The 72,089-nt window shown below is 37.2% G+C and overlaps 3 protein-coding genes and 2 long non-coding RNA genes across 7 annotated transcripts; 2 read left to right on the top strand and 3 right to left on the bottom strand.

Moving 5' to 3' along the window:
• Positions 1–764: 764 nt before the first annotated feature.
• LOC309490280 lies at positions 765–10,342 on the bottom strand. 2 transcript variants are annotated; one of them, XR_014202656.1, is made up of 3 exons: positions 10,252–10,342; positions 9,654–9,694; positions 765–2,765 (listed from the first exon to the last, which is right to left on the bottom strand). It is a non-coding gene; the product is annotated as an uncharacterized lncRNA (long non-coding RNA). The 2 variants fall into 2 exon arrangements; XR_014202657.1 differs by having other exon boundaries at positions 10,234–10,325.
• Positions 10,343–12,756: 2,414 nt separating this feature from the next.
• Positions 12,757–15,890, bottom strand: kbtbd13b (kelch repeat and BTB domain containing 13b). Its single transcript, XM_082159171.1, has one exon. The coding sequence runs from the start codon at positions 15,648–15,650 to the stop codon at positions 14,295–14,297; it is 1,356 nt and encodes a 451-aa protein (XP_082015297.1). The 5' UTR covers positions 15,651–15,890; the 3' UTR covers positions 12,757–14,294.
• Positions 15,891–25,526: 9,636 nt separating this feature from the next.
• Positions 25,527–29,388, bottom strand: LOC309490278. Its single transcript, XR_014202654.1, has 3 exons — positions 29,293–29,388; positions 28,721–28,898; positions 25,527–25,976 (listed from the first exon to the last, which is right to left on the bottom strand). It is a non-coding gene; the product is annotated as an uncharacterized lncRNA (long non-coding RNA).
• Positions 29,389–31,030: 1,642 nt separating this feature from the next.
• pim3 (Pim-3 proto-oncogene, serine/threonine kinase) lies at positions 31,031–34,988 on the top strand. The gene is made up of 6 exons (XM_082159337.1): positions 31,031–31,434; positions 31,677–31,786; positions 31,879–31,929; positions 32,013–32,376; positions 33,485–33,661; positions 33,749–34,988. Exons 1-6 carry the CDS (start codon positions 31,347–31,349, stop codon positions 33,916–33,918), a joined length of 960 nt encoding a protein of 319 aa, XP_082015463.1. The 5' UTR covers positions 31,031–31,346; the 3' UTR covers positions 33,919–34,988.
• Positions 34,989–36,538: 1,550 nt separating this feature from the next.
• Positions 36,539–52,369, top strand: brd1b (bromodomain containing 1b). Of its 2 annotated transcripts, XM_082159267.1 has the most exons (13): positions 36,539–36,883; positions 39,817–41,181; positions 41,850–42,006; positions 42,091–42,222; positions 42,379–42,507; positions 42,977–43,289; positions 43,397–43,657; positions 44,905–45,381; positions 45,462–45,591; positions 46,227–46,357; positions 48,161–48,270; positions 48,630–48,784; positions 50,923–52,369. In XM_082159267.1, exons 2-13 carry the CDS (start codon positions 39,836–39,838, stop codon positions 51,089–51,091), a joined length of 3,510 nt encoding a protein of 1,169 aa, XP_082015393.1. In that variant the 5' UTR covers positions 36,539–36,883; positions 39,817–39,835; the 3' UTR covers positions 51,092–52,369. The 2 variants fall into 2 exon arrangements, with proteins under 2 accessions (XP_082015393.1, XP_082015394.1); XM_082159268.1 differs by lacking the exon at positions 48,161–48,270 and having other exon boundaries at positions 50,923–51,088.
• The last annotated feature ends 19,720 nt before the right edge of the window (positions 52,370–72,089 follow it).

Here is a 72,089-nt window from a genome sequence, read left to right on the forward strand (position 1 = left end):
GCTGATCCCTCACCTTCCTCATGATCATTGATGCCCCACGAGGTGAGATCTTGCATGGTGCCCCAGACCGAGGGAGATTGACCGTCATCTTGAACTTCTTCCATTTTTTTATAATTGCGCCAACAGTTGTTGCCTTCTCACCAAGCTACTTGCCTATTGTCCTGTAGCCCATCCCAGCCTTGTTTAGGTCTACAATTTTATCCCTGATGTCCTTACACAGCTCTCTGGTCTTGGCCACTGTGGAGAGGTTGGAGTCTGTTTGAGTGTGTGGATAGGTGTCTTTTATACAGGTAACAAGTTAAAACTGGTGCAGTTAATACAGGTAATGAGTGGAGAACAGGAGGGTTTCTTAAAGAAAAACGAACAGGTCTATGAGAGCCGGAATTCTTACTGGTTGGTAGGTGATCAAATACTTATGTCATGCAATAAAATGCAAATTCATTATTTAAAAATCATACAATGTGATGATTTGTTTTAGATTCCGTCTCTCACAGTTCGCCAGTGTATCAAATACTTGTTCTCCCCACTGTACATGCACTTCCAAAGTCTTGGGTTGGTAAGATTTTTAAAAGTTGTGTTAATGTAAGGTTGCATTTACTTGATATTTCTATATTAATATATTTTAAAGTGTATTTTATGGCTGAATTTATTTAATCAAAAAATGCAGTAAAAACAGTAATATTGTGAAATATAATTACAAATTAAAAGAACTATTTTCTATTTGAATATATTTTAAAATGTAATTGATTCCTTTGATACAAAGCTGCATTTTCAGCATCATTACTCCAGTCTTCAGTGACACATTATCCTTCATAAATCATTTTAATATGCTGATTTGCTGCTCAAGAAACATTTATTATTATTATCAATGTTGAAAACAGTTGTGCTGCATATTTTTGTGGAAATTGTGATACATTTATTTTTCAGGATTCTTTGATGAATAGAAAGTACAAAAGAACATGCATTTATGTGAAATAGAAATCTTTCGTAAAATTATAAATTTCTTTACTGTAACTTTTGATCAATTTAATGCATCCTTGCTGAATAAAAGCATTAATTTCTTTTGAAAAACTAAATCTTACTAACCTCAAACTTTTGAACGGCCGGAATTTATGCTAATGTAAATACTTTTATATTTCAGATTCTGTCAATACGTACAGTATATTGTACCTTTTAGGATATATCCAAAAATGTTTGCTGAATTTTTTTTTTTCTAAAATATACATACGAATAAACATTAGGCCTACATACGAATAAATATGAGATCAGCCTGTTCTTGTAGACAGTAATGAGATAAAGTTGAGAGCAAATTGAGACACTTGCTCATGTCTCCTACTTCCTTTGCTTTTCTTCTGATCAAACGACCCCAGTAATCTTACATTTCTCTCTAGAGTTTCAGAAGAGACTCTGTGCTCAGATTTGAAGAGATACGAAAGTCAGTCATCAAAAGTATTTTTTATATAAACTCAAATGCTCGTCAAAAGTTCCAACACCAAATTATCTGAGCTATGGATATTAACTAGAACATGAACTATATGCTTACTATGACAACAGATGTCACAAAAAAAACGTCTAACTAACTATTAGGTCTCTAAACTAACATAACTAATAGAGCTATTAAGTCTCCTGAGCTTTGAGTAATGAGCAACAAAATGTTCCCCTCGAAAGTGCGAATTATAAGTGACATTATCATTAATAAGTCAAAAGTAATTAGCTAGCAGCTGATAGAGCTTGACTTTAAGCAAAGATGGAGTAATTCAATAGAGCCTCGCTTGAAGCCATAAAGATCGACTTTCAAAAGCCATCAGTAAGACGTCTCCCTTTGAACATTCTGACAGTCTTCTCTTCTTCATTGCCAACTTTGTAGCACATCAAACACGCCAACCGCAGTATCTTAATGCAACATTTGTTTGAGCATACACATTTTCAGTTGCCTCAGATAGAGCCTATAAATAAAGCCTTTCTATGAGGGAAAGGCAAACAGAACTGAACACTCCGCACATTGTTGTGAAGGGTGATTGCGAACAACACCGGTCTTGTCTGACGATACTCAAGACCGTGGAGAACTTGATGGATGAGGGTTTTATTTCTAAACTCGACAGGACCTGTCAGTGTAAAACTGCTGCTTGTTCCTCTGCAAGGCTCGCCAGACATTTTGGCTCCAGGGAGGTGGCTTTGCGCCTGGCTCCCTTGGAGAGCCCAAAGATTTAAGAAAACACATCATGTGAAAAGGGCATTTTAAAATGGACCCCGACACCCACCATGTAAGTGAGTGAGGTCATCGTAGTTACCTCAGAGAAACCTTTGTTAGCGGCTGGATGGTGAGGAGAATTTCTGGAGCTCTGCCTGAGCTCTGGTCCCACTCGTCTTATGGGAAACAAACCTCATTAAAACACCCTCCGATGTCAATTGTTTATTGTTCTGCAGCAGTTTGGACTTGAGTTTTGCTGACTTATCATAATTTATAATGGTTGTCAATATGATTAAAGTTGTTTACTTGGGAATCAATGTGTCAGATTGTCAATTAGCAGAATGTCTGTGAGCGAATGCCAACGGTAAATTATTGCTGGTGATGTGCGAGGTTGCTTATTGGTACAATAACTCTTCACCATCTCTCCAGCTTCCCCTCCCGCCCTTTCATCGGTTGCCTGTCTGGGTGAGAAAAATTCCTGGGTGATTGTTGAGGGGCCCACTGTGTTCATGAACAAAAGGCCTCCTCACTCTCTCAGGGTGGCAGAGTGCTTGGTTTCCGGCATGAGGTCATTCTGTTGGAGGAGAGAGAGAGGAAGAGATGTCATTCAGGACTTGAATCGGAGATTATGCTGGTTGCTTGGGATGGAGGCAGGATGAGTTAGGTTGGAGGGAGTTTGTGTATGTACACAAGTCCCAGCTTGGCCTGGTTAGCACAATGTTTGGGAAGCTAATTTGAACTGTAGCTTGCCAAGCTTCAAGCTTATCGCAATTTAAAGTTTAGCTACAGATGAGTTAGATACACTACAAGCTACTTAAAATGAGTAGCTAACTACAATGATGTCATTTTGTTGATGCAATTATGCTAGATGTATTTAAATTCAGAAATGTTATTTTAGTATTATGTATATACCATTATAGTAACATTTTTAACTAGATTTATTTACATTTTTGTTGAAGTTTTATTCATATTTTATAGTAATATATAATTACACAATACACTTGGTTGAACAAATCACATGACGCAGGAGAATTAATACGTTTTTAATCACAATATTCAAGGAATGCAGGGGAAAACAGGAAGCTATAAACAACCACCAAGTAAAACTAAGACGACGCTGAACAATTAACTCTAATGGTATAAATACACAGAGATAACAAGGTAAGGTAACAGGTGAATGTAATCCAATTAGAAACCATTGAAACTTACTAGCAAGCAGAACTTAGGAAAAGCAGGACAGGGAACAGAATAAAAACTAAACCAAAACAGACTGAGACCGTTACAATAGTAATATTTTAATATTTCTATGTAGCTTTAATGTATTTTTATTTCAGTTTTAGTCATTTTAATACTTTAGCTTAAACTTTAAGTCAGTTAGTTGCCAAAACAACATTAAGTTCACCTGCTTTGGTTCAGACCAAATACAATGTTGATTTTTTTTTGTGGTTCGCTTTCACACTGCCCTTTTTGCAAGTGAACCAAAATTCGTAAACAAAACCACACGTGTGCTAAGGTCATCCATTCATTGGACAGAAATTCGAACCGTACTTGGAAGTTCGTTTGGAACCGGACCGAGATCACCTCTTCAGCTGGGTCTCAGTACGGTTGTTTTGTTTCACAAAAAATAAATAATAATAATAATAAAATAAAGGCGATAAAGCACAGGGAAGATATTTTGAGAAATGTCAAAAGTCTTCTTTTTTTTTTTTGTCCATACAAAATAGAAGTCAATGGTCACCAAAGCCGTTTGGTTTACCAACATTCTCCAAAGTAGTTTATTTTGTGTTCCGCAGATACATCAGGTCTGGAGGGTGATTAAATGACAGTTTTACATTTTTGGGTGAACTATCCCTTTAAGGCTGCATGCACAATACAATGTGACATAAAAAAAAGGTGGTGTATCATGACAAAACGTGTTGGGGAAAAAAAATAGCTTGTTATTGAAAAAACTCTACTTTTGAAATAGCTGAGCTACTGTCATGCAATTGAAAAATAGTCAAGTTAGCAACTTCGCTACCTTTAGTTAGCCACAGTTTCCCCTGAACAAAAAAAGGAACAATATGGTACGTTTTGAAACCCAGACTGGATTATACTTCAGAGAGCTGCTGAAGACCTCCTGGCAAACTACATATCAGTTGTCAGCACAAAAATAAAACTCCTGAGACTTCTCACAAAAGCTTCCCATCCGACTCAACATCATCAATGTGACTGTAGTAGGTTGATATGTACCTATTAAACCTGACTGTGACTCAGGGGATATGCCAACGGATTGTATGTCACTTCCTTCCTGTCTGTCCCAAAGCTCCTAACCCGTTTGATATGACAGGTTATTTAACCTTAATCCTCCTGTCTTGATCTATCGCCACAGCATATGTGGACCAGGCGGCAAAGCACAAATCCGCATACGGTCTGGTATCAGCGAATTGATGGCCTTGTCTAAGGGATACAGATCATTGTGCTTCGCTATAGATGGGTGAGTGAGTTCAGGGCACTCTGTCAGTGTCGCTCACAGCCCGGCGGTGCCAGGCTGAGTCAGAATGGCCTTTTCTCTTTCTCTGCACACTCAGAGCCAGCTGTGAAAGGCTGCCATACAGACCAGTGCTTCTTCACTGTCTCTTTACTATGTCAAGGGATGGTAAACAAAGGGACAAGTGAGTTAAAGTCATATTAGCCTAATGAACCAGACTGGCAAGGCTGAGTTTGGATGTGGTCTAGTCTTGCGGTGAAACATCCAGGCTTATGACCAAGTTCAGCCGGTTCACCCAGCAAGGGGAGCTCCATGAACCATCACCATTGTGTCCTGAGCGAGACTCTTAACCCCAGGGTGCTCCAAGAGAATTTGACCCTGCAATAAATCAAAGTCCTTCTAAAAGCAAGTCAGTCCTCTCAGCGACCATCTTGGAAAACGCCCCTGTGCAGCTATTTCCGATCATGCCTATCTATCTATCTATCTATCTATCTATCTATCTATCTATCTATCTATCTATCTATCTATCTATCTATCTATCTATCTATCTATCTATCTATCTATCTATCTATCTATCTATCTATCTATCTCTAATCAATCAATCAATCAATCAATCAATCAATCAGTCAATAAAATCAATCAATCAATCAACCAACCATCCACCAACACACCCACTCACTTTGAATAAAAGCATCACTTAAATGTCAAACTACTCGTTATTTGTTTGGATAAAGTGAGGAAAATCTTTCCAAAAATAAGTAAGATAACTAATACAACATAACTGGAGTTGCCTGTAGATTCATAGCTCTAACTTGATAACTGAGTCGTTTGTATGTGAGAAGTAGGTGAATAAAGAGCCTCTTTTCTGGATAAGATCCAAACCGCAGTTTGGTAATGAACACCTTATGTATGTCAAAAGAGGCACTTGAATGAAGCCGCATTTTGACCCTCCCCCCTCCTTTTTCCGTATGCACCACATTCGGTTGCGTTTAGAGTCATTCATTACAAATGGAGCCCCCAGTCCCAGCCATGTGTCCCATGACAGCTGAACGAGCAACTTTCTGGCAAAGGTAGAGAGAAGGAAAGCTTAAAATCCATTTGACACAGGATGTTGAAAATGGAGTCATCAGTTCAAGAGCCAGACCTTTTCAAAATATGAAAATCCAATATGAATTAGTACATTTAAGAAGAGTGGGCAATTGACACTGCTGGTTCAAATACGATCAGGTTGCTTTTGACTTCTGGTCAGTTACCATGTGACTGAATCCGAGGAGTTAGAATAGGGTCAACCTTGGGTGAATTTTGCAATAAGTGTAACAGAAGCCGTAATGACCGTGCTACTGTGTAACCTGTTCTGTCCATGTCAGTAGCAACGGCTTTATTTAGTTTGACCCAATTCCCTACTTTGATCCCCTCTGCGGCAGTAGCCTTACTACATGCAATCTAACGTCATTTAAATACTTAGCAATGGTCTCTAGTTCTGATGTGAATAAGCACTGAGAAAACACATTGCATTCAATCTGTACTGTACAACCAGACAAAACTATTTGTTTTAATTCTATAACTTAAACAAGCGGCCTATTGGGGGTGGCCAAGTCAACAATAGCATTAACAATTGTGGAATCAGATTCATTGTTTGCCTTACAAATCTACATATTCAGCAGCTAAAATGGCCATTGTCCTGACAAATACAAGCTAGCCTGAACCAAGTGACCTCATCAAAACAGGGAGTCTGACAAAACTGTCTGCTTCCCTCTGAACTTCCTGTTGTGAGGCATGGACCCTAAATCCCCTGTTTGCTGTCCAGCACCTCTTCCTGTTTTCCACATGCCTGCTGGGAGTTTGTTATTGTCATCTACCACAGCTGGGCTCTGGTCGGACATGTTCCCTGAGCAAACACATCCAAACACATGACACTCTCCATGCAAAATAGAGCCTGAATCTCCTAAAAATGAGGGCATTCTTTCCTTTTCAGGGATTTTCCGTTTTGCAACCCTGTTATAAAAATTTGGGCCATTTTGTAATTTTCTGGTGTTGAACAAAATATTTTTTTTTAAATGTAAAAAAATAATAATAATAATGATGAAACCAAAAATAAACAAAACTCAAAATTAAGCATATAACATACATAATTTGGCAACAGGGTTGCAAGTGTTGCAAATTTAGCCCAAAATCTAGCTGTTGACAAATTTGAGTCCTAATTAAAATTTTTGTTAAAGGTATAGCGGAGGATGTTTTACTTCCTGGTGGGTAGTCTAAACTATTGGTCCTCCTAATTGTCAATCATTCTGGTGAATCAATCAAACTTTTCAAAAAGTGGAGAGGGCGGGTCTTATCTAAAATTTGGAAAGATCCTCCGCTATACCTTTAAATAAAAAAATTATTAAAAAAACTATTATTTTCTTGTATTCCTGTCAAGGTTTAAAATGTATTTTAAAAAATTAGTTAATTAAAAATAGTTACTACAATGAATATAATCTAAATAAATTCAACAGATTTTGTCAACATAAATTACATTACTGTATCATTTTAGTTGTGGGATATTGGATGTGTGCCTTTTAAAAAAGTGCTATACACTTTCATTCATCTCTCTTAATGGCAGATGTTCACATCCGGGAAAAGACAGAAATACAATGGTGATATTTCTAAATGCTTCCTTCCCCATTAAGTGGCGAGCCTGACAGATCTTCAAATAAATATTTGAAATAGTCGCATCTGGTTTTCGATCCAAAGGAAGGAGGTCAATGAGAACGCAGCCCACTTGTTTTGACACGTCGCTTGTATGCGATGATGTCAGTAACATTTGACCCTGACCAATAGCCTGCATTTCCTGCAAGCCTCAAGGCATGTGTGTCCGCTCAGATCTGTCAATGCACACATCCTGTGCCCACATCACCCAATGAAGTGGTAGTCATTCAGCACTAATTCTACCATTGTTAATGTAAAAGCCTGGATATCGTTTCTCCAAAACAAAACTGGTAAGCTCTTCTGTATGTTCAAAGCATGTATTTTGAAGAATAGCAAGAAAGTCTGGCCATTTCATTAAATCTTAAGTGGGACTTGAGCAGAAAAACAATAAACAAGCTATATATGATAAGTTTAGCAATCAAATCAAGAACATTAAAAGGACTTTGTTTACTCAATTGGTTCATGTAAGGCCAATTTTTCTGACCCTTAACAGGCCTAATCCCTATATTTTTGTTTTCTACAGGCAGCAATGCTCACTGATGCAAACAATAAAGGAAATCAAGTACAGTAGTAGGCCTATATTGCTGGAGGGGCTTATATTGAAATGCGACAATCATAAGAAGCAAAAGAGATGCTAAGACAATCTGCCATTATAATCCATTCACTTTGCTGTTAGAAAAACAAACGCAGAAATTATGTTTGTGGACATCTGAATATAACAGATTATGATGCATATAGGACAAATATGGTCTTATAGAGAAGTTATAATAAATATATATTTAAAAAAAATAATTGCCTCTTATTAATTTAATGAATTTACATTATTCATCATTAACGAACACACTAGCATTACAGTGACCCCTATGACGATGCGCAATTGATCTCCACTGGAAATGGAGTGTAAACCAGTGTATCTATTCTGGTATTTCTATTACAGGCAATGTCTGTATTTGGTATCTGAGAGGTGACTGCGGGTCTGACCCATGTCAGGAATGCAGTAACAGTCTTTACTCATTTCGCCCGGCTTCCAGAGAATGAATATGTACTTGTTTTGTAATTAATAAATTTCTCATGCAATGAAATTAATCAAGCGTTGATTATTTTGTAGAAAGAGAACTTCATTCTTATTCATTTTTTCTGCTCTTCTCATGATAGCTGTATGAGATGTAAAGACAACTGTGTCTAAGGTCATGAAGGTCAATAACGCACTAGATGTCCACTAACGCATACATTTTTAGGATTTATAGCACCATTGGTCACTATATGTTAAACAATGACAGTGAATCATGTGTAGAAGTTTGCATCCTTGCTCTGTGTCCTGTGTGGATGTAGCTTTCATTTTCTGTTCCAGTGACTTCCTGAAGTCAATTATCCATTTGACTACAAGTATAAGTGTTTCTGTATCTTAAGTTAGTTCGAGATTGGATCCTCTTTTTCATTTCTACGGCCTGTGGAAGTGTGGAGAACTTTGAGAATTTCTTTTCTCTGTTGACGTGTTTACTGGCGTGAGGGCGGGACAACCTGTCACTCACATGAGATCGACCAATAGCAAACCACAACCATCCAATCAATTCCCAAAGGACAAAATCAAGTCCCGCCCTAAATTTTTTCTTGTTCGAGAAGCTCAGATATACTATCGCAACTTCCATTTCATGCCGACATAAACAATTTACTAAACACAATACACTTTAAAGGGATAGTTCACTTTGAAATTAATTTTTGGTATGTTTTAGCTTACCTCAAGGGCATCCAAGATGTAGGTGTCTTTTTTTCCGCAGTAGTTTCAATTTGGATATTTTTAGGTCAAACCGTTCTTGTCTGTCAGTCATATAATGCAGGTCGATGGTCATTATCTCAAAGAGCATGCACAGAGTCCAAATTAAAACAATTCCCCATCGTCCAAATTAAACAATTCCCCATCGTAAGTACACATTGATGGCCTAAGACACGAAATGAGCGGTTTGTGTGAGAAAACGAACAGTATTTATATCGTTTTTACCACTTATACACAGCCATGTCAAAGTGATCTGATCTGACGTGTGTGCAGACTGGTGCATAGATATATACACACTAGATGTCGCCTTGTCTACGGCAGTTAATTGGAACGAATGTCTTTAAGGCAACATCTAGTGTATATATCTATGCACCAGTCTGCGTACACGTCAGATCAGATCACTTGGACATGGCTGTGTATAGACACAAAAAAGACACCTACATCTTGGATGCCCTTGAGGTAAGCTAAAACATACCAAAAATTAATTTCAAAGTGAACTATCCCTTTAAGAAAAAAATTTGGAAGAAAATTACCTGTACTTTTTCCGGTAAGGTTGCGGACATTTTCTTCAACCCTAAATCACAATAAAATATAATTAAAAAACGTGCGTAAATCAAAATGAAAAGTCAATACAGAAAATTCCCTTATATTAACACGGTACATTGAGCCATACATTTTTACATACAACTTTTCTTAGAGTGTAATAACCCTACAAAAACACCACACATACCTATTATGTATTACCATTGAATATGCAACACTGATTGTAAGCTCCTACATGTGGGTGCTCATTGAAGTGAGCGGTCAGGCCAAAACACATGCTTGGCACATGCCTCTCATTAAACGACCAGTTAAGCTGTTGTGGTATGCTCTTTATTTGCTCATCCCCAAATGTTATTAGGGTGAAAGCAGAAATATTTCTATAAAAATCTGAACTATCATTATCGTCCTGACATGTCATTCTGAAATGACATGCTGTCTCACCCCGGGGCTCTTCTGGCCTGGCACAAATGGTGCTATATTGAGAGACCTCATGTGCCCTATAAGGCAGAGATATCAAGCTGCCACCTTTGGCACATAGTGGACAGATGCAGAGATTGACACATAGCACACCCTTGAGAAAAGCCTGACCTCAGATGACTGCTTTCTGAGTTAAACTCCATGGACCATTGGAATGACTCCATGCATTGTTCAGAGAGCCACTGTGGTCTGTTGGTTCTCTAAAACAAAAGGATGAACACACAGTAAATAAGTCTCATTTGTAAGTCTGCTTTGAATCAGCAATGATCAATATGCAAGTTCTGAATCACCCAGGGCAAAGTGAAACCAAAACAAGACTGAAGTGACTTTAAACTTTGGAGACAAATAGTTTACATTAGCCAAGGTCCTCACAATTGAGAGCCGTTCATCATTTTCTGAACAAGGCATAGGCTTCAAGGGAATGTTTTAGGTGTTTAAGTCAGCATGAAATGAAATTTCCAAATGCATGTTGTTGATTTGATTATGAACAGTTTATTTTATTTTTTAATGTTTTGACCTTGTAGTTCTTAAAGGGATAGTTCAACCAAAATTTGTAATTGTGTCATCAATTACTCACTTTCGTGTCTTACTAATCCTGTATGACTTTTGTTCATCTTTGAAACACAATATTTCTGTCCCTCCATTGAAAGTCTATTCACCCAAAATTCTGACACTTCAAAATGTTCATAAAAAGATTGTAAAATAAATCCATATGAATCGAGCGGTTTAATTCAAGTCTTCTGAAGAGACATTATGGCTTTATATGATGAACAGATTTAATTTAGGCTTGTATTCACACATAAACAATGATCAGCGAACATGTATGATAAACGGAAGCTCAACCTGCTTGACGCACAGGAACAAACCTCATTAGTTCTTGCGATGGCTTGAATGTTCTAGCGTGACACGCATCAAAGGGATTGTTCACCCAAAAAGGAAAATTGTCATAATTTACTCACCCTCAAGTTGTTCCAAACCTGTATGAATTTCTTTCTTCTGCTGAAACACAAAAGAAGATATTTTGAAGAATATGGGTAACCAAACAGTTGCTGGGCCCCATTGACTTCCATAGTATGGAAAAGAAAATATCATGGTCGTCAATGGCTACCGTCAACTGTCTGGTTACCAACCTTCTTCAAAATATCTTCTTTTGTGTTTATCAGAAGAAAGAAATTCATGTTTGGAACATCATAAGGGTGAGTAAATTACATAATTTTCATTTTTGGGTGAACAATCCCTTCAAGCAAGTTTGAGCTTCCGTTTTTCCTCCACATGGAGTTCTCAATATGCGGTACGAAAAGAAACAAAAGGCTCCTTTTAAGTACTATTTTTACTGTAGTAAAAGTTGCTGAACTTCAAATCTCTAACATAGTTATTTATCACTGCAAGTTTTTACTTTTGGCAGTTGTTGAATGCTTATTTTAGTTCCAGCCATCAAGACATTTATATTGTACATACAGTAATAGTAAGATGTCAGTACGGTATAAATCACCAACCTAATAACAAGTAAAAAGAGTAATAATAAGGTTCACGTTGTGAGAGATTGTGCCAGTTGTTTGTGTGGCATTACACCAGATGTACAGATACATTTCATTTCAACAGATTACATTTCATGGAGTTCCGAGCATGGTTTGGAAGAGGCACTACATAGGCTAGCGAAAACATTTCTGTCCTGAGGTGACCCACATGATGTTATTTTCAGTCTAAACGTATTTAGCACTTACCCATGGAGCTCATTCTACTTGGCAGTAAAATGTCTTGCTCATTGGCAGCATCTGCTATCTGTCCCAATAACTGAGGACCTTGTGTACATCTGTGTCACTGCAGTAGATAAAAAGACTGCCAAGTTTGCCCAAATTGTTATGCCCATAGTTGATGGTTACCATCAAATTAGTACAAATTATTGCACTAGCCAGTCATAGGAAAATACTTTTGCAAACTAAGCTAATGCTCATGATGCAATGAGTCTTGAATATATCCACAGTAAATCCCTCTTTAGAAATAAACAAAAATGAATCTTTTTCATTAGAACACCACATTGCATTAGGAAATGGTCTCTAAAGCAGATAATAAGATTTGTGTCTATGAGGTGTCAATCATTTCAAACAATGTTGGATACTTTAATCTGTGTTAAGTAAAGAACATCGCTCTTAAAGAGTTCAAAGTTTCACATGACTATTGAATGAAACTTTGAGTAGTTTAGAGACCATGACACAAGCAACATGTCGCATAAATCTGACACGCATCTGAATTCTGCCCTTTCTTTTGTTGTTTAATTAACATTCATAACACAGACGATAGCAGGTTTATGAGGCTGCTGTCACTTTAAGACCAAATGTTGTTTCGGAAAATTTTGTATTTCTAAATGAAAGTGAAATGCATTCACTTGATAAAAACTTAATACAACTCATCTGACAACTCATCTGACAAAAAGATTTTGAGGGATAGTACACCAAAAATATAAAATTTTCTTATTTATTTTCCCTCATGTTGTTTCAAACACTTATGACTAGGGTTGGGTATCCTTTGAATTTTATCGATTCCTAGTTTTGATTCCAATAAGGTAAAAAAAAAATATATTGATATCATTCACATTTATTTTTGCAATACATTTTGTTACAGCTGAATACCATGAACAAAGATCAACAGGCTAAAGAAGACTTACACAAGGAACTTTTGCCTATGGTTTTAACAAAAACAAAAACACAGCAAAAACTAGCCTAACTAATATAAATATCAAGCATTATTAAAGACAAGTAAACACTCACTAATTAAATAAGAACAAATAAATACATTAGCAATTGCACACAACTGAACAAAGATACAAATGAAATAAACAGTGTTTCAAGATTTTCAAGTAGGTCTAGTATTCAGCTACAGAAACTGTAATCAAATGAAAATTAACACTGCACTTAGATAAAATATAGATTACAAATATAGTTAAAAACGTTATTCAGTAAAGATCAGAAGTGAATTTTCTCTGTTTTTTGTTGTGTGCTTAACATTAATTACACAGACGGCAGTAGGTTTATTAGGCTGCTGTCACTTTAAGACTGAATGCACAGATCCAATACACTGTTACACAGGCGTTTTCTTTCTGAAGGCGCGAGCCTCACAGGCATTTTCAGACTGTGTTTATGATGATATTTTGTGTGCATTTGTCCGTTCAAGTGCAAGAAGAAGCAAAAAATAACACAATTCAGTATTCATGCATGCATTTTTTGTGCATGCACGTTGGATATGTGCGCAGCACAGAAAACAGCACGCGAGTCTTCTAGCGCTTGAATGGTTTAAAATCACATTCAAATGCACACAAAAGAATCGATAAGAGGAATCAAAAAATGTACTTTATAACAGGTTTCTGATTCCTGACCTTCAGAATTGATTTTCGATTCCCAACCCTACTTATGACTGTCTTTCTTCTGTAAAAAATGACATGAAATAATTTACTGAATATCATGTTGGGTGAATTCAATAGAATGGAAGTACATTATGACTCATTTTAACACTTTACAATGCTGCCAAGAGTGTCAGCAGAAGTTTCCACATGGATAGCAGCTTCATTTTCAAGAGTAATTTAACATGAGTCACGATTTTCCAAGAGAACCTTACCATAAGCCATTGTATTAAATTAATTTAACCAGATATTTATTCAGTTACCTTATGTTGTGTTCTGCCGAAGAAGAAAACTCAAACGAGTTGACATGAAGGTAAGTAAATGATGGTAAGTAAATGCGAACTATCACTTTAATTTGCTTCAATGACAGTACAAATTTACCTGCCTCAATGCATAAAAAACAGCTAAATGTATTGGACAAGTTGACACTTTCCTGGAATGGAACATGGAAAGGATATTGAAATTTAAATCTATTTACAATTGCATTTCCTGGATAAAAACCCAAAAGCTTATAGCTAAAAGCCAAATGCGTGTCACATTTTCCGTTGTGTGACCATTGAAAAAAAAAACATTGTTCCAAAGCAATGTGACTTTTTGCACTCATTGTGAAGGCCATAGAGATAAATTTTGTTTTTAAAAATCTTGTATCTATATCTTGAAATTCAAATATGATTTTGAAAATTCATGTTTGATGTGAATAGGCTCAAAACTATATATTTATATTTTATTAGGTACCAATTTCTAAGGTTCAGTCCATTTAAGACACTGTCAATTCTTTCCTCTCCTTTGGAATCCTGAGTAGAAAAGTCCACACAGAGCCATTCCTAGGAAAACCCTTCATCTCTTTACAAGGTTTCCACATGTTCCCTGCAACAGTGTACTCCAGAGTCATGGTGCGGTTCAGTGTGAACACAGAGTCTCCTCTCACTACAGCTGTAAACAGCGACCCTTTGCTGTTGCCATAGTGCCCAGGCAACGATGTCCACTGGCCTGTGGTGATGTTGTAGCAGTCTATCAAACAGCGCAGGAAGTCGTCTTGGGGGCCGTTGCGTATGACGTAGAGGTTGTCCCTGTGGGCCACCATGCAGTGTCCATAGCTCTGGTGCTTCAGAAGTGTACTCACCAGAACCCACACATTCTTGTTTGGGATGTATTCGAAGATTTCATTAGTCTCCATCGGCTTCCACAGACATACAAAAATTCTGCTCATGGCTTTGGTGCATGCGACACCTGCTACCGGTCGAGGTAAAGCTGCTGCGAATGTCCAATCCTTTGTGGTGATGTTATATATCTCAACTGAGGACATGATGGTTCTCCGAGACTCTCCTCCGATGGCATAGAGGCAGCCTTCTATCCCAATTAAGGTGAAGTTGTACCGTGGCTGTCTGGGACCTGGCAGCCAACTCCAGGTGTTGTTGACAACATCATAGCAAAAGCTAGCATCAACGGCCCTCTTGTCAACGCCATGCACACCTCCAACAATGTAGAGTCGGTTGTCCAAAACAGTCAAACCAGCCAGAGAGGTGCTGGCCTCCATGGGCAAGGCAGTGAGGACCTTCCAGTCCTCATCATCCTCATTGAGGTAACATACTGTCCTTGTGGCAGCAAGAGGAAGCTCATCCGCAGTGCAAGTTGAATGAGAACCTACAGCCACGAACACACTAGGAACCAGAGACTCTACATATTCAGTCAGCTCCTGAGGAAGGTTCTTCAAATTCTCTTGCAGGTCACGGTACATATTGCGGATGAACTGTGCCGACATCTCATGAAGTCCCCATAAGCCATAGGTGGCCGAAGCTTGATACATGAGTAGGCAGTTGTCGGAGTTGAGCAGATCTTGAAGATGCCTGGAAAGAGGTTCAGCTTGAAAGAAAGCAGCACATTCAATGGCTTCCAAAATCTCGTCACCATTTAGAATTGGTCTCTCACCTCTGGCCACGGCCAACATGATTACGAACCCTTTAGCTTTGAGATTCCTCACGTGAATCTCTTCTTGATGGCACTCTACCATCCCCGATCTGTAAAGTGCCCTGAAGTATTCGCATTCTCTTAACAGTAGAGACTTGTTTGTTTCAAAGACACAATCCCCAACTCTTACCTTGACAATATCCATGTCTAGCAGGCTACTTGATTAAACTGGTCTTGTGCTATTAGGCTACAAATACTCACTGTTGTTTAAACCCAATTGTAAGACATTTAGCCTTTGCTTGCACTTTGAGCAATTCTATCTTCCAAAACTCTACCTTAGCCTTGTGTGTCAGTTAACAAAACTGCCCCCCCTCCAGCTGGCACATGGTGTGTTGGGATTTAGTTTTGTTACAAAGATAGCACTTCCTATAGATAGCAGCAGTGCCTCATGACATGACATTAAACAGAAATGGGCAATGACTTGAGAGAGGAACAACTTTTTAAGGTCAATGATATAAATTACACTGCATCTGTGATTTATTGTGATGATTGGTTGTTTGTTCATGCTGTCATGCTGTTTGTTAAGTGTCATTGTATCCAACAATTGAATTAATTGACTTGCTAGACTTTTATATTTAGGGATATTTAGTGCTTGCTAAGGCACAGTTAGTGCTAGAGACGTCTAAAATTGTGTGGCTTGCAAATGGATTTCTACACTGTAAAACAAACATATATTTCAACTTAAAAACTTAAATTCAGTTGCTACCTTGAATTAGGAACAATCAAATTGGCTGTCAAAGTCACTTCAACTTAAATTGTATTAAACTGACTTAAAAATCGAGTTAAAAGTAAAAGTTTTCATAAAAGTTGAAAGTAATTTAAAAACATGTTGCATTGACTTATCTATCCTTTTTACAGTGTCAAGACATCAGTCAGATGATAAAACACAAGTAAATCACAATGTAAATCCCATCGATTTACGTTGAAGAAGGGACCTGTGCCGTATCAAGTGAATATCATAACCCATATGTCCATCCATTTTAATCCAGATTTTGGGATGGTACATACATACATACATACTTGATGTAATTAATCGCAATTTGACCAGCCACTAGTTTAAACATGTTTAGTTTACATCGTATTTTGTCTTTTTACTAAATAAAATCTTTTATTTTTATGTTTCTCTTTTTAATAAAAAAAATAAAAAAATGTGTGCATGCATTTTGGAGTTTTATGTGCATCTTGAATTAGTTTAATTTCTTTGACCCACATCAAATGAGTCATGTGACTTTGCCTCAAGTCATGTGACTAAAGGATTTGCTCAGATGATTGGCTACTACTGAACACCCTTGCAACTGTTGTGGTTTCTCTCTTTCGTGAAATCACTTCTCAGAGATCTTAGAAATATAAAACTTTATTTTACAACAAAGCCGAGCATCCAGAAGATAACTCCAGATTTTTGCTCAGCTCACACATATATACCATAATCCTTTTCCAAAAATGGTAACACACCCTATAGATATTTTGGGGTAAGAGGTCTTTGTACCATGTGACATACTAGAATAGATTTTTGTTCTGATGCAAGCAATATTCCAGGCCTTTCTTCAGGCTTCAGAAAGTCAAACCAAAGTCACAGACAGCGGAATTAATAGTGTACAAATATATAGCTACATATTTTCTAAATAATAAAATCTGCTACATTCCCTCCTCTGGAGCTTATTTAAGCCCCACTTTCACTATCCTTTTCCAGAGTGTATTTTCAAAATACAGCCCCCTCAGTTATGCTCTCCTTTCCAATGACTAAATTATGCCACCACACTCCGGACGAGCATTTGAGCCAAACATCTCTCTCCATACATTTGCTTTCTATCAGTTGTATTTTCTTTTTCTTTCTTTAAAGAGAGTAAAAGACTCGAATCCTCCCTAATAAAACAAAAAAGAATAAAACATTGTTATAAGTACGAGGATAAAATTGGTTCAGCATTGCCTGTTATTGTCATAGTTATGTAGAGTATGTCAAACATAAAAATCCATTATATTATTTAAAAAAATAAATAAAATCTTACAGTGTAGAGATATTCTTCGACCCAGACACTTTGCGCATCGTAGAGGATCACCCTCGAGGAGTGGTTAGGCTAGCACATACACACAGGGTTTGGCTCATCAATCATCTTCTTCGTCCTTATTAGAGCTACTTGAATCAACATCCAATGTTTGTAGATATCAATTTGGTTTATAAGCCCAATCTTAATAATAAATGATTTGGTTGCCCTCTAAAATTTGTTTTCATTATCTTGATATTTCAGCATTTCCATTTGTTTAACCATGGTTTTACAACTAGTGGTCTTAATATGGGAAGTACACAACAGAATAATAACCCCCTTTCAATATTGCAAAAAACATTCCTAATTTAGAAAACCATGCTTATACTTCCAACTTTAAATCAAGTTTTCCTTAACTTCTGCTCTTAAGCTTTTTTATTCGTAATAATTTATTGGCTACATTTTCCTCCCTGCGCAGTATTATTTGGTAAACGTGCAACACTGATCTCCGAACATAAGTCATTCTACTTGTTTCAATTGTTGCCCTCCTAATGCAGATAAGGCATCACAATTCATCTCTGCTGATTAAATATAATTGATTCATTCTGCTTTTTTTGTTTTGCATGATCCATATGAATATTGATTCAAAATAGGGCTGGGTAAAAAGAACAATTTCTCATTTTTAATCGCTTCTTATTTTTATGAAGGAATATCAATTCTTAAATTCGAAGAATCAATCTTTTAGTCAGTCATTTTTAGTTGATGAACGAGCAGAACATTGTAGTGCACCTTCTATCCAATAAATCGCAATATGTGCTTTGTCATAAAGTTTTATATTTCAAATTCTGTCTATTATATTACCAAATTTAAACAATAAATATCATTTTGACTTTTTTTTTTATTTCGCGTGACCGATCATTGTAGCCCCTCAGTTCAAGCGGTTCTTAACTAAATGCCATTTCTTCCTTCTTACTAATTTCTAAATAAACTATCCTGAATAAACTAATCATGTCTCATGTAATCACTCAAACTAAGAAAGCTTGAGAGCAATATTACATTTACTCTCATAAAAGTCATTCAATAAACTCATTAGACAGTTAGAAAAAATAACTCTAGAAAATAACTTTTTGCACTATATTACATATTCATTATATGTAAATTTCTTTTTCTGTATATCTAACAATCTAAACGTTTTTATATCAACCATTTCAAAGCATGAAGTTAAAAGTTAAAAAGCTTAATTATTATTAAAACTTCCTTGTGTGTAATTTAAGTGTTTGTAGACAATTATTTTTAATCTTCAGTATTTCTGGAATGAATGCTGACCCATTATCTGAATTTATTTCTGATAGAATTTCAAATTTAAGTTAGAAAATTCTCTCTGTTAGAAATGTAATTTCTGCTCCTGCCCCTTCTCTGATGATTTTATTTCCTTTACCCATCTATATCATGTCCACATAATCCATTACGAAGTGTTTTAATAGTCCTTCTGGTACTGATTTATTGCCAGTTTGTGTCGCTGTTCCTTTACTAACTTTGTTTTTGGCACAAATTTCACATGTGGACAAAAATAATTTTGCCTTTTAACAATGCCCTAGCAACTAAACAGAATACCAGGCATACCAATGCCTTGGTAACTACCCAGAACACCCAAACAACCACATAGAAACACCCTAGCAACAATCAAAAACACTCTAGCGACCTCATAGCAGCTACCTCGAACACCCTAGTAACAACCATCCAGAACACATTGGCAAGAACCTACCAATGAACCACAACAGCTAGAACCAGAACATCCTAGAAACTACATAGCAACCTCTGAGCAACCACCCTGTACACCCTAGTGACCATCTAAGAACCATCCAAAACACCATGGCATCACCTACCAATGCCCTAGCAACCACACAGAGCACCCTAGCAACCACTTTTTAAAAATTCAAGTTTACTTTACTTTGCTAGCGTGACTCCATCTTGAACTCTTCATCAGAACAGTTCAACATTAATGCTTTGTGGAGGTTTACCTCTCTATTAGAGTAGATCAGACACAGCAGAATACATCCCAACATGGGTCCACTCTCTGCTCTAATAAAAGGTAATTAACCCTCCTGCAGTGCAAGTTATGAGGTAATTGCAGGTCAGTGGACATGCTGAGGGCTTTCATATCTCTGTAAGAGATCAACCTGGGTTACCCAGAGTGCTCAGATTCATTATCTCCACACACCTAGACACAGCGGGCGCCCTCACGGCGTTACTATGGAAACCGTACCGGTGGAGTCCGCCTTGTCTGTCTTGGGTGTCAAGAATCCAACCCCAGTCTGCCTAAATGCTTATAGCATTAATAGAGTCAGCATGACTGTTGAACTTTGACAAACATGTGACACCGAGTATAACCGCAATCACGTGTCTTAGCCCTTCACAGCTGCTTATAATGTGAATTTGCTTTAAATGGCCACACGTGATGAGGACAGTGGAGACTTTTGACCTACGTGACCTTGGTTACTGATTCAACTATTGGTGATAGAAGTGATTTATATAATGGACCAGCTTGGCTGCAAGTATCAGAGTCTAAAATGAACCACACATGCATGAACTAATGTGCCTCTGTGAGCTAAAAGCATGATACCAAATTTGTAAACAAAGGGAACAGCTTGATTTCGAACCATAACAAGTGAAAAGGTCAGCATGTGTTTATGTTCCCCATGCTGAGTCATGGTGAGCCATGTGCTGGACCATGTGATCTCTTTGTTTTGATCATGTGATGGCAAATCCTGCGGGAGCAGGGCTAGGTAACAGGTTTCGGGCAGGATTGTGTTCAGTGGTGTAACTCATTGTGTAAGTTGGCTATTATAAAAGCTGGCAGTGAATTTACTGGACAGATCCAGAAAATTCCAATTCTGCTGTTTATTCCCCTTTTCTCTCAGTGTTTTTTTTTTAAGTTAAAATGAACACTTAAAGGGATATTTTACCCAAAAATGAAAATGTTGTCATCATTTACTCACCCTCATGTTGTTCAATTAAAACCTGCATGAGTTTCTTTCTTCTGTTGAATGCTGATAACCAGACAATTGACGATAGCCATTGACTTCCATAGTATTTGTTTTCCTACTATGGAAGTCAATGGGGTCCATCAACTGTCTGGTTAATAAACATTCTTCAAAATATCTTATTTTGTGTTCAACAGAAGAAAGAACACAGGGTTTGGAACACCATGAGGGTGAGTAATTTTTGGATGAACTATCCCTTTAAGATATTTGGAAGAATGTACTGGCTGCACTTATCCATGCATTTACAAAGAACAAGGAACTTTCAAGCTTTAAAAAGAATACAAAAGCTTCATAAAAGTTTTTGGAAGCCATATAATATATTCTTGCACTTTTCATAAGGAAAAGTTTCATAGAGACCGGAACTAAACAGAGCATCACTGACAGACCGGGAAGAGAGGTGCCGCAACAATGTAAAATATGTAAAAAATCATGTGTTTTTTCAACATTCAAGCATGAAAACTGAACCCAAAAACAAAATCAAGACTTTGTAAAAGGACATAATATGGCCTCTTTTAAGTGTGCAGCAGGGAACTATATTTAGAGCAGTGTTACTATGAAATCTCTCACTCAACACTGTGTTTTATCTAATGAATAAGAAAGCGAGGAAGGCAACCTAAAGAAAGGGAGCTTGAAATATCTTTTTTGTGTGGGTTACAATAGCTGAGTCAGGCATCTCATCAAATCCTATAATTTTATCTGAGAGCGGAGGAAGTGAATGGAAGAGTAGGAGTGAATTGAGAGAAGTGCGTCTGACTTCTTCAGAGAAAGAGAAAGGGTGAAAAGGTCCAATCGAGTGTGTTGTGCAACCGGCTTGATATTATCAAAGCACATTGACTGAAGTACAAAAAAAATAAGATCAAAGAGCGACCAAAAACTCCCCTCAATCAAAAACAAATCGATCACAATTAGAAACCACATCTACTACGGCGTAAAAGAAAGAAACATACACATCCAAAGAAAGCACAAGCTTAGAGCACTTTAAAGGAAGTGTGTGGGAGGATATAAAGATAGAAGGTGAAACCGTCTATCAATAGGAGAGATCGTGTGTTGTTGTTCCCTATACCAAAACACATGCTGGGACCTCTGCAGGACCAAACCACATCAAGCCCTTTGCTTCCCAGCTGCATAAAGGAGTTCGTGACTTCCACAGCCCACTACAAAGAGGGTAGAATGAATGCTCTGCCAACGGTGAAGGAGATGTTTACATTCAGCTAGACCTACAAAGCACACTTGGCAGGGCGATCGACACATGACGGCATGTGTTTCTGGCATTCCGTATGAGTAACTTTGCCACCTGCTTCTCTCTGAGTTCAGCAGGTGACCTCTGAATGAATTTTAAGCTGCCCAAATACTCAGATCTAGTGTTTCTGAGCCCCTAGTCAATACAGCATTTGTCACCCTCTTTACATAAGGTTGCTATGGATAAATATTGTTTATGCAAGGTTCCGTTCTTCAGAGGGTTGACTATCTGTTCCATATTCTAATTTTGCTCATTTGTGAAATTACACCCCTTATTTGCTCAAGAGTTAATCATTCAAGCCTTTTAATTAATGAACAAAGCCACAATCATGGATCCTTGATGACTGTGCTAATTTGTCCATTGATTAGCTGAGGAACTAAACAGTGGGGTTGCTTTTTAATTGCCATCTGCTTAACTAGCGGTTTGGGGTGACAAGCAGATGACAGTGGGAGACGCCATCGGGGTCTTCACAACAGTGGCCAAAAATCCATGCCCACCTCCCTCCCACCACCAAAGAACAGTTTCTATAAATACATCATAAACAAAATGAGGAAAATTATTTTAAAAAATCATCTTTAAATCCACATTAAATTGCCAGAACTTAACATGCTTAAATTATATATATTTTTTCTTCATTTAAAGACATAAATAAATACAATTTCAAGTATATCGCCACATGCTTAAATTATAAAATTTGTTTTCTTTATTAAATGTTAAATAAATAAATACAATTTTAATTATATTGCCAGAACTTCCATGCTTAAAATATAAAATTTGATTTTTTTTTTCAATTTGAATGAATAAAAAAGAAGCATATTGCCAGAACGTACATGCTTAAAATATCAAATTATTTTATTTTTTTAAATGTTAAATAAATAAATAAAATTAATTATAATGCCAGAACTTCCATGCTTAAAATATACAATAAGTTTTCTTTTCAAATGTAAAAATAATAATAATAATAATATTATTTTGCAAATAAAATTTCAATAATATTGCCAGAACAAATAGTAACTATTAGTGGGTAAAAATGAGAAATTATATATTTAAAACAAACAAATAAATCAATCAATTCATTTTCATTCATTCATCCATTCTTTAATAAATGCATGATTTCAATTATATTGCCAGAGCATCTAAGTGTCCAGCATATGAAACCTCTTTCATACATTTTTTAAAGGCATCCCAAGATGCACCTGGATGCTTATAATTCCTATTTCCATTTATGTTAAGACTTATTTTTTTGACGACTATTATTCAAAAATGTGTAAAAGACTAATAATTAATGTGGAGGTTTGTTGAAACCTGACTGGTAGTGTAAATATCTTGGGAAAGTAATAAAACGTTGTAATAAACGTTGTTTATACATTCACACCATTAGTGTCGATAGAATTGATTTCCTCCAAGTCAGGCTGACAACAACTGTTAATTGTACCACTCTGGGGGATGCAAACACACAATCCATGATCCATGCATCTTTAAAGAGATTCATCCCCGATGGCATGCATTAAAAACAACAACAATGCATCCCAAAACACACATTCTCATATATCGTTTACTACCTCTTTTGTTTACTCTCTGTGGCCATATGCTCTGTGCATTATAAATATTGAGCTGTCTCCCTGGCTTTGTGTTTGAAAGGTGGGGGGTAGAAACACTCTAGATGCGACTGTCAAATTGATTGACAGTTAAATTAAGGGCTAAAACAAAAGAATCTGTGACTCTCGGAGCATTTCATTTGAGATGTCAGATGCTTCAGACCGTTGCGCATCAGTGTGCGAACAAGCATTTTCATTGGCTCGTGTAAAGTCAAGTCAATTGAGGAGGGGTTCAATTTTTCTTTTTCTTTTACTTGATTAAATTATTTTTAAAAAAGATTCTGTATGATCATGTCAGGCAAAAAGAAAAGTACTTTCAGAGGCAGAACAAGTTATTTTATTAAGAGATGAAGAGAAAAACACACTGAAAATAAGACATGTACACAAGTTCGGTAAGGGGTCGGTAAGACTTTTAAAATGTTTTTGAAAAAAGTCTCAGGCTCACCAAGGCTGCATTTATTTGATCAAAATACAGTAAAAGCAGCAATATTGTGAACTATTATTACAATTTAAAATAAATCAAAATTCTATTTTGATGTATTTTAAAATGTAATTTATTCCTGTGATGCAAAGCTGAATTTTCAGCAGCATTACTCCAGTCTTCAGTGTCACATAATCCTTCAGAAATCATTCTAATATGCTGGAGTCTGTAGAAATTAGTGATATAATACAATTCTGACCGATGCCAATCGGTGATAATTATTGTATACTACAAGTAAATGTAAGCATCACAACATTATAATGTACAGCATGAAAAATGGATATGCATTTTGAGATTTGCATAAGATAAAAAAATCGTCTGATAACCGATATAGTACCGATATATTGTGCATCCACAATGTCATAATAAAAAAAACTCCAATTTTAGGCAGGATGGTCCCTTACTTTTTTCTACTAGTTAACAACACTAGCTTTTTCTCTCTTTAATTAAGAATAATTAGTCGGCATGAAATAGACGTTGCGATAGTCTTCCCTATTGTCACGTATATCCGAGTGAAACAGCTTCTCCGGGGAAAAAAATTTTGGGCGGGACTTGATTTTGTCCATTGGGAATTTATTGGGTGGTTGTGGTTTTCTATTGGTCGATCTCATGTGATTGACAGGTTGCCCCGCCCTCACGCCAGTAAACGCGCCATCAAAGAAGAGATGACGCTGCAAGAGTAATCAAGATTACGAGGACATGAATTTAAAATTAATATTATAATGTGCGTGGATAGATAATTGATCATAAATACTGCAATATTCTATAAAAAAATCCCCTCCCAGAAATGGCATGCAATGCATTTTTCCCCTTTTCTGTGCTCATTTCATGTGATGTACAAGCAGATACATCCATCCTTCTGATGAAGGAGATAAAAGAAAGTGGGCTCAGAGTGGGACAGTGTTATAAGAGCAGACTGAGCTTTCTTTTGGGAGAGCTCGGTGTGACCTACATTCCACAGCCCCCAGTCATAACACTGCAGGGTCATGTGACTACCGCCCTCAGTCAAAACAATAACATGAGGAGCAGCGGCTGAGGCTGGGGGCGGGGCTCCGGGATGCTTGCATGCATGCGGAGGCTTTGATGTCCTAACTCTTTGCAGGTGCCGAGAGAAGATGGCTGGGTGATAAACTCTCTCTTTACATGGCAACCACAAAAACAAAACTGGGCAAAAACCTGCACACACTGGACAGGAAACAGTCTTCGGTGTCATGACTCGACAGATTTCCCCATTACAGTGGGTTGATGTAACCTACACGACATTGTTAAAACAGCAGGGACTTTAAAAAGAAGATCTTAAAGGAACGGTTCACCCAAAAATGAAAATGCTTTCATCATTTCTCACCATCATGTCGATGTTGTGTGGGACACAAAAGAAGACTTTTTGGACAATGTTCATGCTGCTCTTTTCCATACAGCAAAGGCATATGAATCATCAAGACCCTTTTTAATTAGGTGACACCAGGCTACAATGTCAGACAAACCCAACGCTCTGCATCCCAAATCGCATACTCTCTTACTTATTTAGAATAAGTAATTACTTCACGACCTCTAAAAAAGTATGTTCTATATAGTATGAATGTGTGTAGGATGAATGTATTCTGGACTAACTACATTCGCCATGTTGTCATTATCATGTGACCTACCAGCGTCAGTTACATCGATTCACTGATAGTAAAGTGTCCATCGTATGCACACTTCAGAATCTCACCGGAAGTAGGTCATCCGGGTACTTTTTTCTACTCTTTTATGAGTACTGTGAATTCGGACATACTTCTTTTGTCACATACTGTTTTTCACTTACTATATAGTAGGGAAGTATGCGATTTCGGATGCAGCCTCACTCTCACCCCGAATACTGATCATCACCTGCACCTGTTCCCCATCAGCACTACATAAAAGCACACTCATAAAAGCAGGCTCAGTCAGTGTCTGTTCGCATATGGACAACAGACTACTTACCCGCTCAACTTACCCTATGATTCTCCTTGTGAATCCTCTACACTCCTTGTGATCTCCCCACGTGTTCCTGTAAGTTTGCCAGTCATCCACCTGAATACTCATGCTCTGCCAGCAACGAGTGCTCAGTTCTTCCTCTGATCCATCTTCAAGATCTCCTCTTCACTCTGGTAGGGCACAACAAGGACTCTGTTAAAATACTATCAACCATCTAGAACCTGCAAATATTGCCATCCTCACCTGATTGTCTTTTCTGCACCTCTGTTAATAAAAACACTGCTGTGATTGGAAACTAACACCTGTCTCTGAGTCTGATGTTCCCTGACAGTTACTGGCATAACAAATATTGGTTTAATATGGCACAAGCTAAGCTGACGTCTTGATAATTCGCCATCTCAAACGTTTCTAAAACAGATATTTGGAAGTGAAAAGTCACAGCTCAACATGTTTCGAGGTCCAAGTGACACCATTTGCATTTTGCTTGTCTTGTGTTTGCCAACTGGCAGTGATCTTTTATGGATGATGCACTCTCACTAAAAACACAATGCCCGAATTTGATAGAAACCAGAATGTATTCACAGAAAGCTATCTGAACTTGTGCTGACCTCTGATGTGAGGAAGTATAGGCACAGGCCGACCCTCTAGGTTTAATTAATTTATGCTTTAGGTGTAATACGCCGTAATGCTGCACTCTAGCATATTGTCTATTTGTTATCCTATGCTTCCCACCCATATGTCATCTGATTAGACCGTTTTTACTAGAACTCTCTAATCCACAGAGATTAAAAACCCTAATTTAATGCTGCCAGCTCACCTGAACCTGATTTCTCCTTTTCAAATTTGGAAAAAAAGAAATAAAATCAGTTCCTTGAGTTGTTGTTCTGGTCGCAATGTCAGCAAAATCTACAAATTATCAACAAACAAAAAAAAATTCTTATATATATATATATATATTATCAATAATGATCATCCATTAGGGGGCTTTGTTTAACAAAAAAATAATGTTACATGCCATTATCTGATTAATTTGATTCATAATTGTTATATGTTAATGCACTGACACACTTTAATTTAATTGCACTTTTTCATTAATAGACAGCATTTTGTCCCACAATAGACATTTTAAAATGATATATTCGGGAAAGTAATACATTTTTAAGATGCTACATGTCATAATTTTAATTAATATCAATAATTAAAGTTAATTGACATCATTAATTTAATTACATTTTAAACAACTGACAGCTCTAGTTTCTGTAAATAACATTTATAGAATAATGTATGTATTTATTATATATAATACATAATTCAAAATAAATTGAACATTTTAGAGAGGATACATGTCAAAGCCCTAAGGGCTTTTCACACTGCATTTAACCCCGGGTTATCGTCGTTCTAAACACCGCTTTTAACCCTGGGTAAAGGAAAGTAAAACGACGTGGTGTTAGAATGCTATGTTACAACCAATAGCGTGCCTCATATTCATGTGCTTTGGACAGTCACAGAAACTCTGCGTGTTGTATGAACGAGATATATAATTGCTGAACCTCAGAACCACACGTCACAGCAGACTGAGGACAGCAACTGTGACTTACTTTCTAGCAATTGCGAGTCTATCTTTGCGAAAAAAGACTGACTTTTCCTCAGAATTGTGAATTCATATCCCCCTCACTATCTTCTTTTATCTCCAACATGGTAGATGATGATGATCATGTTTTTCTTAATTTTATTAACATTAATGAGACAGACAACAGCAGGAATATTAGGCTGCTGTCACTTTAAGACCGCATACATATACTGACACACATCCTGTTTCTTTCTCAACTGTTCACTTATGACATAACCGAGAGAATACTTGCCGAGACGGGTATTTTGACATCATTTTGTGTTTATGTGTCTGTTCAAATGCAAGTAAACGCGAAAGAGGAATCAATTCGGTGTTTGAGCGTTGTCTGAAACGCGCCTCTCTCTCTCTCTCTCTCTCTCTCTCTCTCTTTCTCTTTCTCTCTATCTCTCGCCTCTTCTTACACATTTAAAATCATTTGAATGTGTAAACTGGCAAGACAAAACATGTCCAAATGATAAACTTTCACTCTATGATGGTTAAACTGAGCAGTTAATCCGCGAATCACATGCGTGCCGAACCGTGGAGCCTGGTTTCCTCAGAACTGTGATATAAACTCGCAATTGTGAAAAAGTTGCAATTACCTTACTTATTTTTATCATTTTATTTATTATTTATTTTGTGGTGGAAACAAGCTTCCATAAACGTCATTAATTTAGTTTAATTTCAATAATTAATTTAATCAATTAATTGACCATTTAATTGCATGTTTGAAAATACATATTCAACATACTATACAACATATTCTATAATAAATTATAATAAAAAAGTACCTGAAAATATAATAAAAAGACTATAAATAAATTGTCATAAAATACAAATTTAAAATGTGTAAATAGTGTATTTTCAGGTTTTGAACAAGTCAAGGATAGCATGTGGTTTGTGGAATGAGTATATTTCATCTAATACATGTGATAAGTGATTATATTTTTCTTATCTTTGAATATACTTTGGATTGGACCATATGTTTCAGCCCAGTGAAAAGGTAAGTGATTGTCTAACCCTGACCTCCACTTCACCTCTGAAGAGGATTCGGAACTGTGGACTAAAGCCCCTCTTGTCAGCGTTAACAGTGGGGGTCTTTGTGATCAGTCCGATTAGACGTGTAAAGCTGCATAAAGCCACTTTTGCTACAGGTTATCACATTTTCTTCGGGAATACGTCAGACAGAGGTCGTTATGACAGAACAGCGGCTAACAATAGTCCAGTGTGGTTGGGAGATTTGCCATGTCCACTTTACATAGAATTTACTATAAAAGGAATAATCAAGTGTGAATGTGTACTCACCAACTAAATCACACATTGGGGGTCTGTAGACGCTTTTTGTTCACTTGGACACATGTGCTTTGGCCTTACATAAGGTAACTGTTGAAAACCTTGAGGGATTTCCCTCCTGATTGCTCCAGTGTGTCTCATAAAAGCTCCCCAAAGCCTTGATGTCCTTCTGAGGTATGACCTAATAAATCTGGCATGAGATGAAAGAGAGAATATGCTCTTTTTTTCTGGGAAGGTATAGGAAAAGAATGGCATGTAATAAGAGAATGAATGTCGCAAATTCACTGTCAGATGCAAGATGTGAATTATGGCTCATTATGTTTTATTCTCAGAAACCATTTCTAGCACTTTACATAAAGTGCAGTCAGAAGTTATGTGTAATTGCACATTTTATTCATCTTGGTCTGAGATATAGTTATTATTTATCAGACCTTTATGTAAAGGCTGAGCATCAATTTGACTGCAGTTTTTGACTGCAGTCTAATGGGTCTGGGGGGTGCACAGCTTTTTTGCAGAGCATGTCTTATCATATGAATTTTCATAACGACGTTCATCCTCAATCACAGCAGGGGATCACTGTTTACCTTGTCTCCCTGTCTTTGAGACATCCTGTCTGCGTAGTTCCATCAGCCTCTTTCTAAATTACCTCCTTAGATGAGCGAGATGATGAGGATTGATCTGGACAAAGAGATAATCCCAGAAAATAAATCTGAAAAGCTTCAGTCATAAGCTTGATATAAGGATCTAACCGATTATTTTATATAGACCCTCAATATATATTACCCTCTGTATCCATTGAATGCTACTTTATGATCTTACACCATGCAGTTAGCCTACATGATCACTTATTATGAATAATAGAACTAAAAATATCTGATAAATATGACAAGTTTGTGGTTTTCAATGACCCCAGATGCTTATAGCTATAATGTACAGCTGAATATGACTTCTTGCATTGCATTGAGACAACAACAATAAAAATAAAATAAAAATTATATATATATATATATATATATATGCAGATAAAACAGACAAATGTACAAGTGTGATAGATGGATGGATGGATGGATGGATGGATGGATGGATGGATGGATGGATGGATGGATGGATGGATGGATGATAGATGGAAGATAGATGGAAGATAGATAGATGGATGGATGATAGATGGAAGATAGATAGATAGATAGATAGATAGATAGATAGATAGATAGATAGATAGATAGATAGATAGATAGATAGATAGATAGATAGATAGATAGATAGATGGAAGATAGATGGATGATAGATGGATGGATGGATGGATGATAGATGGAAGATAGATGGAAGATAGATAGATAGATGGATGGATGGATGATAGATGGAAGATAGATGATAGATACATGATAGATAGATAGATAGATAGATAGATAGATAGATAGATAGATAGATAGATAGATAGATAGATAGATAGATAGATAGATAGATAGATAGATAGATAGATAGATAGATAGATAGATAGATGGATGATAGATGGAAGATAGATGGAAGATGGATGATAGATGGATGGATGGAAGATAGATGGAAGATAGATAGATAGATAGATAGATAGATAGATAGATAGATAGATAGATAGATAGATATCACTGTAAAAAAGTTTCTGCCTTCAATTTAAATACAATCAACTTGGATATTTAAGTCATTTCAACAACTCACATTAAACTGACTAAAATTAGTTGAATCTTGTATAACTTGTAAAAAAAAGTTGAAAATTGTTTATTTTGATGAACTTGAATAACTTATTTTGATGAGTTAAAGCAATGTAAAAACGTCATAACGTATTGATCAAAAAAATGTTTTTACAGTGCATGCTTTAAGATTCATTATTGTTCTAATTATTATTTATAAAAGGTTATTTGTTGCTAACACACATCATTATCAGACTATTAAACATTATTATTATTATTATTATTATTATTATTATTTCATAGGCACAACCCAGCAATATTACTCCAATTAGTCACTGTGCAATTATATAAACTGTGCAACGTGGTTGGTCTTTTTTATATAGCCCAAGCGCAAAGCTCTCAGACGAGGTATCCATGCGCGTTGCGCTCTATTTACCAGCACACTATTCATTTACTGCTGATGAATTGTCATACATTTATATGATCTTTTTCGATTTTGCCACTTAGTATTATTTTCCCTTTTGGAAACCCTAAAGAATTTTGACGAATGTGCTTGTTTTTAATTTGAGCGTATTGAGTCTATCCGTGGCGGAAGGATCTGTGCAGCACGTCCAGCGCCCAAACACGAGAATGAAGAGTTAATACGGTCTCCCCGCTCGCTCTCACACACAGACACACATCAACTGAGCGCGCGCCGACCAGACTCAAAAGCGCAAACGTGTGCAGTTCTCTCTCACTATGGGTGCGCGGGGACATTTGTGAATAATTACCGGAGTTTGACACCTTTGCAGAAAAGGAGTCGGAATCGTTTTGCGAGCATTTGTGGGATTTTTCGAGCGGAGTCCCACTACTAAATACATTTTTTTGTAGGGAATTCGGTGTTTACTGTGAAGGACGGAGAGCCGGTGTTTCCCGGTCCCAAGCACGGTTACGCATCCTAAGGACTAAGAATCGTTTTAAGAAGACAACGAAAAATGTTACTTTCCAAGTTTGGATCTTTTTCCCATATTTGCAACACAACCAACATCGACCACTTACCGGTGAAAATTCAACTTCAAGCAGGTAGGTGAAGGTCTCATGTCATAACAATATATCTTTTTTATTTTATTATTTTGACTGTAATAGTGGGTCTTTAATCAGTTATTTGCTCTTAATTTTCCACGCGCGCCGTTTCTAGCTGCTTAATCGGCACGCGCCTGTCCGTGACCCGAGTGTGGAGCCATTTTGTTGCCAACCGTGCGTTATACACACGCAGTTTAAATCACATTGTTACATTAACGCTGTTTTCTCACTTTGATTTACAGCCAAGACCGAAAGAGAGCCGTTTGATAAGGTGTATCATGTGGGTTCGGTGCTGGGAAGTGGCGGGTTTGGGACGGTGTACGCCGGTACTCGGATCTCAGACTCATTGCCGGTACGCGTTGGCTTTGTTTTGGTGGCAGCACATGGCCGCGTTTGGCGCCACAGTCACGCATTCATATGTGCGTTTTCTCTTTTTGTCTCTAGGTTGCGATAAAACACGTTTCTAAGGAGAGAGTGACCGAATGGGCTACGATTGTAAGTAAACTAGCATTTTATTTATTTTGGTTTTTACTATTATTAACAAGGTTGTTTCTAATACACGCGTATTTATATTCCAGAATGGGTCACTGGTTCCACTCGAGATCGTTTTGTTGAAGAAAGTGGGAAGTACGTTTCAGGGGGTTATTAAACTCATAGATTGGTATGAGAGACCCGACGGCTGGTTGATTATTATGGAGAGGCCGGAGATGGTGAAGGATTTATTCGACTACATCACGGAGAAGGGCGCGCTGGATGAGGACACCGCCCGGGGCTTCTTCAGGCAGGTTTTGGAGGCGGTTCGGCACTGCTACAGCTGCGGGGTGGTTCATCGCGATATCAAAGACGAGAACCTCCTGGTGGATTTACGCTCGGGAGATCTGAAGCTCATTGACTTCGGCTCCGGGGCCATCCTCAAGGACACCGTCTACACAGACTTTGATGGTGCGTCCTTGACTCTCACCCATCCTTCTTTGCACCTGTCACGCTTAACAAAATGCAGTGTCAAATCCTGAATAATAATAATAATGATGATGATGATGATGATGATGATGATTTCACTTAATAGTCAGCATTAGATTTAAAGATAAGTACTTTGAGTGTTTCGCCCCCTGTTGGAAAAAAAAATATTGTTTTATCTGATCTCCCAGCCTTATGTTTTAGGCACCTAAAAATGTTCTTTGCTAGGTTTGAAGAACATCTTAAACCTGTTCAGATTATCTTAGACCTACTAAGACCAGTAAACTATCTTTTTTCCCCTATTTTTATTTTATTTTATTGAAATGTGAAAGACTTCAAACAGAATCATGACCTTCCACTTTTAATCTTATTACAACTAGAAAAATAACATGTATAGATGTTTGTGTATCAAGAGAGGGATGAATAGATAGATGTGTATGTTTGTGTAGAAAAGAACATGTTTTGTTGATTTATAACCTTAATATCTGCACATTTGATTTAATGTTGCTTTGAAGGAATAATTTATTTAAACTATTTTGTTTGCACTTTAAAGTAATTTAATCTAGGTTAAAATGATGAATCTGAGATAAGTTAGTGGGATCAGCTGTTATTGCGTAGCATCTGTTTGTTGTGAAACCTGAGTTGCGGGACCACGTGATCCCTTCACGGATCCCTGTTTTTGTTTGGTATCCAGGAGACTCCTGGTCTTTGGGGGCCTGTCACACCAACCCTTAGTGAAGGTGCTTTTGTTGGGGGAAGTGACTCACGGTGAAAGCACGGGGAGTTGCCATAGCTTGTGATTGTTTGTACCTGAAAGCGTCCTTTTTAGATCCCCCTCCTGTTTCAGCTTGCTTGTATTTTTGGAACGAGCTGTTCTCCGGGCTCACAGCGAGACTGGAGGAGGGAGGAGCGTTTGTGCAAACGCCAGACCGCTGGCGCCCCCTTTGCTAGAGTCAGCTGACTAGAGCGGCTCATTATATAGTGCTGCAGTGTAATCAAAATCGGCGCTTTTTACGCCAAAAAGGGTGATTATGAAATGAGCCAGAAATCTCCCTCCACACAGGATTGAAAACCAAATGTTTTGTTTTTGTAGGCACGCGAGTGTACAGCCCCCCCGAGTGGATTCGTTACCACAGGTACCACGGACGCTCGGCAACCGTGTGGTCCCTTGGCGTCCTACTGTACGACATGGTGTGCGGCGACATCCCGTTTGAGCACGACGAGGAGATCCTGAGAGGACGGCTCTTTTTCAGGAGAAGAATCTCTCCAGGTACGTTTTGAACAGTCTGATCTTTCAGTTTTAAACCCTTTTTTAGATGAGATGATTAACCTTGCTGTTTTTTTTTCTGTCCATCAGTGTGCCAGCAGCTCATCAAATGGTGCCTCTGCTTGAGACCTTCAGATCGGCCCACTTTGGAGCAGATCTTTGAGCATCAGTGGATGCGGACGGAGGAAAGCCCAAAAGCAGAAAGCGTCGACATCACACTTCACTCTATCAGCACAGAATCGGGCAAAGAAAGCCTTTGACGGATGCGGGGACACCGAGTGAACGGACTCTGAGACCTTTTTGCCCTTGTTCCCAGTCTGTTGGTTATCAGGACTTCGATTTATGTTACATAAATGTCTTTTTTTCCTTTTGTTTTTTTTTTCTTGCTAAGGGTGAGTTGTTACCCGTAGTAGGGATTGCGTGAGCAGAGATGCTTGTGATCCTTTGATCTTACTGGTTGCTCTTATAGAGCTTGGACATTATTTTCCTTTTAGACTATCTTTTTAGTTTTCGGTGCCTTTTTTGGAAAGCTGCTTTTATGGGATTCAAGTCACGACAGACGCCAGGTGGATTTTCATGGATTTTAGGGGAACTCCCCTGGATTCATGGGAACCTTCAAAGACTGTATCTAGTTATGTGGTGGGTCTCCCTTGCCCTCTAGTGGTCGAATACTTGAAGTACACACTTACTACTCTCTTAACACTATCTCTCTGCTGCTCTGCCATTCATATACACTATTTAGATGGTTTTCCCTTCTGTTGTTGTTTTCTGAATGTCTTCCACTACATCTTTTGACATCACTTTTTAGACTTTGCTTGGCAGAGACTTGAGTGATGTGCACAATCAATGCAATATTCATGGACTCGCTTATCTTTTCCTTATTTCAATTTTTTGAACTTTTTTTTTTATTTTTAAATACAAGAATTTGTATTGTATTTATGTACATTAACTTCCATGTATCTTATTTATTCATGCAATACAAACATTCCACATTCAGTGGCTATTTATTTATTTATTCATTTTATACCATCTGCAAAAAGTAAAATTTAAAATGTAAGGGTTCCCTGGGCTTATCTTTAGTTTAACCTAAAGGATCATAGACACGCTAAAGCTATCTAATACTGATACAAATATAAGATTGAGATGTTTAGTGATGCCATTTTCTGATGTAGTGTAAAATTTAGAATCAGTTTTTTCTCCATGTGAAGTGGAAGTAAAATTGTGTTTTAGTCCTGCCACTGTGACAGTGTGGATTTTTTTTTTTTTTTTTTTTTAACTGGTGAAACATTTATTTTTTATATTGGACACAATAAATTCCTTTCATATGTAACATGTTTGGTGTGTCTGCTTTTAAAATAGATAATAACGCCTCGGCACTTAGGATTTCTCAGTCAGTCAATAAATGGGAAAACAAAGTAACTTACATTACACAGCTTTTGTTGTAATTTGAAAAGTATTGAGTTACCTGTTTCTCGAAAAAAGTAACCTGATTTATAATTATATATGTATATATTCTGGCTGGCGTAAGTGTTCTTCTATTTCCCACCACAGAGGATTGAGTTAAACAGTGTGTGAAAATTCTGCCCCCTAGAGGTTTTAAGATGTTAAATTTAACCTTGGAGTGAAATTAATTTTTAAAAATTGACAGCTTACAACATCATTCAGTAAAATAATAATAATATAGCCTATAGTTAAATAATATATAGTCAAATCGTTTTACAATTCAGTCCATTCCCATATTTCGAACCTGAGAGATGAAGCTACAGATTGTGTATCTGACTCACCCCTTCCAGAAATCCTGATGAATAGTTAATATTACCCACGTTAGGCAACAGAGCATGCAAATACAATGATGACACATTGGCGTTAAAGCATTACCGTCAAAAAGCTGAATAAGATTTTAATGATTAATTGTTATGTAACGATTCAGATGTAGAATCACCTCAAGTTTAGTTGTAGCTTAAGGTATCAAATATAGGCTACTAGTTAGGCTACTAAATGAATTTGACACGTAATGCCCATTACAGTATTATAGGCCATATAAACCTTAAATCGCCATATAATCTGTAACGATATAAGACCTGCCTTTTGTTATGGTGCCTGTATTGTGACTGGAGTAGTTTACTCAAGATAACTAATCAACTTTAGCCTAAGATTTACATTAAAACATAAGGCCATAATCATAATGATAAACCTGATAATAAGTTGACACCTGATAGATAGGCCTATTTCAATAAATCAAGCAATTTACACTAGTAGCGAAACCAATTTCAGGTTAGAATTTTCCCACACCTTTTGTGGGAAAGTGACTTTCCCATGATTTGTGATTAGCGTAGATCTATTTTATTTCCCATATAAATCCTCAGAACTCGGACAAAACCACTAATAAATAATTTATTCAGATATTATTCAATGACCGATTCATTAACTGAAAAGATTTCGACTAGAATGTCCACATACTTTTGGCCATAGTAACCTATATTTTAGAGCTGAGCATAGTACACACACACACACACACACACACACACACACACACACACACACACACACACACACAGGCATGCATTTATTCATAAGCAACAATAATGGCTGCGCTCTTTTGGTACAGACACATAAAAGGCAGCTATAGTAGGCGAGTATATTCTGTAAACGGGCATTTCATTTTGGTATTTCTTTTGCAATGTACAGTCAGTCTAAAGTGATTTAAAATGAATAAACGAACAATTTGAATCACACAGAAGAACACACTATTTATTGTGCATTTAATCTAAAAGAAGACAAGCGGCGGGGCGCTGCCTAGTGTCCACTTCCTTGTTTTGACAATGAACGTAATGACGCTATGCGTACGGAGCCGTGCGCGATGACGCAGTGCGTAAGGCGATGGAGAGCTGCAGCCGCATTGTTGTGGGGGGAAGAGAGGCGAGCTAGCCTGCTAGCATAGTGTCCATACGGCCAGCCCAATAACGACCGAAAACAGGCGCGTTAGCATGGTCGAGCTGCTGTTATCTTAAGCATGTAACTCCGGCTTTTAAATGCTAATATTTGGATCCGGCAGACCGTTACGGATACCTCATATTACCATCGGAATACAACGGAGAAGCGGCTGGTGGACGGTAGCGCGGCTCGTGCACGGATTACACCTACTGCTGCTCAGTAGGCCACACCGCTGCTGCTTTTAGCTCGGCCGTACTGCCTTTAAAGCTTCCTTTAACGTCGACGGCGAAGGTAAGAACAAACCGCAAGGTCCCTTTGGGTTTATTTATATATTTGCAGCCTGAAACATGCGTGTGTATTCATATTTTACAGCGCCTGTTTTGTTTTGTTTGACGCCATGTTTGCAGTAATGTCGGTGGCTCTCTCCAAACAGCATTAGCTCACTAGCACAACCGCCAGAAGGCCGCCGGATACCGTGTGTGTCCTTGCTGCTCAGTTCGAGTGTGTTTCCTTTCCAGTCCAGTGTGTTTGGCCTTGTTCTGCCCTGCCCCCTTCAAACTAACAAAAGCCTGGATGCAAATCGAGGCTGTTATCTGTTGTTACACGCCAATGTCTTAATTAAACGGGTTAATGTAGCAGCTATCAGATTGCAGACCTTAAAGTCAGGTATGGATTTGAATAAAATAGTAAATTAAGTCTCAAATTGGCAGTTACGTTAAATACTGCTGTATCATTAATATCGTTTTTACATATATTATTTACAATGTCAGATGGCGAAATGCACACATTGACAACACAAACGCAAGCGTTTTCTGTTTCTATGCCAACGGTTTCAAACTTGGGTTTAAGTTGCTATGGATACCGGATAGGATATATACCTAAAGTAATGCTGCCTTCACTTGCTATCGGAAATTTCCTACTTCTGAAGTCCTGATTTCGGGCTCTTCGCTCAATGCTGCGTTCATAAGTCTCGAGATGACGACACGTGACATTCTATTCGTAAATGTTCACGTCCTCGGGCTGTTTATACGGCAATACTATCAACACATAAATCATTTGTAACGTTCAGGTTGTAACGTTACATAAGTCACGTGGTACAGGTCACATTCAGGCGCTCTTAGAAAATTCCCATCTTACAAACTGTAATTACGAGGACGTGGACGCTTTTTAAAAGTTGAAATCTCGTCATTACAACATGGCGTGAACGCACCTCAAGTGCATTGTTGTCGGAAATAATGCATATCCCTGATGACACCAGGTTTACTCTTGCTTATTTTGTATAAAATGTAGCATCGCATTCGTTGACAACAATATAAACATTCGCTTCGCTATCTAGATAGTCAGCTTGCTGACTATTCTGGACTTTTAGTCGAATACATACAATTTTTGCTGTGCATAAAACAGACAATATGGTTCAAATGGTAATTTGTATATGTAAATATGCACTAGGCTACTTCAACTTGTAACGTTAGCTGTTGCAGCAATCATTCTCCCCTCTGCCATGTTTAAAGTTTATGGCAGCCCAACTCGGGAACTCGGTTTCCCAGTAGTAATATGACTTGAGAGGGTTTTCATGTCCAATTTCCCACTAGGAAACTCGTATTTATGATAATACCGATAGCACATGAAGGCAACATTAAAGGGATACTCCGCCGAAAAATGAAAATTCTGTCATCATATACTCACCCTCATGTTGTTTCAAACCTGTATGAATTTCTTTCTTCTGCTGAACAGAAAGGAAGATATCTAGAAGAATGTGAGTAACCAGACAGTTTTAGATACCATTGACTTCCATAGTATATTTTTTTTCCTACTATGGAAGTCAATGTTATCTAAAACTGTCTGGTTACTCACATTCTTCTAGATATCTTCCTTTCTGTTCAGCAGAAGAAAGAAATTCATAAAGGTTTGAAACAACATGAGGGTGAGTATATGATGACAGAATTTTCATTTTTCGGTGGAGTATCCCTTTAAGGCCTGTTCACGCCAAGCATGTGACTAACTGTAAAGTTTTAATATTCATTATGAGAATAGAGAAATCGACAACATGTCTATAACATAGACTGTACAAAAAGATGAACAACGCACCTTTACTCTCTTCCGTTGTAGAAAAGCGAAGCCACCAGTGTCCCAATGGCGCTGACATCTTGTACTGATTCGTAACCCGAGTCTGCTCAGTAGTGAGCGTGAAGTGGAGCCGCAATATCAAGGCCCACCCACACTCCCGCAGAATCGGTTAGTACAGTTTGCTGCAGAACAACTCATTATGTCGTTGTGAAATAAACAGTTATGGAAATGTAGAAATGAAAGTTACAGCTCCAATCTCCTCCCGAAAATCCCCCAAAAAGTCTGTTGGTGCCTCAGTGACTACTTCGCTCAGAGAAGCTGTCAATCTCAGCTGTCAATCATGAACGTCACACCTCTGTTATTATAGCATCAAATAACTAACAAAAAATAAACTTATTTAAAAAAAAGTAACATTTGAACTTGCATCAGCCAGACAAAAACTATCTAAAATGATAGAAACCATCTTTGGAAAAATTAGATTTAGTTTCTCTCTAACCACCTGGGGGCGATCGAAACATTTTGGCTTCACTTTTCAGGACTTGTGTGGCACATTTGTGCTGTATCTCAATTCACCTACTTATACTACACCCTAAAAGTATGTACTCTTTTTGTAAAAAACCTACTCAAGATAATGTTTTATTATACGCGGTCTGCTGCTTTTAATTGCTCAAGCTCCTTGAAGTCGGTGTATTCTGATTGGCTGTAAATACTGTTATTTTTCATCATCAGCTGAAATTATTTTTTCTGAAAGTGATGCCAATGAGATATTCCTTCTGTTATTATCATAATAGTTGTAGTGTGGACTTTAAAGTTAATTTAGCGCCCTTAGTGTGAACAGGCCTTAGCAATAACTACTCAGAGGAGCGATATTGTTGCAGTTACTTTCAGAACAATATTTTTCCAGCTGATTGTACATTTTTCTGGATGCTAAAATACTTATTATCTTTGTAGTTATTGTTCTTGGTGTGAACTGGCCTTTACTGTAGTGTGTAGTTGCAGTGTTGGATTGGTTTTATAGCATGCATGTTTGTAATTCAATCTAGAATTGGAGATTGATGGGCACATTTTTTTTTTATTCAAAATGAAATATAAACTGGAGGGTACAAATTGTGGCTTGAAACAGTTAAAAGTTGATGTGTGCTTTTCTTGTACTTCAGTTCCTCTGAGGCATTCAAAATGAGGAAGAAGGTTCGACATAATCGTGTCGCCACCCCGCAGAGGCCTCCCTCGCCCATCAAACCCTCACGCAACCGCGAGACCTTGACATACGCAGAGGCTCAGCGCATGGTCGAGCTCGAGATCGACGGCCGCGTTCATCGGCTCAGCATTTACGACAAACTGGATGTCATCGACAGCGATGACCCTTTAGCTCAGGAGATCAGCGAATGCACCAGCAACAAGGAGAACACAGAGAAGCCACAACAGGTCCTTGTGCGCTCTGTGCGGCTCAAAAACAACCAGCAGAAGAAGGGCGTCGCTTTGACGACTGTGCAGAGTCCGCCAGCTCAGGGCAGGCTCCCGGAGCCAAAGATCCGAATGGTTGAGTACAACCTCCCAGCGGTGCCGCGAAGGCCGTCTGCATACTTCACCTACGTGGAAAAGACGCTAGACGAGCTCGACGAAGAGGTGGAATACGACATGGACGAGGAAGACTACGCCTGGCTTGAGCTGATCAACGAGAAGAGGAAGAGCGACGGCTACAGCCAGGTCTCTCAGAACCTCTTTGAGTTCCTCATGGACCGTTTCGAGAAGGAGTCTTTCTTCGAGAGCCAGGGCCAAGGAGATCCGCAGCCACTTATCGACGAGGACGCTGTTTGCTGCATTTGCATGGATGGTGAGTGCCAGAACAGTAACGCAATTCTATTCTGCGACATGTGCAATCTCGCCGTGCATCAGGAGTGTTACGGTGTCCCCCATATCCCAGAGGGCCGCTGGCTTTGCCGCCACTGCTTAAATTCTCCTTCCCAACTCGCAGAGTGCATATTCTGTCCGAATAAAGGTGGCGCGCTTAAGAGAACAGACGACGATCGATGGGGGCACGTGGTCTGTGCCATCTGGGTCCCGGAAGTCGGTTTCACCAATACGGTTTTCATCGAACCAATTGATGGCGTGGCAAACATTCCTCCAGCTCGCTGGAAACTCACCTGTTACCTGTGTAAGAAGAAAGGAGTGGGTGCCTGCGTTCAGTGCAGCAAAGCCAACTGTTACACTGCTTTCCACGTGAGCTGCGCTCAGAAAGCCGGTCTCTACATGAAGATGGAGCCCATCAAAGAGGTCACTGAAACAGGAGCCACTACGTTCTCTGTAAAGAAAACGGTGTACTGCTGCTCTCATACCCCAAACGGTTGCGTGAGGAGACCTCTTACTATATACGAGGACTCCAAACCCAAGAACGGTTTATGTCAGAAGGCCGCTCACAGGGAGAGAGCGAAAGGATGCCAGAAGAAGAAGAACAAAAAGCCGGAATCTGAGGCAGTTGCAGTGGTTCCGACGGTTTCTGGGCCTAGCATTACGCCTAAAAGGTAGGTGTACATTTGACGAAATGTTTGTATGGAAAGATTCGCTGAATCTTTGTTTTGAATGGTTATGAATAGGGCTGCACGATATTGTAATAACTGATATTGTGATGTGACTTTTTCTGCAAAATATATTACGATATGAAGAAATACAGTAACGTTCACCAGATGGATTCTAGAATGATTGGGGTGATTTTGTTAGGGAGTGCAAATATAAAAATAATTTAAAAAGCTGGAAAAGACAATTTGGTATAAAATAAAAATGTGATTTGTGATTATTAAATAACATCTTAAACAAAATAAGAAATATGTTAGCTGTAAAATAAAAAATAAATTAATTTTAAAGTAAAACTGCAAAAATATGATACTAATATTTATATCTTAATTTCATAATTTTCAAATGCTAAACCATTCGTTGAGCTTTTAAATGGATGAATGCGCTGCCCCTTTCAGAGTGAAACCAGAGACAATTTGGTGAAACTCAGCACTTTGCGTGTGTGTGGATGAGCAGTGCCACTCTGGAGCCGGTAGCGTATACATTAATCGCAGTCTGCATGATTTCTCAATTGCACTGAGCCATATTGCGAAATTGATTTTGTCAATATATCGTGCAGCCCTAGTTTTGATTCTGTGTGATTCCCTTGCATTTGACTTGTGGATCTCCTTCCTTATAGTTTCAACACAATCCTCAATCAAGTTTCTGTCCAGAAGAAGAAAGTGTTTGTGGAACGGGTTCTCAGTTACTGGATGCTCAAGAGGCAGTCGAGGAATGGCGTCCCGCTAATAAGGCGCCTGCAGACTGCCATACAGCCGCAAAAAGAACCAGAACAGGTAAGACTCTCTCGGACAGGAGTGATTGACAGCCTAGGTCATATGCATATGAATTATGAAAGAGGATTTGTTTTTGAATGACAGGCATCAAAAGACGAGGACCGTCAAGCTCTGACGGAGCAGTTAAAGGACTGGCACCGTTTACGGCATGACCTGGAGCGCGCTCGCTTACTGCTGGAGCTCATCCGTAAGAGAGAGAAGCTAAAGAGAGAGGAGGTACAATTATCATTCTCAGTTCTTGTGATGCCAGGTGGAAGAGAAAGAAGTATTTATTTATAATGTATAATATCAAAGTACTGGTACTTTTGAGATTCCTGATGGTCTTGACAAAGTTAATGTAATTTCCGCCGTGTTTTGGTCTGTTTTCTACAGATGAAGTTGCAGCAATCGGTTTTGGAGATGCAACTCACTCCGTTTCCTGTCCTGCTGCGAGCAGTGCTGGATCAGCTGCAGGAGAGAGACCAGGCTAAAATCTTTTCCCAGCCTGTCAATGTCAAAGAGGTAAGGCTGTCTCATTCCTGTGGGCTATGAGTCATGTTGACCTTCTCAAACTCTAAATTGTTCTTATATGAAGATTCCTGGTGTGAGAAAATTGCATAAAACAGACAAGTTTAATTTTGCTTTATAGTTTTTGGAAATGAAATATGTAGTGCATATTGTTTTATGAAAAACAAAATGTTATGTAGGGTTTGACTTTTCTTCCTTGCACCATAAAAACACAGAACAATATTTCAGGCTTTGAAGCAGTATTTTGTTGTCATAATATTTCGGGCTCTTTTGCATCAAAGTATAAAAACCCTTATGATAGTTCTGATTGAATTTTTCTTAATTTGTGCTATATTAGTTTTGATGGTTTTTTCTGTCATTCTAAAATTTGGTAACATTTTGAATGAGCAGGTGTCTCCAGTTTCTTTGAGTGTGCATAAAGCTAGTAGGTTTGTTCTATGTTTGATTTCCCTCTTGTGTTCAGGTTCCTGATTATCTAGACCACATCAAACACCCCATGGACTTCTCTACAATGAGACAACGCATTGAGGACCATGGATATAAGAGCCTGGATGAGTTTGAGGATGACTTCAACCTCATTATCAACAACTGCATGAAGTACAACGCCAAGGACACCTTTTTCTACCGCGCTGCTGTGCGTTTGCGAGATCACGGTGGAGCGATCCTCAGGAAGACACGGCGGGACACAGATCGGATAGGTTTTGACTTCGCCAGTGGAATGCACCTCGCTGAGCCTCCTAAGATAGAGACACCTCCATCATTTACCTGGGATGATGGTAATTCCCTACCTGTTACATTTCTATATTAGACTACTTAAAATTGCAAGTTACAGAGTTTGTGTAATTGGTGAACGATTATAGATTTTATTCTGTTTTTGTACCAGTTGACCGACTGTTAAATCCAGGCAATCGCGCACACATGTCTAAGGAGGAACAGTTGAAAAAGCTGTTGGAAATGCTGGATTTAACCAGTGCCATGAAGTCATGTCCTTCCAGGAGCAAACGGCTCAAGTTGCTCAAAAAGACCATCAGTGATGTGCGAATGGAAATGGGTCCCAAAAAGGAGCCCCCTTCATTGGAGCAGAATAATCCCAAGGAAGAGGAAAAAGCGCCTCTTTTTGTACCACAAGCTACTGAGGAAGAAGGTGCACTCCTATTGAATCACATCATTTTTTTTTTTAAATGTAGTAAAACCACTTCACATAATTTGACCAATATATACTGTGCGGTCCAAATGTTTTTTTTTATAACATTACCTTTTTTTTTTTTACACTATATATATGTGTGTATGTGTGGTATGTATGTATGTTTAATTTATGCATTTAAAATCCAGCCTAGTCAGCATTCAATAATATATGAAAGAAAACCAAGTTACATCCTTCAATTTGGTCTACGCATTAAAATCCATCTGGAGAATCTGAAAGTGGATTTAAATATTTTGGAAAAGGCACATTTTTGTAGCATTCTGCCATGGGATCTCAAAAAGTCCCAAATCTTATCTGGATTTAGCAAGAAATCAAAAACTCATCCGATTGATTATCACCAGCAATTTTTGGACATGAGCAATGTTCACACAACATACCCCAATATACACAGATGGATCTAGATCTGGAAATCAAGTGGCAGCAGCTTTTGCAACAAATGAACGGCTTCAGGGTATACGCATCCCTGACCAAAGTTCAGTTTTCACTGCAGAGGAAAATGCTCTATTAGTGCCATTGAAGTTCATTGAGATTTCTTCACAACAGGATGTTTTGAATAACTGATTCAAAATCATGTCAGTGCTTAAACAAGAAGTTACATTTATGTCAATCTTGTTGTTGGGACAAAACATATATTCTCTTTTAATAAAAGCTGGGATCAAGTCATTTACACACGATGTCGGATAGGACCCTCGAGACTTGCACAAATTTTTACTATTAGAAGATAATTTAACAAAGTGTAATCTTGTCAGATTCCACTGTCCATTCAACATATTTTGCTGAACTGTAATACTACTTCTACCCCTTTGAGAAATGTTTATTTTGATGATACTTTTGAAAAGGTTTTAACCAAGTAAACCCAAGTTTAGTCTTAAGATTTTTAGAATTTTTTTTATCTTAAACACCTTTAGTTTTATTTTTGAATAACTAAACCTGGCTCTCGCCTTGAATATAGTCGTAGAAGCTGGCATGGCGTTAAAAAAGGAAAGAAAAATTGTATGCTTTTAATTTACATGTTATATAATAATTAGAACTTTTTTTAATAAGAATGTTTTGGTAAAAAGTTACTTTGAAGGCATATGATTTTAATTATCTTCCTTAATAGCTGGTTAAAGCCATTTTAGCCTCCTTTAAGAACTGTGTTACTCTTCAGAATGGGTTTGTACTAAATATTTGATCTATCATTACAGGTGACAAGTCATTACCTCCAAAACTTGAGCCTTCAGACTCTGTGCCACTCCTGAAAAACTCAGACAGTCCCTGTGAACCTCCGACACTGAAACCCATGGAGCCCAGCCCTGAAAAGTGCCCGAAAAAGGTCAAATTTGACAGGGAGACGTTCTCTACCTCACTTCTTAACGGTCTCTCCCCTGACATTCTGCCCTCTGAAAATAATGTTATGGTCGCTACCTCCACTCTTACTGAACCAGCGAATATGGTCAACCGGCGAACGGCTGTGCTGTTCCGAAAGTCGAAGAGTCCACAGAAGCCGTCGAACACAAGTGAATCCTCAATTGACTGCCCTCAGCTGGGCACTAAGACGTTCCTGTCGGTGGTCATCCCTCGGCTCGAAACCCTTCTCCAGCGCAGAAAACGGACGCGCAGTGCGAGTGGAGACAGTCAGGATGACAACGAGGAAGAGTGTCCGATCAAACGCTTGGATACTGGTAAACAGCTTACACTTTTAATCTCGAGAAACATGGTACCATTGCCTGGGTGTATTTTAGACAATGCTTTGTATCTGCAGGCTTGTCTAATGGGTTTTCGGAGCCAAAGAAAGGGCTTCCTGTGAATCGAACGCCAGAGCCTCGCCGCCGCTGTGCTTCAGAGTCCAGCATCTCTTCCAGCGGAAGCGGGAGCATACAGGAAAACACAAGGTGGGAACGAGTACATGAAATACAATTTCTAAATGCTTACTATACAATGTCATAATAAATAAGAAAGGCCATATTATGCCCTTTTACAAAGTCTTGATTTAGTTTTTGTTTTCGGTTTTCATTCTTTTTCACATTTTACATTACTGCAGCACCTCTCTTCTCAGTCTTTCAGTAACGTTCTGGTCTCTAGGAAGCCCCCCTTTTTCGAAAAGTGCTATGGGTTCCCATTGGTCGGCAGGAGCAGTGTGTTGTGTTTGGTAAACCTCTTTAAGTGTGTATGGGAAATGTCACAACGCTTACCATAACCACGAGTTTCTATGCAGTACTTATGCAACTCAACCAGGCCTCTGCTCTTTTTATTTTATATTTTTTTATAATCCTTGGGTTGGAATTATTTAAATAAGAATTTTTGTGACGTGTTCATTCCCAGAAGAAAATTCAAGACTGTAATCAAGGCGTTTCAGGAAGTTCAGAAGCAGTGCACACTGCTATAGAGTACAACTCCCTTTGGAGTGACTATGTGATTTGTAACTTTGCAGACCTTTTTCGTGCTCAAACAGCAACATTACACATTAAAAATTTTAAAAGCATAATAGATCCTCTTTGAACGCCTTTTTTTCCCCCATCTCTGTTAGCGATGTCAGTCACACAAAGAGCGGGAAAGGGAAGCTGGCGATGACGAGACGAAATACGACGGATGATAAAAAAGAGCTGGTCAATTGCGTGGAACCAGGGAACATTTCCAAAGCCAACAAGCTGGCAGCAGGTGAGCGTCCAGCTTTTTGCAGGCATGAATGGGTATGTGGGATTGTACACCAGCCCCATCCTTCAGTTCTGAGAAATGGGTCAGACCCAGTTCTGGCAGCTGCATTGGTGTCCCTTCAGCTCTGGGGAAGCTCGCTGTTCTTCCTCTTGCTTGCTTTTGCCACTGACCTGCTCTTCATGGCTTTGTCTAACACAATAAAGACCTCTGCCTACTGCCGTAGTGTCTGCATGTTGAAACCCTCATGTTTTAATAATCATCTCGGCTTATCCTGTCCCTCTGGGTAGTTGCTGCTTACTTTTGCTCTTTAACATGGCGCTTGATGGGACGGCTCATCTGAAAACAAAAATCCTGTCATCATTTACTCACCCTCATGTCTTTCCAAATCATTCTTTTCTCTCTAAAACACGTGAAATGTTGATTATTTGCTTCTTTCTTTTCCATACAGTGAAACTGTATAGTGATCACAAGCTCACGATATTATGATGATTATATTAGCATTCACACCAACACACAATAACATTTTAAGCGCACTCTGCAGTTTTGTCGTTTGCCGCTTTAAATTTAAGCTCTTTAAAGTCGGGTGGTTTCTAAATTCACTATTCTCTTAGAATTAGAACTAGGGCTTTCATGATTTCCGATTTTCTCTACACGATTGCAGTGGTGAAGAATCATGAATTGATAATATCACTATCACAATATGTGTATCCTATATATTTCTATTTTTGAAAAGTAAGGTCAGATTCATCTTTAACTTGTTTATTTTGTGTTACCAGAGAGTTACTCGCACGAGATCATCGTATGTGTAGCATTAACACGATATCAGTATTTAATTTAATATATATATATATATATATATATATATATATATATATATATATATATATCTCACAGTTAACGTAAATACCGGTATATTGTGACATCCCTGATTAAAATGTTTATTAAAACCGTGTAGTAGTTCTTGGTGTGAACCAGCCTTAACACTGACATTTATTCATGTAGCTATTCGTTTAAAATAGTAGCTCTGAAACACTGTTTGCATTTCTGCATATTCAGATTTGACCAGTTACCTTGTTTTGTGTCACATAATTTTATATATACAAAGCAAATGAGACTTGACTGCTATGACAGAGGGGAAGATTTTAAGTAAATGGAGACTTAAAAGTCGGCATGTTCTTTATGCAAATCTATTATATATGATTTTAAGAGGTCATTTTATCCCGTTTTTGTAGCTTGAAAGTCCCTGTTTTTGCATAGAAAAAAGCAGAAAGAAAAAAAAACTTGTCTTTTTGTGTTCAAGCAAAGGATGTGGGGGCTTTTTTAACTACTTAGGGTGTGTAAAGGATGACGGAATTTGTATTTTTTGATGAACCAGCCCTTTAAAGATAATTTCACCCCAAACAGTATTTCTCGACTGCTTGCCATCGATATGCTGAGTGAAATCTTTTGGCCTGCCACGTGCTTTCTCAGAAATAGAAGGCTTACTTCTGCATTCTGACCCGCAAGCATGTCAGAGTCTGAGTGGGCTCATTAGTCACGTGACATGTTTGACCTTTCCAGACCACACCAAAACCATTTTCAGCACATTTTTTTCTAATTCTGTTTTGAATTAAAAATATACAAATCAATTTGTTTTTGGAAGTGGCATTAGAAGCATAATGGTGTCTGGTTATTGGCTCGGCATGCTTCCGTTAAAGAAGTGATCCGCTGCTGATTGGCTAAATACTGCCGTGGCTCTTGAGGTGTTCTGCGCCATTTTTTTTAAGGTGAACCCCTCATAACTTTCCATTATTCCTACTTTCATAGAGATTGACAGCAGCAATATTTGGATGCCTGCTAACACTACACCACTAAATCTGGAGCCCCTTAAACTAGTTTGGGCCAAACTTAGTGGATATCCTTCCTATCCTGCCTTGGTGAGTGTGCATGTGTGCATGCCGTCAGAGACTGGTTCTCCTTCTCTTCCTCTTCATTATTTCATGCATCTGCCTCCTCAGTGGCCAACAGTCAACCATAACATTATTACCAGGTGATACAACCAGGATATGCATGTGCGTCCTTATTTTTTTATTTTTTTTTATTTTTTTTATTTTTGGTGTATGTGAGTGAGCGTGTACATGTGTGTGTGCGTTCCTGTGTTTGGTGGCAACCATTTCCATTTCCAGCAGTTTATACATTAGCGGTCACAGGCACACTCCAGTTACCAGGTTACCAGGACTTTCGAGATGCACGTTCAAAGATTACTGTTTTTGATGGCCTCTCTGCCCACCTGTAGATCATAGATCCTCAGATGCCTCGGGCGGGTTGCCATCTCAACGACGAGTACATTCCCATCCCTCCACGGGACGTGCTCAGGGTCGGAGAGCTGATGCAGTACAGGTCCAAGGAGAAACTCTTCCTCGTCCGCTTCTTCGACAGCAGACGCAACTGGTGAGAAGTCTTTCTTTGAGAGAAGCGTTCAAATACAGCGAAATGTGTTAACATATATATATACCCCCCCCCCCCCATGTTAGTCTAGTCCAGTGGTTCTCAATTCCAGTCCTCGGGACCCGCTGCTCTGCACATTTTGTATGTCTCTTATCTTTTACCGGTTACAGACCATTCAAAATACTGGTAATCTTCATTCCACGTTCACACAGCGCATATACCGGTAATTTACTGGTAATGTTACAACTTCCCTTACTGGTAAATTGCCGGAACCAATTTTACCAGTATATTTAAATAGGTCCTGTTCACACATGATGTGTTACCAGTAATTTACCAGTAAGACTGCATGTGTGAAAGGGGCTAATAATGATATTTTTAAATAATTATACATTTAAAAATGTTTTTTTTTTACAAAAATAAAAAAATAATTATTTTATTTCATTTTAAAGGTACAATCTGTAATTTTTTCGCCGCCAGAGGTCGCATTTTCAAAATGATAACAAAGACGAAGCTTGATGACGTTATGAAGGAGAGTGGAACGATGGGAGATGTCGTTTTCACCATCCAGAGATGTATGGAATTCACGAATCATATAAATTATATATCAGCTAACAAATTCGTTTTTATATTACCTGTACGTTTGATCACACTATTTTATGCCATCGTAATGAATTGGCTGCAAGGAACGTGAAATGTAATGCTATATTAGCCTGTTACTAATATGTGACTATTTGTCAAATGATTTGGTGGGTTAATGCTGCGCAGTTTTACACGTTTAAGGGCCCGTCCACACGGAGACGCGTTTCGCTGTATACGTATACATTTTTTATCGTATTGGCGTTTCGTCCACACGGATCCGGCGTTTTCGGAGACTGAAACCGCTATTTTTTGAAACCGGGTCCCAAGGTGGATAAATCTGAAAACACCGCTCTTGCGTTTTCGTGTGTACGGCCAATCCGTACATTTTGTGAAACGATGATGTCATCACACCAAGTGTCAACTAGTCAGACACCGTTAAGTCACAGCCACTACATTTATGGTTTTTCATATTGTTCAACAAAGTTCTTGATTAAAAAAGAAAAGAAAAAAAGAAGCTACTGTGCCTAATATTATTGTTGTATACAGCCATAGTATACAGCGCGCAAGGTTTATGCGCATGCTTTAAGTCTTCTTCTCCGTTTTTAGTGTATGTCTGTGGCAGAATTACAGCGTCACATACTGGTCTGGCATGTATACTACATCGTTTTGAGTCGGTTTCAGTGGTTTCGTGTGTACGCAGATATTTCTTGAGACGACGCCGTGTTTACGGAATTTTTTTTTTGAACGGGAAAAAAAAATATCGGATAGGGAAAGCTCTGGCTTCGTGTGGATGTGGCCTAAAACAATCGTATTAAAAGTACATTTGAACGAACCCACAGTATTTGCAAGTAATGGCTAAATATTTTTATGCAACATATAGCCTGCTGTATTTAATTTCACTGCCATAGACTTGGTCACCAGACTTCATAAAAAGCATTACTGAAGTTCAAACAAAGTGCAATGTAACTGTGTGTGTACAATAAATAATATTGGCTTGCCTGTCTACTAAAACACATGCGAGAGCAGAGTCTCTGTCGACAGATCAAGTCCCAAGTTTGTCGCGAAGCTCTCTCCATCTCGAAAACGCCACATATACACATATATATATATGTCTACAAACTGAAACCTAGGACAGCGCGGATATTACGTCATTAATATGTGACAATGACAAGGGACGAGCCATTATTTCAAAACTGGAATTTCTCTGGATTTACAAATCCTTAAGAACTTTTGGGATAATGTAATGTAAGTGGTTTTTGATTATTTTATTACAAAAATCGTACATATTGTACCTTTAAAAGGGTCTTAATATATGAAAATATACAATTACCTTTGTGTTAGTATGGGGATTTCATCAGCAAGGAATCATCATATTTAGGAGTATACGTCATTGAAACGTTTTAAAACGCCTTTCTTATCCAACCGTCTGTTACTTTAGTATTGTGTTGGGTATCAGTTCCAGTGTGGACAGAGAATGGACTGGTTTGGACACAGTGTTGCGTTTAAAAGTTTTGCTTCTGCTGTCTTTTTAAAATAACTCTGTACTCTTTAATCTCCATCAGGCAATGGCTTCCTAAATCCAAGATGGTACCATTCGGAATCGACGAGACCTTAGACAAAAGCAAAATGTTGGAGGGCAGAACGTCAGGCATCCGTAAAGCTGTGCAAAGCGCCTTCAACCGTGCCATGAACCACTTGAGCCTTGTCCAGGACTTAGGCGCTGGAGATTAACCCCAGTCCGGGGGGGGGGGGGGGGTATTGGAGGGTCTCATCAAGCCCCACGTTTACCCGACGCTACGCTCCCGTATCCGACTGGCCGTGTTTACCGAGCCCCTCCCTCCCAATTCTATTAGGAGCCGGCGAGTTTCTCAACCTATGAATGTGAGAGCGCCTTCACTCTCCTGTAATGTGCTGCAAGACTGCTGTGAACTCTCACACTGCCATCAACTTTCCTTTACACTTCCATCACCATCCACGATACACCTTGTGTTTAACTCTGGCTGTAAATAACGTCATCCTAAATTATCCAACACTAATTTATTGTTGTTTTTTTTTTTGGTTTGTACCGCACACGACCTCCTGGAAGATTTCTACTCCTAGGTAATTTCTCAACCGCGCTGAGGTGCGAACCCATCTGGTGCTACATCACGTGCAAAGCCTTGATTTTTCCATACTAGAGACTTTTGGAAGTGGCTGACGCACTTACTGTATCAAACTTTTGTTGTTTTTCTTTTTTTTTAACGGTTAAGTTATTGTAATGTCAATGCAAGCTTCTCCTCCTTGGCATTAACATGTTATCTACTTTTTTATATAAAAATATTCTTATGGGACACAATTAAGTGATGTTTGTAAATATTTATATAAAGCTAAGAAATTATATACATGTAATACTTTAGAGTGGTTAAAAAAAAAAAAAGATTCGGAGAAGAGGAAACAACAGTAGCGATGAAAGCCAGAAGTGCATCACTCATGCAAAACCAAAAATTTTGCTGCCCAGTTTTTTTTTTTCTTCTTTTTTTTGGAATGTTTATTCCCTTTTTCATATTAGTTTGTGTGAATGTTTCAGGCAGGTAGTATGAAAAAAAAAAAAATTCCCCCAATTTGTTGCTTTTTATTTGACTGTGCTCTCGGGAACTGTATTGTAGGTCTGAATAAAGATGTGCCTGTACAAAGGTGTTGTATTAGGACAAAGAAAAGTATGCAAAACTTTATATTTGGAGTAGGCATATTTTGGTGGAAGCTGTGTTTGCCTATTTTTGCTTTGTGTGTGGGTGTTTTAATCATAACCATCTGTTGTGACTGTTTAACTGTGTCTCCCTCCAGTATGGATTCTGGGTAGCATTCTGGGTTAAAACACTTTTTTTTATTTTCTTTTTTTTAATGAATGTCTTGTATTGACCGGTACTCTTGTTTCTTTTCTCTGGGAGGATCACATTATAGCCAATGATAGTGAGTGCTGGCGAGATCCAGTATTTTTTAAGTACACTGAAAATAAACAAAAAAAAAATTTACAAATTGTGCTGCGTTTGTCTTTTTTATGGTTGATTTCGTAACATTACTAAAGGTAATATCAACTGTAAAGTTCTGTTTGATTATGTTTTGGGGCCCAAATGTATAAATAATAGTACATTTTGAAATGAATATTGATCGGCGAGTACAGAAAATCCAAAAAATTCAATTCCTTTAATAATTTAAGAACTTTATAAAAAGTATTGTATTTTTTTTTTTACTACAAAGTGGTATTAAGTATAAAATATTTTATTAATAAGTTGAGTTTCTTTTATATTGTTCAGTTTCATTAGAGAATTTTTGTACTTTTTTTTTGGCCCTTTATACACACACACACTATATATATATATATATATATATATATATATATATATATATATATATATATATATATATATATATATATATTAGTGACCATATGTGTGTGTTATTTTAGTACATTAAAAATTAAGCCAAATGAGAAATGTTGAAATATGAAAAAAAAATTATACATTTTATTTCACTTATTGTTTATTTAAAGTAAAATTATGTTTATGGCTTTAGTTCACCTGCAACAAAGTAAAATGTATTTTCAGAAATATGTCTGTTATCCATTTTAGTATTTTTTTTCCCCTTCAATATTCCTGTTCCAGGCCAATTTGATGTAAGTAAAACATATAGGGAAAAAAATCCAATAAAGTAAATAAGCATTTGGCAGGAGTGAGCTGCTACAATGTGAATATTAATCAGAGTATTTTAATGAAAAAATTCATTGCATTTATTCTGGTTTTATATCTGGTATTTCTGAGGCCCCCAAACATAAGCTGTAACATATTTTTCACGTATGGAAGTGTGTAATCAAGTAGGCTATCAATTTTGTTTAAAATTCTCATTTGTAATACGGTGAGGAAAAAGTGTCAAGCACACTTCTAAGTTAAGTATATTTTTCATGCTATTAAAATGGACTTGGGGTCTCCCATGCATCATTGAATTTTCCATCAATTTAAGCACTAAATCACTAGATGGAGCTCTTGAACCGAACACAGCGTTGATGGTGGTCGTACTCCGGATGGCCCGGCAAGACCCCCACCTAACAAAAGCGGTTAAGCTCTGACAGAATGTGATTGTAAAAGATCTCTTCCAAACTTTAATAATCTTCTTGCAAGGTCAGCATTGTCGGTTGTAAAGCAGATTAAAGAGCTCTTTTATTCCGGATCAGCACTACCTGTTCCAGAGATGTCTGGCTTGTCAACCAACAAGCATGCTGTGCAATCTCTCTTTCTGTCTCTCTTCTTCATTTTTTCCCACGCGTTCTTTGCCTCTGTTTATCCCTGTTTGCGTTTTCTACTAGTGTGCTTTGGCATATCATCTGCAAACATACCAGTTCGCAAAATAAGTGCCTCTATATCAGGGAAACAGCCTGGATTGGATCCATCATAAACCAGTCCATTTTAATGAGTCTAACATCAATGTACAGCTTATTATTTTCTAAATATTATACAATGGTAAATTCTACAAACATAAGGTAGGTTGGAGTAAGATGGAGTAATTATTGTAATTAATGTGGTTATAATTCAGTATTTCCATAGATGTACATACGATTTCAGACATCTTTGCTTTCATAAAAAACTTGTTGAAATCTTTCAATTAGCATTCATACACAGTGTTGCTATAATTACTTTAATTAAAATAGGGGCAATTAAATATGTAAATATTAATGTGCCTATATAAGTCATAGAATAAATTTACCTTTCAGATGAATCTCTTATACTGGGATTCTGCTTTGCCTGTCATCGGTTAGGCAACTAAATTGTCAATAAAATAAAATTTTAAATACCATAGTTTTTTTTTTTTTTGTATTTTACATTAATAACAACATTTTAAAATATAAATATTAATAGGGGGAGGGGGGCGCCTCTAACCCCTCTTTTAATATTTGACAGTGGTCGTAATAGCGTTAATTGCCGTTTTCGGTTGGTAACGACTGAACTTGCACCATGATTGTTTTAGCCAATGGAAAGGCGGAAGTTGAAAGCTTCTGAGCTGTTTTCATGCCTTTGGAGTGTACAAGATGTTTACGATTTCTCATCTGTCAACAATGGCTTACTGGTACTAACCTACCAACCTATAAGGAACAGGAAGATCAATTAAAGAGAGAGAAAAAAAATTTCATCGCGAGAGGGCTTAACCGAGCTTGTAAACAGACGAAGTGTTTCTTCATAACAGGCAGGTGATATGTATTCCATATTCGGTTGCTGAAGTTCTAAAACGTTTAACCATTTATTTGCTACTTTCGTTTGAATTACTGTGTTTTGTGAATGCTATTGTCAGTTATTCGTTTTATAACAAAAACGATAAAGATATCGTTTTAAAAAAATCATTCTATGTAAAACAATAGCACAGTCCACACTACAACTATAACGATAACGACACAGAGGAACGATATAGTCGGAATCACGTTTCGCAACCATTTTTTCTCGTTGTTGAACATTGACACCCAATCAAATGCCGATGATATACAGGGTAACTTTCTGAGCAATGTTGCATTGTTGAATTTAGATCGGTCTTGGGCCCTTTGTCTCACCTGTCCCGTTGACGGTAACATTGCCTAAAAAGTTCCCCCGTGTATCATCACCTTTAAGGCCCATTCACATCAAAGACGATAACTAGCCTATATTACCGTCAACACCAATGGACAACAGGCTATTGTTCTGTTCATCCACCTTTTTCGCCTTGATGGATTCTAAGTTGCGTTTGTATGATGCCCTGTTCTGGTCTCCATAGGGACTCCATTGTTAAAACGGGGTAAAAAGAGCAACTGAATTAACTTAATTCACTTTTTGAACATTACTAAAACATTTAAATGAGCGCATGGTTAAGCTGTGCTGTTGTTGGCTGTCAGAACAACAGTAATAAACTGAAGAAATTCTTGGAAAATATGTGTTTTCAACTTTTCAAATCTAAAAAGAATGTCCGCATTTCATGCCAAAGACTGACAAGAGAAAACGACTATGTCTTGCAGCACTTAAGTTAAAATACTCCCCTTAAAAGGTAGCCTATATGTGCACTCTTATCATTTTGAGGACAACGCTTGGAAATGGTTCATTTTGCTGTGGCTTTGTTTGAAACGATTTTCGTTGGCAGAGTGAAAGTAGAGAAAATAAGTCTAAAATATAAGTCAAATTGTCTGATTTCACATTTTTTTTGATCTTTTCACATAATGGAAAGGGCTTATGTTGATGATAATGGCTTGTCTGAGATGGTCAGCATGAAACTGAAGTCTTTTCTTCCCTATTGTGACGTATATCCAAGTGAAACGGCTTCTTGAACAAGGAAAAATGTAGGATGGGACTTGATTTTGTCCATTGGGAATTGATTGGATATTCGGAGTGTTGTGGTTTGCTATAGGTCTCATGTGAGTGATCTCATGGGAAAACCAGATGCAAACAGCAGCAGCCAGTTGTAACAAACCTCCTAAGAAAACTTTTAGCTGTGGAACCTTTACTTTAACTACTAAGCTTTTTCTTAGGTTTTTACAACTGGACACAGGCCTACTTCGGTATCTTCAGGGTCTCTAGAGTTAAAAATCAAGCCAATCTTCCATATGTGATTCAATCTTTGCTGTAGTTTAGAGCAACAAGAAACACTGTGCTCCTCAAACCAGCAAAGGCACTGGAGAGCCATGCATGATTAGCGTTTATCTGTTCTGAATAATTCAATCTAAATTAATATTTAAATATAAGTAAATCAATGTATAAAGAAACAAACTCCCTACTGCACTAAAGAGTAATCAATCATTTATTTAGTAGCACTAAACTGGGTATCTGTAACTAATTTGGAGACCTCCAAAAGCATGTAAAAGCATAAACAAAATGGATAAAAAAGAATAGTATATGAGTTTAGGGATTTACACAAGGTTCATTAATATCTATCCTAAAATGTAGGCCTATCTGAGTAAAATAACCCAAAAGCTGCTTATTTAATGCAAAAGTTAATTTATTTGCAAAAGTTAATATATTTTAATGGATTTATCGTTACTTCTTAAGGTGAGGTAATGCTGACATCAGATGTAACAAGAAGTAGGTTATGAAAAAAATATAAATTTTATGATGGATGATCTTTGGTTTTATTGCGAGCATTTATTTAATTCTGAAAAATGTTCTGCCTTTGCGTAAAACTTTTCACCATCAGTGAATAATATAAAAACAGTGGCACGACAATATTCTTGTACCTCCAGACACTTAAAAATTACATCAATATCCATGAGTTCAGAAGTGTCCTATTAACAAGGCCGGACGCCTGTTGTGTATCATTGAACAGATTTGCATTGATGTTTGTTTCCACGACATTCACCAAGGTTAGTATTGATTTCAGTGGCTTGATTTAGAGAAGAACAAGATAAGTTTGACAATATTATTGATTACAGCTCAGTCAAATGTACAGTATCCTATCTTTATACCATTCATCCCTTGACAACACAATGAGAACATTCACGATCCAGCATTTATCTGATCCATACACTCATACACAAACCCATCATCAAATTAAAGTGTCTGTTTGACGCGCCACATTTTTAAATGCGTGTTAAGATTGATTTTTGATGGGGTTTGTTTTGGAGTCTCGTATAATTGTTTGGTCTTAAATTCTATGTCATACAAATGTGTTTTCTGTTTAATATTGATAAAAAAAATTATGTAAATGATTTAATGTTAATATACCAAACAACTTGAACTATTTAATTGTCCTCTATACTACTGCCGATAAGCTTCATAATAACCCAATGAAAGGCCAAATATGTCCTTTTCTTGACAACTGGCCAGTTATTTGTATTGCCATAAAAGAATAAAACATTACAAATATTACTTAATAAAATTTGTTAAATTTTGAATTAAATATTAAATCAAATAACATTTCAATAAAATAAACATGAAAAAACATACCAGCAATGTGCTAATATATGCTAGCAAAGTGTAAATAAACATGAAAAAACATACCAGCAATGTGCTAATATATGCTAGCAAAGTGTTAAAACAGGCTAGCATCGTGCTAGCAATATAAGACATGTTAGAAAGATGCTAAAATGCTTGCAACATGCTAATCCATGCTAGCAATGTATTAAACATGCTACAAACATGCTAGCAAAATGCAAAACAATGCTAGACACATGCTAATACATGCTAACAACATGTTAAAACTTGCTAGCGGCATGATATGCTAGGAAGCCTATAAAACTTTCAGACAAGGCTTTGTCAAGCCAACGTTAAATTTTGTCCCAACAAACTTTACTTTCTAGTTAGAAATGTAATTTAAATTAAATATAAGGTATTTCATACTTTTTCATTCTTAAATTTAGCATGAACACTGTAAACCCTAACGCTCAAAATAATTAATTGGTTTGAGTAGGACAAACTTAAATTAAACTAATTAGTTCAGTCAAATTAACTTGTATGAGTATTTAGCACTTTCTTTTTCTTTCAAGTTCACAGAACTTATATATTTTAAGTAAACTGAACTGTTTCATTGTTTTGAGTTTTATGAAATTATTTATTTTAATTTAGACAAACTTAAGTTTAACTGAAACGTCTGGGATGTCTATTTCCCAGCATGCTTTGCCGATGGCACTCGAAAGGGAGAGTAATGCTAAAATTTAGTGTAATATAATGGGGTTTTTTTTGTGTAAGATTAATGTTAAGTGTGAGATTTAGTAGTGATTAATGTTTTGTTATGCTAATTTAGAAGAATTTCTGTTAATATTGGCTTTATAGTTACCATCATGGTGACAATTGGTGCATGCAGCTTGATTTGAGAGCAAATAATCCCTTTATATTGTTGCGCTCATACAGTAAGTGCTTCTGTATAACATACTATTGCTAGTATGTTAGCAAATTAGTATATTAGCAGATGAGCTTTTAAAAGCTAACTAAGTTTATACTAATAAAAGTGCTCACATTGAGATTACATGAAAGTTTTAAGTTAATTGTATGAATTAATGTACTCATACATTTTAATTGTTCTTAACTTGAAATGTTTAAGTACAAAATAAAAATCTGTTAGTTCTGCTTACTTAAAGGTATAGCGGAGGATGTTTTACTTCCTGGTGGGTAACCTATACTATTGGTCCTCCTAATTGTCAATCATTCTGGTGAATCAATCAAACTTTTCAAAAAGTGGAGAGGGCGGGTCTTATCTAAAATTTGGAAAGATCCTCCGCTATACCTTTAAACTTTGAATTTCAGAACTTAAAAAATTTGAGGCAATTGATTGCCTTAAATGTTTTGAGTTCTGCCAACTTATTCGGGTTTACAGTGTGGAAGTTGCGACTAACTTCACTACCACTACTTTTTCCAAGTGAAATTGAACAAGAAAAAATGTATGGTTGGACTTGGACTTGAATTGTAAAGTGAGCATTGCATAGTGGAATGGAGGCAAATATTTTCGTCACACTTTAGATTAGGGTTTAATTCTCACTATTAGCAAACTATTAACTATGACTTTTGCCTCAATAAACTCCTAATTACTGCTTATTAATAGTTAGTAAGTTAGTTGTTAAGTTGTATTGGGTAGGATTAAGGGATGAAGAATATGGTCATGCTTAATAAGGCATTAATATGTGCTGTATAAGCAGTAATAAACAGCCAATATCCCAGTAATATGTATGCTAATAAGCAAGTCAATAGTGAAAGTTGGACTCTAAACTAAAGTATTACCATATTTTGTTTATGAATACGATTGGCTTAACTCTTGTGTGGTATTGCACACGTTAGCAGTGAGCATATTACAGGAATATTTTACAGTAAAATGACATGCTAATATCTTATATTATTTACAGTGTAAACTCCTTTGTTCTTTGTATTACGTTGTATATATAAATGCTGCATCTGATACTGAGCATTATGATTAATCGACCCAGTGTTTTCAACGGCTTGTCTTGGGCCTGTTATTTATCGCTGCTTCATGGAAAGGAAGTATAATGAGCATCATCAGACTATGATGAGAAATATAATTAGTCAGATGGGGAAGATTTCTGACATAATTACAGTGGCTGTTTCTGTCCGCTCGAATTAGGAATCAAGGAAATTTGTTAATAGAGGCTGAGGCGATGGGGTCCCATCGTGCTCAAAAAGTTGGACGTATTCCTGGAACGAAACAGACAAAAGCTTAAAAATGACATGAGGTTGTTAGAAGTGGAATGCGGAGGTAATGCAGTAGTGAATAGACAAATGAATCAAACAGAAAGGACAGCTATTGAAACACCTTAAAGAATGGGTTTGAATTCATTATTCAAATTAAACACAGCCCATAAACACCTACTTGATCTGTGGAACACAAAATGTACTGGTTTTTAATTATAATCCATGCAAATCTCATTTACCTATCTTCATCTTTGACGTGAACTTCATTATTTGCTTGTCTGTGAAGAAAAACTTAACCATTTTAAAATGCTGCAAAATGACTCACCATTAATATCTCTATCTATTTTATTCTGCTTAAAACCGTGAAACACCATTTCATGGTTCTGCGTTAAATAGCCCATTTTCCCTATACTGACTCAGCCTGGATTATCATTGCTTTCAACTTTACTAGATCGCACCTCCTTCAACCAATTACAAATTATGTCATCATTCTGTATTGTTCAGGAATGACAAGTTCTTGATTGTGAAATTTATCAGACCAGAAAGTTTGGAGATTTTTTTTTTGTTCAGTTAAAGGATCATTGCCAAAAGAAATATGGCAGAATCAAACTTTGGGATTCAGAGATATTGCTGTCGTGGGTCTTTTCCAAACATCCATACTAGCAGGAGGCTTAACAGCTCCCCGCTGAAGTTTCCTCCTCTTTGATTGGTCACAGCTCTCGTCATTAGCATATCTCCAAACAACACATTGTTACCTAAAAAAAAAAAGTTTGTTTTTGAACAGTAATAATAGCAGTAGCTGCAATCTTCTTTTTTTTTATCAATGAAACAAACAATAAAAAGACAGTCAGGAAATCAAAGCGTCAAGCTGATAATTACATGATTTTCTTTTTTTTCTTTTTTTTACCTGGTTTGATTTGTTTCAAAGGTTCGGAAATTGAATGGCTTCCAGTGGGCAAGTATCTCTGTGTAGAAACGCTGAAAAACAAGTAAGTAGGCAATGATAAACCATTGTTTTGAGGTTTCCAACAGTTTAGGATATGTTTTAGAAACATTTATTCAGTTGTGACCAAACTTAAAGTAATTTTTTTCAAAAAAGAAATGAAATTTACTGAGGCTCACATACAAGATTTATGTATTTATACACTCACCTAAAGGATTATTAGGAACACCATACTAATACTGTGTTTGACCCCCTTTCGCCTTCAGAACTGCCTTAATTCTACGTGGCATTGATTCAACAAGGTGCTGAAAGCATTCTTTAGAAATGTTGGCCCATATTGATAGGATAGCATCTTGCAGTTGATGGAGATTTGTGGGATGCACATCCAGGGCACGAAGCTCCCGTTCCACAACATCCCAAAGATGCTCTGAGATCTGGTGACTGTGGGGGCCATTTTAGTACAGTGAACTCATTGTCATTGTCATGTTCAAGAAACCAATTTGAAATGATTCGAGCTTTGTGACATGGTGCATTATCCTGCTGGAAGTAGCCATCAGAGGATGGGTACATGGTGGTCATAAAGGGATGGGCATGGTCAGAAACAATGCTCAGGTAGGCCGTGGCATTTAAACGATGCCCAATTGGCACTAAGGGGCCTAAAGTGTGCCAAGAAAACATCCCCCACACCATTACACCACCACCACCACCAGCCTGCACAGTGGTAACAAGGCATGATGGATCCATGTTCTCATTCTGTTTACGCCAAATTCTGACTCTACCATCTGAATGTCTCAACAGAAATCGAGACTCATCAGACCAGGCAACCTTTTTCCAGTCTTCAACTGTCCAATTTTGGTGAGCTCGTGCAAATTGTAGCCTCTTTTTCCTATTTGTAGTGGAGATGAGTGGTACCCGGTGGGGTCTTCTGCTGTTGTAGCCCATCCGCCTCAAGGTTGTGCGTGTTGTGGCTTCACAAATGCTTTGCTGCATACCTCGGTTGTAACGAGTGGTTATTTCAGTCAAAGTTGCTCTTCTATCAGCTTGAATCAGTCGGCCCATTCTCCTCTGACCACAGGACTGCCACATACTGGATGTTTTTCCCTTTTCACACCATTCTTTGTAAACCCTAGAAATGGTTGTGTGTGAAAATCCCAGTAACTGAGCAGATTGTGAAATACTCAGACCGGCCCGTCTGGCACCAACCACCATGCCACGCTCAAAATTGCTTAAATCACCTTTCTGTCCCATTCTCTCCCAGTTCAGGAGATTGTCTTGACCAGGACCACACCCCTAAATGCATTGAAGCAACTGCCATGTGATTGGTTGATTAGATAATTGCATTAATGAGAAATTGAACAGGTGTTCCTAATAATCCTTTAGGTGAGTGTATACTATACATGGAATATCAAAGAAATTACATGATTTTGTTGATTTTTTTTTTTAAATCACAGTTTTAACCCCATTCTAGGGTTAAACTTTGGCACATCTTGCCCCACACCATTTGTGCTACAGATATGAATAACACTGTGACCAAGCTAGTTATTTTCTGAGTGATCGGACTGATATTTTTCACATGATAAATTGGGCAAAAAGGGCGATTAAAAACATCCTTTCAACCATACTGCAACATGCATAGCAAGAACATTTGAAGACCACACCAGCCACTGCATAGCAATGCCTAGAAACATCGTGACGGCGAGTTTTGAATGGACAAATGCCACTCACGTTCTCTTTATTCACTTCAAATAGACTTAAAACACGTTTTGCCACTTGATTGCTCTCCGCTAAAGGCCTGTGTGCTGAAAATACACAATATTTGGTGGTTTGAGACCTGGAATTGTGGACGCAACCTGCTTTGAAGCTGTCAGGCATTTGGGACAGATGTGAGGGGGATTGTGACTGGAATATATTTCTCCTCTGCTCTTCATAAACCCATAAACACCCAAACATTTGATGGCTGTGAATTCAGAAAGGCATACCTGATTTGCATTTAAAATCAAATCCCAGCTAATATTGCTTCAGATCAGGTGAAGCATGGAAAAACCTGATCTTAGATCAGCGCTTTGCATCATCTTTCTGTCTGACGGTTCATGGATGTTTGGATTAGCGGAGTTATTGTTTGAACTTGAACAACATGAAAGGACGAAACTGTCAACAAACTGATTAATGGTAATGGAATGCAAGAGATTATCTATCTTTCTTTCTCTCTCTCTCTCTCTCTCTCTCTCTCTCTCTCTCTCTCTCTCTCTCTCTTTCTTTTTTTGTGCACTTTTTATCTTGACAATAATTTACGATTGCGAAGACAAAGCGGAATGATCCCAGTGCAAATAAACAGCTGAGCTAGCCATCCGAGTTCGGTAACATCACTTCCAAGGAGTCTGGCTGGGATACTGTGTGAACCTGAGAGCCACGTGCTTTGAATCCCAAACAGTTTTACAGCAGTCCCGTTGCGGTTCTGCTAGATTTTTATCACAAAACACACCCACCTTATTACCATCAGTCATGCTCCTCGGTTTCAGCAGTGTAATATTTCTCAGTTATGTTTCTTGTCGTGCTCAACTTTCATGGATTTTGCAAAACAGACCGTATCTGCTTATTTAAACAGCTATTTGTTTATCAGAAGACATCTTGCGTGACCAAGAACAATCTGGTTTATTCTCCCCCCCCACAATTTTGTTCCGTGTTAACACATACCGGTGAACATCTGTCCACATCAGGAGTTTGACCTGGGAGGCCTCTCACCTCGCGTGCGCTCCTTTCTTGTCTTTCCGTCCTGTTTATTTCGACTCATTAGCCATCTCAAAGGCCTCCTGTGGCTCTCTCCCAGATGCACGACTGGATCAATGGACTTTAGATGGGTGGAGCTGAATCGTAATGTTGGTTGGCCTGCGGATCGGCACACACATCGTAGCAGGGCGGATCAATGGAAACTTTGCTGCGTGGAGATAAGAGAGGGCATCTTGTAGCGACTGCCCTCTCCTTAATCACCATCCTTTCCTCACTGATGATGAGCTTTAAAGTTGCACTGTGTTAGCAAGATTTAGCCACACGGCATATAAAGCTTGACTTTAAGGGCTTATGGCGGCCCAGGTTCAGAATCCATTTATTTCTGCAGCATAAAACTGCAGCGTTCGGATACAAGACTTATCTTTGTATCTCGAAGAGGAGATTGCCTGAAAACATTACGTTTTAAGGGAAACAGCTTCTTATCGGATATTACCATCATGACAGCACACAAATATCGCATCTTTTACTTGTCCACTGGAGAACATTGGGTGCGGGGAGTATTTGTGAAGTTAACTGTTTACGCTCTCGCAGCTTCGTCTCATAGCAACTGAACCGAGGCTGAGCCAGGTCAACAGAGTGCCTGATGGTCAATATATGCAGGGTTCAGGCTGAGAATAGGTGAATTCACACTAATATCCACACTGGTGGCACATAAGAGCACTGCTCAGGAAAAAAAATATTGCTTAATTTGAGTATTTGTCTCAGATTTTTGTCCTAAATATCTTGAGGAAAGGGTATAATATATGTACACAACACACTACTGTTCAAAAAGTTTGGATTTTTTAAATGGGTTTTGAAAGACGTTTCTTCACTGTAAAAAATCATATGATCAATAATTTATGACAACATATGTTTTACTTTGCTTTAACGTCAAAATAAGTTAAGCAATTTTCAACTTTGTTATACAAGATTCAAGTTAGTGTAATGCAATTTAAGTTTAAATGACTTAAACATCCAAGTTGATTGTACTTAAAAAGGTAAGGCATCAATTGTTTTTTACAGTGTCAGATCTATAGCAAAAAAGTGGTTACACTGTAAAAAATGATATGATCAATAAGTTATGACAGCATGTTTTTACATTGCTTTAACTCTTCAAAATAAGCTAAGCAAATTAATTTTTTTTATATAAATTATAACAAGATCTCATTTTTAAAGTTTATTGTAATGTAAGTTGAAATGACTTAAACATCCAAGTTGATTGTACTTAGAAAATTAAGGTTGCAACTTTTTTACAGTGTCTCAGATCTATAGCAAACTATAAAAAATGATATGATCAATGAGTTATGACAACATGTTTTTTTTTTACATTGTTTTAACATCAAAATAAATTAAGCAATTTTCAACTTTGTTACACAAGATTCAAGTCAGTTTAATGTAATTTAAGTTGAAATGGCTTAAACATCCAAGTTGATTGTACTTAATTTTAAGTCAGCAACTTTTTTTTACGGAAGCAAAAATCTGAAAGTCTTCAATTCTGTCTTTTTATAGTGAAAATTTGCCTAATTAAAACACAATTTCCAGCAGATATATAATGAGTTAATTAGTCAATCATAAATGAAGTGGTTTGGACAGCTGCGTGGTCAGTAACACTGTCTGTCTCACTTCTCTACATTACAGCCAATCTGCCACTGATTGAAAGACTAATGACTTTATAATAAGACAAGACCTGAGAGTCTATCTTAATGGAAATCACCAAGAGCCCTTGTACCAGTCGTATTTCAATGCTGCTCAGCCTTTATTTGCTTCTTCTCTGTTTTCGAATAAGAGTTGCACAAGATCTTGATGTTCTCAGGCGATTTAGAAGTGTTGCACTGCAGATTGGCTCAGACATTTGAATCTGATAACACTTGTTTCAAGTCTAGAAATGGGAACTAAAGAAAGACATTATTCTCAGATCAAACGGATAAATCAATGATAGACTTTCATGAATTGTCAGTGGATTTATAAAGTAAAATTGCAACATATAGTTCAATTTTTATAGAACGATCATAAAAAAATGCATTTAATTAATGTTTAAAAATTTAGTTAAATGTAGCAATAAATAACAAATTGATGAACCATTTAATAAAATGCCATATTTAAATTGCATTTTCCCTTTAAATTATTTTGTTTATCAATTTTTCAAAAATGCCATGTCTTTTGAATAAATTAAGTGATATATTAATTTATTGTGTAACCTTTTTAACTTTGAAAGTCTGTTTATTTTTATTTATTTATGGTTTGGAATTAATACTTGCCTAACTGAAGGTGCACAACTAGTCCTTCATAACAAACCTTTGAAATGGTTGATCAGTAGATTTATAAATTAAATAAAATGTTTGACCTAAAACACTGCACAGCTCTGGCTTTAAATGATAAAAATCTCTAACATAACCTAATGATTTCATCATTATCCAGGGTTGTTGTCGAAACAGATCGCTTTTGACATTCATATTGATTATTAACAGTGTACGTGCTGTCGCTAGCAAAGCCCTATTTACAATTAGCTGCATACACAATATATATTACACTGAAGCACTTAAGTGTTTGGAAAGGTTCAACATCATAATAAAGCTGTGAGTGGTCTCTGAGAGCCACAGCTTATAGAGAAAAACAACATCCATTAACGGTAAATGGAATATACTGTTATGACATATTTTATATTAAGACCTCACAATGATTCTCTAAATGTGACCATAATGGCTTAACAGTATATTATGATTTTATGCACACCAGTGTTTTCTACATTGCAACAACGAACACAGTGCAATGTCTGATTTGTGAACAAATGACTCTAATGAACCGGCTCTTGTCAGGCAAGAAGATTCATAATTCAGTCTCAAACTCACTCATAGGTTTGGCATTTGAATCAGTCAGAAAATCGTTCAGAGACTTTACTGAGTTATAAAACGTGTAACCTGTTTAACAGTTCTGTAACAGTAAACTAATGAAGACAGATAATGGGAGCTCTGGTGTTCTCAGCAATGTCAAAATAAAAGTCCTGCTTCTGACACAAACAGATAACTTATACAATGCCGATAATAAAAAATTGCACACAAACACTGTTAAGCACAATCAACTTGGATGTTTAAGTAATTTCAACTTAAATTAAACTGGCTTAAATGAGTTGAATCTTGTAGAACTTATAAAAAAAAACTTGAAAATGACTTAACTTATTTTGATGAGATAAGCAATGTAAAAACATATGTTGTCATAACTTATTGATCATATGATTTTTTTTTACAGTGCAGTATATCCTCCTTGGCATTTATATCGGTTGACCTACAGAGCAGGGCTGTTCTTAGGGCGGTGCAACAGGTGTGTGCTTGGGACAGCCGTGCTTCTAAGTTCATACCTGACTTTTGGAGATGTCCAATATTCAGAGTTTTACTCTGGTCCTGGACCCCTATTATGGTTTTTAGAACATGTTTTTTCCCCACTAACAAACACAATATGTAAGAGACTGTTTTTGTAGATACTGTTAACTCTTGATTGGTACGGAATTTGTCGAGATATTAGCTTCTGTTCCAAAGCATCTAGCGCTCGACAGCCAACTCTGCAGTCTCTGATGCAGTCCGTCGAGCAACTGCGGGTTTGAGTCTGACACTTTATTGGTCACAGTAGACTCCTGGTCTCATCACACACACACACACACACACAGATGGGCTCTACTTGTTTATTCATAAGGGAACTTTGATCTTTCTCCAGTGGAGTCACATGGTTTGAATCAGAGGGGTCACCAGATGCCAAAACTGTCGGATACTAAATTCTTTTCTCTGCTCCATGTGAAGCTCTAAATGGCTTCTCTGTAACCTTCCACTTGTGTGATTACAAAGCACATAAACAAACGTTTGCGTTCTCACGTCTCATGAAGTTGGCTTCAAATGCGAAGATGTGATGTATTTTTACATTCTTCTTTTTTTCCAAGTCTTGTTTACTACATGTTTTTTTTTGTTAATCATTTATTTATTTATTTTCATGTTCTGACTTAATTACTACCATAATGTGCAGCACCACTTATTAAGATGATATAAAAAGCTGCAGAGCCTTCAAAAGACTGTGCAACTTTGCTTCATTAAAATTTGAAAACTTACATCAGTGTGGCAGGGCTTCATTACTGTCATTATCAATTATGCAAGCGTTGAGAACGTGCATCTTATTGAGAATGCCCGGCTGTGTTTTGCATGCTGTCCGCCCAGCTTACTTCTTCTCCGCACTTTCGATATGCATATCCATATTACATCCTTGTTCAGAATTTTTTTTAATTTAATTTTTTTTGCCAACTAAGTAACCAATCTCGTCGTGCCTAATCAAGTATGTCATGTATGCTAATTTCAGCCTCAAACCGTCGACAGTTACTCAATATTCATTTCATCATGCTAATGAATGATGGGTTTGCGTTTACCTGGCTATGGATTAATGAAGGCCAATCAATACCTTTGAATAAAAGATATTTGATAGCGTCTTTGTTCAGAATACAATGAACATCGGTTTGAACCTGTTTTATTGAGCAGTGTTTAACATCAATTTGACTAGAACGAATAAACAAACAAATGTCTTGAGTTATGTTGATGAATTGGAAAAGTTTTAAAACAGGAGATGTTTTTTTTGGTTCCCTCTGCTAACTGAATTCATTTGAAGAACGGCAACTGCTTTACATAAATTCACCCAAAAACTTAAAAAAACTAAAATTTTGATGCCAGCTTTGATGTTTGAATATATTTGTGCATACTCTCTAGTTATATGAATGTAGATTTTTTGACAACAAGAGATGCAACTTTTGTCAAAGCCTTGTATGGGGATTGAAACCAAGATGAGATCACTTTTGCCCAACAGAGTGTAAAATATTTTCCATCTCTATCCCTATTATTGTAAACGGAAGGATACAAGAGAGCTTAAGACCCCCTGAAGTAAAATCCTTTTATTTTTTCCCAAAATGTTACCGAAACACCTGTTTGTCGCTGTGCATTGTGATGTAATTTGATTGATAATATGTTTTCATCATTTTTGTTAAAAGGTCATTAAAAATAGTTTTTCAGATCCATAAATACACAATGTGGTCAAAGAGGCAACTAAAAACACTCTTATGGAGGCAGAGGAAGAAACGTTTAAGTGGGGAGAAATGGATTTGTTGTCAAGGATTTGGAAAGTGGGGACACTTTAAGTGCTCCAATCATGATGGGATTCATTTGGGAAAATATCTTTATACTAACATTGAATCTCCAAGATGTGCAGCATTCAGGCGCTAAAAGCAGAAGTTCTTATAAAATACTAGTTAAGAGGTTATGAAATGCCAAAAGGGATTTAATAAACAGGAAATTGGCGCACAATTAACTAAAGTGGTTATTTTGAATTTTGAAGTATGTACTTTAAACCTTGCACAAAATATTTTCATGGATTAAAGGGTTTGCATATGGTGATAAATGTTGCCACATCAAAAACTTCTCTTGCCTTTTACAGGATTTTTATTCAAAACGTGTATATATTTTGTTTTTCCAGGTGTTGCAGTAGCGTTTATTTATTAAATTTTAATTGTATTAATTAATATTCTTATGCTTATTTCTAGTACTATATTTTTTGCATTTCTTCTGAGACAATGCTTTTAGGCACACCCAACAGACAGATCAAAAGGATTTTTTATATTACAAATATTTTATGTATTTATTTATTATTTGATTAGATTTTGCCCATGTTTTTAGGCAGACATTTGTAACAATAAATTATATATGTACATACATATATATATTTTTTCATTTTTTCTGAGCCAATGTTTTAGACAGATGTTTGTACCCAACAGACAGATCAATATATTATATTATATTATATTATATTATATTATATTATGTTATGTTATGTTATGTTATGTTATGTTATGTTATATTATTTTATATTATATTATATTATATTATATTATATTATATTATATTATATTATATTATATTATATTATATTATGTTATATTATATTATATTATATTATATTATATTATATTATATTATATTATATTATATTATATTATATTATATTTTTTAGGCAGATGTTTGTACCCAACGGACAGACTTTTAAAATTATTATTCTTCTTAATCATCTTATTCTTATTCTAATTCTTATTTTTATAATTTCTTTAAGGAGAAACTCTTGCTCTCTACCCAATGTATTTGTAATTGATGTGATTCCTTTTTAATGAATCATAAGATTCATCTCACGCTGTACCATAGCTTCAAAGAACTTCCATTGTTTTCTCTTCATTTCATGTAGGTGTTTCCTGTTGCTCTCCTCATTTGGAACTCAGCAGGCTTAGTCACCCTTTCAGAAAAGCTATTTAAAATCACATACCTATTCATTTTCATCCTCAGTCAGAATGTAATTAACGGAGCAAAACTAAATAAACGCCGAAAGAATGAACAGCGTTTTAAAACATAATTATAGAACACCACCGAATTATCAAATATAATCAACAAATATCAGATCCTTTGAATGTCAAGTCGAGTGTCGAGTAGTTGGGTGTAAGATTGTCATGTCATTGTCAAGGTTAGATTTTTCAAACGGTCGACACCCACTCCTCTTGTTAACTTTTTTTTACACCATTTCTGGAATGAATGACTTTTTTCATTTCTTTTTCAGCATCTTGTAAGTATCACTGTCAGGCAGTTCCGCTAATTACTGAGTCTTGATGTCTAATTATCTTGAATTTTCTCTGAGCCCATCTTACAGACTTTTGTACCCAACATAAAAATCTAAAAGATTTATTTTTAAATTCTTACTTTATCTCCTTAGCATTTGTCTCAGCCTTTGAGGCTAGTATCATTGTCGACGTTGTCACCTTTGATCAGTCAGTCTGATCACAATCAGTTGAAAATCTGCAACAATGTCTGCCGAGGACCAATAGAAGACAGATGCTGTGATTTGTTCTTGCTGCTTCTAATGGGTTTATTGCACTTGCACTATTGCAGGCAGTTTGGATGCTCTCCAGGGTCCTGAAATTACCCAACTCGACTGGGGAGATTCAAAGGATTCATTCAGATCAAAGATACTGGGAAGTGTTCAGCTGTTGCGAGATTTAAGAGCCGACCATCAATGTTCGTAATGTAATTGGTTCATAATGTTAAAATAATTTAACTTCTGTTGACGCTTAGTTCTGTTTTTATCAGGCAAACTAAATGCGGCTTTTATAGATCGGCATAAAACATACAATTTGCATTGAATTAAAGGAGCTTTTGAAGTTTACATCCAGTGGTTCCAGTTATAGTCTCTCTAATCATTTATTCTGATTGGTCAGTCACAGGAATTTTATGTATATATCTGTGTTTAATGAACACTAAACTGTATATTTCACCACTGTTCATTTTCATTCCTTTTATACCAATGCAAGTTAATTGGTGCTGTCCTGTTACTCAAAACGTCCTCTGTGGTAAAATGGCATTTAAGGACTTCGGTATTAATTTTATGGGGATCATAAAGCTTTTATGGCTAGAGGAGCCCCTACTTAAAGAAAGACAATGAAAAGAAGAACACTGTCAGAAGAACAACACTGAGTATTTTTGTCGTTGTCTTGTTAATGTAATGGTGCAGTTCAGGCAAGATGAAGGCAGACTAGAAACAGAGATCTTTGCAGCAGTTTTAAATAAAGAAAACATGATAGGGAAAACACTTTAAACAGCTTTGCATTAACATAAGTACACAGGGTGACAATAAACTACAAGACACAGGTGAGGAACCAACTTAGAAACAAGCGAGAACAAATCTTTGTTCCTTATATACATACTGCATTCAACACCCTGTATATTAAATATATGCATAAGAGTCCAATCTTAACATCGTACTTTTGTAACATCAATTGTAATCTTGCCAAACGTATTCATCCTTGCTGATTTGATGCAGTCGACATTGTGCTGATGCTCAAAGTCTCACATCTCTTCATTGTGTGCATTAATCATTCACATTATTTCAATCTTCAAGCATGATTTGAATATTGAATTGCCCTGATGCATCAAGCAGCATCAGCTTCACTTAATCTTTCTGTCTTGCTTTCTTCAATTTTTACACACATTCTCTCTCTTTCTTTCTCTCTCACTCACACACACACACACACAGTAATTCCATCAGCAAAAGCTGTAAGATGGAGCCTCCTCGTAAAGTTGCTTGCCAATCCCGTTGTCAATGCTCTGAATCTTTCATGCTTTCTAGGGTCTCGGGATGGAATGCATGATGGAATGATGTAGGTCAATCCAGCAAACATCTGTGGTTCGGATATGTGAAAACCTCATAGAGACTATACACAGTACTCGCATCTGTTGCTTCTGTTGTCATTGGCTTCGTTGAGAACATATACGGGTCTTAAAGTCTAGTCAGCTATTGCAAGAGAGCTCTGGGAGGATTGATGTCGATAGCTGCTCTATTAATCCTAATTATTTGGATTGCTTTCATACAGTAATGAAATGTATGGCAGACTCCATTGTCTGAATCTCTGGGATACTTATAGAGGGGTCCAAAAGTCTGAGGGCATCAGTGAAAATGCTTTGATTTAATACAGTTTGTTACAGCATAACAATTTGAGAGAAGTTTATTTAAAATTGACATGGAGTTTCTTAGCGTTCAGTATTTATGTCCCACTTTTGCTTTAATGACAGCAGTAGAGCTGCATGAACTCCACAATTGTGTGTAAAACCTGATGATCATGTTCTCCAGCCTGATTTGTGATGATCTAAAGAATGTCTTGTGCTTCAATGGAAGCAAGAACATCTGAACTTTTTTACAAAGGAGTTTTCAAATTTGAAGTTGCTTGTTTGATTTTTGACCTAGAAACAGTTTTTTTTATTAATATAATTTTGTATCCATTTCACATCATAATATTTCCTTGTTTTCATAAAAAAAAACTTGCTGTTTAATTACAGATTTA

Source organism: Leuciscus leuciscus (assembly GCF_965113295.1).
Source record: "Leuciscus leuciscus genome assembly, chromosome: 25".
NCBI classification, from domain to species: domain Eukaryota; kingdom Metazoa; phylum Chordata; class Actinopteri; order Cypriniformes; family Leuciscidae; genus Leuciscus; species Leuciscus leuciscus.

Excerpts from the sequence above, each read along its gene's own strand:
- kbtbd13b (XM_082159171.1), bottom strand. The coding sequence starts at position 15,650 with ATGGATATTGTCAAGGTAAGAGTTGGGGATTGTGTCTTTGAAACAAAC.
- pim3 (XM_082159337.1), top strand. The coding sequence starts at position 31,347 with ATGTTACTTTCCAAGTTTGGATCTTTTTCCCATATTTGCAACACAACC. Across the intron at positions 31,435-31,676 it reads GAAAATTCAACTTCAAGCAG|CCAAGACCGAAAGAGAGCCG; the intron begins GTAGGTGAAGGT and ends TTTGATTTACAG. Across the intron at positions 33,662-33,748 it reads CAGGAGAAGAATCTCTCCAG|TGTGCCAGCAGCTCATCAAA; the intron begins GTACGTTTTGAA and ends TCTGTCCATCAG.
- brd1b (XM_082159267.1), top strand. The coding sequence starts at position 39,836 with ATGAGGAAGAAGGTTCGACATAATCGTGTCGCCACCCCGCAGAGGCCT. Across the intron at positions 45,382-45,461 it reads GATCAAACGCTTGGATACTG|GCTTGTCTAATGGGTTTTCG; the intron begins GTAAACAGCTTA and ends TTGTATCTGCAG. Across the intron at positions 46,358-48,160 it reads AGCCAACAAGCTGGCAGCAG|AGATTGACAGCAGCAATATT; the intron begins GTGAGCGTCCAG and ends CTACTTTCATAG.